Here is a 72,089-nt window from a genome sequence, read left to right as displayed (position 1 = left end):
CGGGTACGGGTACGGATAAGGAATCAAAACCCGTTTGCGACCTCTGCAGTGCTGCTGCTGCTGCAAAAATGAACTAAAGGCATTTCGTGGCGACTCGGTAGGCAGGGCGTCAGACATCGGTCTCGACGTTTCTGTTGATGCAGTTGTGGTTGAGCGGCGCGCAGTTGTCGGGCTTGAGGGGCAACTTCACCTTGAAGTCAACGTCGTTGCTCACACCGTCGTCCATCTCCATGTACTCGGACCTGCTCATGGACGGGCTCCTGCTCTTTCTGCTCTCCTCCTGGTGCGAGCAGCTTGAGACGTGCAGGTAGTTCGCGTGCTCTTCGTTGTCCGTCTCGCGGTGGTAAAAGTAGTTGAAGTTGGAGACGATGACGGGCACGGGGAGGGCGATGGTGAGCACGCCGGCGATGGCGCACAGCGAGCCCACGATCTTGCCTCCCACCGTCACGGGACGCATGTCGCCGTATCCCACCGTCGTCATGGTTACGACGGCCCACCAGAAGGCGTCGGGGATGCTGCGGAACTCCGAGTTTTGGTGGTCGGCCTCGGCAAAGTAGACGGCGCTGGAGAAGAGGATGACGCCGATGAAGAGGAAAAATATGAGCAGGCCCAGCTCTCTCATGCTCGCCTTCAAAGTCTGGCCCAGAATCTGCAAGCCCTTGGAGTGCCTGGACAGCTTGAATATCCGGAACACTCGCACCAGCCGGATCACCCTCAAAATCGCCAGTGACATTGCCTGCTGGCCACTCCCTTGGTGCTTGGCCATCTCGGTGCCAAGGGTAATGAAGTAGGGCAGAATGGCCACGATGTCAATGATGTTCATGATGCTTTTGAAAAATCCCGGTTTGCTGGGGCACGCAAAAAACCTCACCAGCAGTTCAAAGGAAAACCAAATGATGCATATGGTTTCCACAATAAAAAATGGATCAGTGAAAGAGCTGCCATGCATAATTTTTACCTGCGTGCCATTGATGTCCTTTGTTGGGAGAAATTTCTGTTCCTTCTCGTCCCTGAATTCAGGCAGAGTCTCGAGGCAAAATATGATGATGGAGATGAGAATGACCAGTACGGAAACGATGGCAATTCCCCTGGCCGGGTTGGAGCTCTCGGGATATTCGAACAGCAGCCACACCTGCCGCTGGAACTCGTCGGACGGCAGCGGCTTCTCCTCCTCCTTGATGAAGCCCTCGTCTTCCTGGAACTTGGCCATGGCCTCGTTGCCGAGCTCGTAGAACTTGATCTCCTCACTGAACACGTCGATGGAGACATTGACCGGACGCCTCAGCCGCCCGCCGGACTGGTAGTAGTATAGGATGGCGTCGAAGCTCGGCCGGTTCCTGTCGAAGAAGTACTCGTTGCGCAGGGGGTCGAAGTAGCGCGACCTCTTGCTGGGGTTGCCCAGGAGGGTGTCCGGGAACTGGTCGAGCGACTTGAGCTGAGTCTCGAAGCGCAGTCCCGACACGTTGATGACGATCCTCTCGCAGTACTCGTGCGTCAGCGGCTCCGCCGTCTCGGGGCCATCTTCAAGCAACGCGGCGTCGTCCATGGCGTTTGGACAACCGTGCGGGGGTCAGGCTGGCAGGCGGCAGATTTCAACGAAAAATTACGGCGGGTAAAAAGCCACGTGGAATTTTAAAATACGCAGAAAATCAGTGGCAGCGCAGAAATGAAATAGTATGTTTCGTATAAGTAAGAGTGAGTGGTTGTTAATATTTTAGTAGGTACTGGTGATTTTAACGATCGTGTTGACTGGGGTTGTAATGTCATTGTCAGAATTTGAATGGCAGTTGATGTCGAATTTCCATAATTTTGACGACGATGTCACAATTCGTTTATGTTTAATGGCAGGCGATTACAAATTAGTGAGGGCAGGCGATTACAAATTTGTAAATTTCAGTTGATTTTACATTGCATGGACATGCAATGTATAGTAATGCAATGTATGCTGAACATCTTTCACACCGTACGTAGCGAACCGTGCCAATCGGAGGTGTTAATCGGAGGGTAATACTGTAATAGCATGCGTCTTGACAATATACGAATGAGATTCAATCGCCCTCCACCACCCAGGACACACACCCTCGACAATGGCACATGCTCCTCCGTTGTATGATTACTGTTGCCCTTGCTATCATAAACGGGTAAGCAGCACCAGGGCAGATGAGCCGATTTATCCGAATTATCGGGTCAAATGTAACCTATTTACTTTTTCCATTCTCGTGATTGTGACCTCGTTTGCATGAACTCGGCTTGCAAAATGAATCCTCATTCATTGAATTTGGTGGCCTGGTCTAGGGGGACTTCTCCAGATAAATTTACATTCAGATTAGCTGCTTCTTAAGTGGACAACTGCACGTGCAATGCTAGCATGGCATTGCAAAACGTATCACATGATTAAAAAAAAATCCCAAAAGACTAATGATAAACAATGGTAATTATCAAAAGCTAAAGCAGGTTGGTCTGGTTAGTACTCTGGTAGCAAACTGCCTGAGTATACAGGACAGTACTAGGATATACTGGGTGTTCTGGGCTTGGGCCGTGCAGTGGCCAGTAGATGATAGTACAGCAATGGATTCTTGAATCTATCTGTGCAGAGCTTGGAGTATCACCTTCTCGCACGCATCGGTCTCGTGAATGAATATGCATGGCCTGGCGGTAGTGTGTTCACCAATTGTTGCAGAGGATCACGGTTCGAAACCAGCGGCCGCCCTGATTAATACTGCAGTGTGTACTAACTGCACCAATACTCCAATTCGCACGGTTGGCTACATGGAAAAGTTCAACCTACATCCATACAATACTGTACTATGTGCCGTCTGCTTCACAGTGGACGTTATGAGTCCCGTGACGTCATTCGCTAGAGTAAAACTATAAAAACTTAAAACTATATTATATTTCACCAGGTAAGGCACATTGACCTGGCTATCCCAAATTATATCTCAACAAAGTGGCTTATCACATGGAAATTTACAGCTGCCAAATACTAGAAACGAATGTTGATTCTAACGAGGAGAGAAAACCCGGAGGGGCCGGATAAAAAAAAACACGTGAAGATAGACATGCAAACTCCAAATATACAGGCGTCAGGGTCGGGATCGAACCCTCGGCTCCTGTATACCAGGCGAGGTAGTTAACATCTCGCCACAATGGTGCTCAGTAGGCTACTGCGTGCCGGCATTATGGTCCAACTTTGCCAAATTTGAAATGCCAGCAGATTACTTAATTAGAATATCCAGATTAAAAAAATGCCCTGATCTGCATAAACTTGCCAGCACCCTCCTGAAAGTCATGAGGCTCAGTGAGACCTTCCTGGGTAAACAAGCATAATAGTCTCAGTGTAGGATCCTTCTAATTAAGAGGCTGATAACGCAGTGAGGCTTTACTACGATGGGCACCAGTAACGCTAGTTCACTCAGCTGCTGCTTAGCAAGGGAATGGGGGGCTCGTGGTAGTGTAGTTTAATAAGCTCACCACCCTACGAACCTGGCTACCCCATTTCGAATCCCGCTCACGACCGACAACACCAGTGACGATTATATGAACCCCTCCTAGGCGTCCCCTAGGTCGACTCAGCCTCAAATGGGGATCTGGTACGGTGTGTAAACATCGCGACTGGGGAGACAAAGGCGGTGGGGCGTGTGACGCTGGCCACCCACCCCTTCGTGTGCCGTGCCGGCCTTCATAGGTGCTCGCAAACAGCACTTGCCCCCGACAGTTTAAGTGGATCGCTGTATTGCGTCAAAGCCGGCCACTAAAGGGCAGTGGTATTTCTTAACTGGGCAGACAACTTGTGAAACGCCTTAACGGGCAGCGATGTGATTATAATCGTTGGTATAACGGCACGTGCGTGCACTGCATACACGCACACACACAGAGCCATGTACATTACGCGTGTACAGCCGTTGTCCTATGGAGTGGGGCTCACCCTCGCCAATAGAATGCGGAATGTATTTTGTCATCACTGGCACCAAAAAACAAAGCTTTTCAATCAGCGTCGTCTCGCGCGCTCCATTGATTATAGGCGATATGCTGTTGTTTTTTTTTATTTTAAAAAACGTTATATATAAAAACGAATCTACTAAGACAGCGAGAAAAATCGACACGGTTCTGTCAACAGCCACCTCCCCCCCCCAAAAAAAATTAAAAAGCGCATGCAACCTGTTTGAATGCTTTATTTATATATTACAGTGAATGTCATAAAAGGCGTGTGTCGTGCACACCGCGCGTACCAAGGGCGATCCAGTTACAGACACCCCACTATAATAATCCGGATAAATAATGGGGGGCGAGGGGGGATTGGAAATCCCCACAACATGCTATTTAAAAGCCTCTATAACGTTTCAACGCACTTATTACATGTTAACACTGTGCTCTGTAAGGTATGGAAGCTGTTACTTCCACAACACGCAAGCACCTTCTGAGATTAAAGCGAATCACATTTTGAAAGCAGCAGGGTGTCCGCAAATGCATTGCATCCCTGGATACAAAGCACGTGTTTTGTGTTACAGACACTTACAACTCACCGGTTCTGTCGCCGACTCCGTCTCGCCGACTAACATCCGACTTGTCTTCACCATAACGCACGAAGCGCCGCTTATCGTACATGCCCTCCCCCGCCGCCACCAATAAACAGGAAAAGCAAACGCAACAATATCACTGTGTCCGCGTACACGGCAAATAAGCGCCTAAGTCGAAACTGCGTTCGGGATTTGCTGAGAATTGATGCACATGACAAAATTGGGACCAAAAATAACAGCTTGAGAGTAGACTAAAGAGAGACCAAATGTATACAGATGCGACACCAGTGAGCAAAGATGATGGTGGTGGTGGTGGCGGTGATAATGATGATGATAGTGGTGGTGGTGGTGGTGATGATGATGGCGATGTACCAGATGGGTCTCTATTAGCAGGCGTCCCAGTGCTCGCTACATCTCTGGCGCTCTTCGCCACGGAATATAACCCTTGACACAGCTCACGGATGGATGGTTGTATGGGGGGATGTGTGGGGGGGGGGTACGGGGAGACGGGGGAGGGGAGATGAGTGGGGTGGTGCCTGGGGAGATGGAGGGACGTCGTTGCATAGGACACGGATGGAAAGGAATACACACTGAATACTCCACTGTAATATCACGTTTTGGGTTTTTTTTATTGAGTATATAAACTTAGTAAACCGCAGGATCGTTCTATGTATGCATCGTATGACATACTGGACACTTGCAAACGAGGTGTCCCAACTCCAGGTCAAATATATTCATTAATTGATGAGATGGCGGAGGCTCGCAGAAGAGGTCTTCATCCAGAAGTGGATTGACCAAGGCTGACGATGACAAAAAAGCCACTCGAAGTAATGTGCACATTACACAGCATGTGAAATTATTGAACCGTTGGAATTAACTGATTTGAAATATGTCTGGAAGATGTATTTACTTAATGATTGCAATTACGCGTTATATATTATTTTAAACTCAATTGCAATTTTGTTTTATTTCTCTGGTTTGTTTTTCTGAACTGAAATATGTTTGTCCCCTTCTTAATTTGAACCGCAGTTCTTCCTTTTAAAATAGTATTTTGTCTCGATGTGTGTACTCCTCGCCTGGTTGTAAATGTATTTCATTTGTGTATATATAGGGTGGGCAGGAAGTCCCTATACTGTACCTCTATGGGTCCAGATGATCAGTTTAAGATAGGGGCGGAGGGACTTTCCACCCACGCTGTATGTAAACAATTCAGGGGACCTGGAAAATAATTGATCTTTTTGTATACCTAGAGAAAATGTTATCAAATAAAGAGGTGAGGGAGAACAGGTTTGAGTGCTTTTTGAAAAAAAGTGCAATTTGATAATCAAAGGCAACATACGAAAGTATAAAATGGTCCAATCATTAACACGAACAGAAGATGGAACAAAAACATATACAGATGCTGGGAGAAATGCAGCTCTGAATTACACCCAGAGACAGAAAAAGGAACACGTGACTCAAAAACGAAATGTAAATTAGGAACATCATGATAAGAAAAGCAAGATGGTTTGAGTATGAGAAATTGCTGAGAGGGATGAATGGCCTTTGGCTAAGACTGGTGACAGAATGGCAGCCAAAGGCGAGAACGCAACTGGAATGATGGTCACCACAGAGATGAGATCAGCTCATCTGCAGGAGCGGGAATAATTCTGGCATTGTAAGACCATGAGAATTGGCTTCAGTCTGGGAAGGTCTTTAATCTTTTCTATGATAAAGAGGTCGTTCAATTACTTGTAATTTTATGCACCTGCTGTGTTCATATTTACTTTAAGCTCAGGCATGTATGTTGTCTATCCGTCGATCATAAGAAAAAGACACGCTTGTTCATAGATAAGTTATTTTAAGTAAACAGTCGAGCACCAGTTGCACAACTCTAAAAAGACTTCAAACGCTGAAAATAGTTTATTTGACCACGTGGCACACGTACTGTAACCACAATTGAAGGGTTAACTTCTGCAAATGAAAACTTGATTAACGTTAAAAAAAAACCTCGTCCATAAAGTAGGATCTGATTAAAAGTTAATAACTTAAGTGGATGAAATGTGAAGATTATACAAAACCATCGAGGGTAGATTGCCAATGAAATGGAACCCTTGTGAGTTCACTACAATAGGCGATTGTTTTCTCAAGCCACGTCGAGCTGAAGGACCTCAACTAGAGGGGGCCCGAGAGAGCCTCTCTATAGGGCATATCAGAGGTGGGACAAAGTCATTGTTATGCAAGTCCAAGTCGAGTCGCAAGTCATCAAATTCATGACTCGAGTCTGACTCGAGTCCAAGTCACATGACTCGAGTCCACATCTCATAGGTGGGACAAAGTCATTGTTATGCAAGTCCAAGTCGAGTCGCAAGTCATCAAATTCATGACTCGAGTCTGACTCGAGTCCAAGTCACATGACTCGAGTCCACACCTCTGGGGCATATTGGCCTACTCTTCCACACTGGTCATACAACTTGAAAGAGGTGGGACTACCCATACTTTACCACAACCACTTACGACGTGCCCATATTTATTCGGAACACCCATGCAAACATCTCACCAAAAGGCTATTGGTAGTTTTGGGAGTTGTACGCCCGTCTTGTGTATGAATAACGATGGTAGCATTGTAACTCGTCGCTTCCTTTGCAGAACCACCAATGTAAGTTGCGCCACCTTGTGTCCGCGGCTCAGATGTGCATGCTTGGAAACGAGGGACAGAAATATAATGCATAGATTCTAGAACATTCGAGGGTTAATTACATTCGAACTGTTTTTAAAAAAAAAGTGTGTTTAAAGCATGGCACGTGGCGAGATGTCATGATGCATACCTGTCAACCCATACGGGTTTGCCCGTATTCTTGCACAGGGAAATTGAGTTTCCAGGTCCATACGGTGTACAGCAGTTTCTGATGGGTCATTGTAGGATGAACATTGCGATTAATAAGGGCATAGGGTGACCAATAAGGTCTGAATTGGCCTGTAATAAGGTTAGGCACTGATAAGGGGTTGTCAGGTATGATGGTGCCAGGTGGTCAAGAAACTATGATGGAGTGGCAGCCAATCAATGCATGTTGCGCGTGGGTTAGCTTTGCAACTGTGGAGATGAAGCGATGAAATCAGATCGCTTGAAGGTGCCGGGTGGATTATTACACGGCTGGATCGTGAGAGATAGCGTTGGCTCGGGGTCGCCTTCATCCAGCCGTGGGTTGACCTTGGCTGATGATAATTATTCTCGAGGGATGAAGGAGGGGTTTCCTGTGAGCGATCGTGCAGTGCAAGAAAGTCCCACAGTAATTGTCGCCCTCTCGTGCTGAATGTGTGTACAGCGCCGCTGGCATGCAAAGATTACCGTTGCAAGCGGTTAAAATGCATTATTATTTCAATTTATATTAATGGAATTGTGTAAGACTCAATTATGCTGGTTCCATGCGCACTTCACGCGTTGGTTTTTTCCTCATTTGGGATAATTATAACGAGAAAGTATAGACAATAAATGAGGCAGTCTTGAGAAGACCAAAGATAACGCAAACAATAGACACACTTTGCCTTGCACACTACCATCACTAGGACATTTGACGTGCAGTATTTCAATCGTGCAAATTTGTCCCCCCCATCCGATGTACAGGAGGAGCATGCCCAGGAGCATTACGTCCACCCTTCGGATTAGCCTCTCCCAGAGGTGTGGACTCGAGTCATGTGACTTGGACTCGAGTCAGACTCGAGTCATGAATTTGATGACTTGCGACTCGACTTGGACTTGCATAACAATGACTTTGTCCCACCTATGAGATGTGGACTCGAGTCATGTGACTTGGACTCGAGTCAGACTCGAGTCATGAATTTGATGACTTGCGACTCGACTTGGACTTGCATAACAATGACTTTGTCCCACCTATGAGATGTGGACTCGAGTCATGTGACTTGGACTCGAGTCAGACTCGAGTCATGAATTTGATGACTTGCGACTCGACTTGGACTTGCATAACAATGACTTTGTCCCACCTATGAGATGTGGACTCGAGTCATGTGACTTGGACTCGAGTCAGACTCGAGTCATGAATTTGATGACTTGCGACTCGACTTGGACTTGCATAACAATGACTTTGTCCCACCTATGAGATGTGGACTCGAGTCATGTGACTTGGACTCGAGTCAGACTCGAGTCATGAATTTGATGACTTGCGACTCGACTTGGACTTGCATAACAATGACTTTGTCCCACCTATGAGATGTGGACTCGAGTCATGTGACTTGGACTCGAGTCAGACTCGAGTCATGAATTTGATGACTTGCGACTCGACTTGGACTTGCATAACAATGACTTTGTCCCACCTATGAGATGTGGACTCGAGTCATGTGACTTGGACTCGAGTCAGACTCGAGTCATGAATTTGATGACTTGCGACTCGACTTGGACTTGCATAACAATGACTTTGTCCCACCTATGAGATGTGGACTCGAGTCATGTGACTTGGACTCGAGTCAGACTCGAGTCATGAATTTGATGACTTGCGACTCGACTTGGACTTGCATAACAATGACTTTGTCCCACCTATGAGATGTGGACTCGAGTCATGTGACTTGGACTCGAGTCAGACTCGAGTCATGAATTTGATGACTTGCGACTCGACTTGGACTTGCATAACAATGACTTTGTCCCACCTCTGGCCTCTCCAGCCCACGCCCCGCCCCCACACTCACCCTGCCCTCGTTTCCCCCCCCCCCACCCTTCTCACCTATGAAAACCCTTGTCAAAGCCATCTCTTCGGCATGCCTCAGCAACTGTTTTCGCTGTGGTGGCTCCCACCTGATGAAGGACGCTTGTGTTGCGCCCGAAACGTCGTGTTTTAATTTAGTTGTTTTCACTTTTTTTATTTTTAATTGTATTATTTTATTATTATTTTCACCTACGTGACTTTACCGAAAGAAACAAAGAGTATAAACAATAGACAGCAAACAAATAATATCGATGCTGCTAATCCTGCATAATGCACGGACATAAGTAGTACTAATCACATACCTGCATTTCCCATAAATATGCTAAATTCCTCTTGATATGCAAATTATTTTGTCAAGGCGCCCTTCCCCCCCCTTCCAACCCAGCTTATACATATATATGCTCCAAGCACGTGTGCTGTTTCATTCAGACGCTGTCGCCTCGACAGACCTGGTTTCACCTGAGGACGGTTGCTTGCGTTGTGGCCGAAACGTCGTGAGAATTATTTTATTATGTTTTATTTTTATTATTGTATTACTTCCCTTCTACGTGACGTTACCGAAAGAACCAAGAAGAAGAAACAAATAATAGTTTGGGCAGGATAAACTAGATGCAAAGATGACATAGTATAAACAAGACAGGCATAACGAGACAGAACAAACGAGATACATGAAGTACCGAACTATGCAGGCATTACAAACAGTTTAAACGAGACAGTACAAACGAGACAATGCTAACGACACATTAAATTAACACGTAGTTGGCTTTTGCGACCAATATAAATGTGTCGTTAAACCCGCCACCACCCGACACGGAGAATCAGTAAGGGTTTTCACGTAAACAGAACGTGGCAATTCATTACTACATCCACAACTTAAAGCTTTCGTGACTGCAGGAATTCATATTCTTGGGTCTTTCGGTAAAGTCACTCATAGAAATGGTTAAAAGAAAATAATCAAAAATAACAGAAAACTACGACGTTTCGATCTCAACGCAAGCGGTCGATTCTTTGAAACCATCTACGTGACTTTACCGAAAGACCCAAGCATATGCATCCACAACATTTACAATTAGAGAACACAGTACAGTACAAAGAATATAACATTTTACTAGATCTTGAACGTAGTCAAGACGCAAAATGCGAGAGTATGTGGTGGGAGTGAATTTGCGACTCGCTTGCAATTCACGCGATCATAATTTTACATTGAGAAGAGTGAAAGCCCTTTGGATTTACTGTGGTGTCATATTCCATTTGCACAGAAAACATTTGGTTGGCCAATGGGTGTTGATGATATAATTACACGTACATTCGTTTCCTTTATTTATAACCGGGGAAGGCCCGTTGAGACCACAGGCGTGCTTTTCAAGAGACGAGGGTTTAAACAAGGATAAGCGCATGAAGCATAAATCTAAAATGCAGATAATGGCAGTCACTACATTTCCAACACATTTTTTATGATCAGTCATAAATATAATCAGCAATGGATTGACAAAGGGCTGTAAATTACTATCATAAATACTTGCAATAGATCAATACAAGAGACGAAACCGGTGGTGGATGTGCTAGTCAGTATATTGTTATCAGAAACACGTGCACTCAAAATTGAATAATTAATGACAGTTTCCAACTTTTTTATCAGCGTTATCATTGTCACAAATGTTCTAATACAAAGGATAGTTGGATTTATTAATGGATGGTACACCATATGCAGCAAATATGAATACACTTTAAACCAATTTACAGACATAACAAATACAAAAAAATCGTAGTTTGGCGATCCACTCAATGGCTTCCTGAGATGTGAAGAGGATAAATGAAGTGGCCCCCGCAATAGATCTTCGTGGGCAGGTTGATGCGATATCGGCCACGCTCTGGGACTCATGGCCACAGTCGCACTTAGAGGCATCCCTCATTTTCCACTTGTGAAGCGGGAGGCCGTATGCGCTGTGCGGATTCGGTTGAGTGCTGTCCACTGCGTTGGAGGGAGATTGAAGCCAGGGACCGATGCTGTTCGGTCAGTGGTCAGGTGTTGGATTCTTTAAACCAGGGGTCTGCAACCTTTAAGACATAAAGAGCCACTTGGACCCGTTTCCGAAGGAAAAAATAAACTGGGAGCCGCAAAACCATTGCAACATTTAAAACAAATATAACACTGCATATATTGTTTCTTACCTTATTGCTATATACAGGACCGTGCAGTCAGCTGTCAATCTGAATAAAAAAAGGACTTTTTCACTTAACAATGTAAAATATATTTTTGCAAATTAATAGCTAAATTACCTGGTTAATGGGATTTTTGCTCCTGAACCTCAGTGCACAGTGTCTGCACATCAGGGCTGTAAAACGTCACCTTCATTTTCACACAGGCTTGCAAGCTGTCATCTGTGAGGCGTGATCGATGTTTGTTTTTAATATAGTTCATGTTGGAGAAGACCTGCTCACATACATATGTGGAGCCGAAGATCGACAGGACTCCAAATGCATACTTTTTCATATTTATATAAGTGTTGGGGATGGCATTCCATGTTTCGAATACAAGTTTGTCCTGTTTGGGAAGGTTTTCAATATCACTCCATTTATGATTCTGAGCCAGAATGGCCTTCTGACGGGCAACATCCTCAAGAGTAGCGGTCAAGCATTTGAACTTGGACACCCATATATCTTTGTCGGCTATATCGGCCAGTTCCATCTCAAGATCAGGTTGACTTACACCTGCAAATGCAGTCATATTCAATAGGGATGGATCGATCGCCAGGGGAGTGACAGGGAAGGATAATGTCGTTTTTTCCTCTCTGAACTCACAGAATCGTTTCCCAAACGAACTTTGCATTGTGGTGATTGCAGACTTGAAATATTCCAAATTTATCGTATCATGACTTTGTTTGAACTCTCTCAAAGAGGGAAAGTGAGACAGTGTACCTCTCTGTAAATCTTTGACAAACACTGTCAACTTGCGCTCGAATGCCAAAACCTCCTCCAGCATGTGCAGGGATGTGCCTCCTTTCCCCTGAAGGGTTGTATTTAGCGTGTTTAGATGTGTTGTCATGTCTACCATAAAATGTAATTTTTCCAGCCACTCTGGCTGTTCCAGCTCAGCAAAGGTGAGCTCTTTGCTGCCCAGGAAGGTTTTTACTTCTTCCAAACATGTGACAAAGCAACGGCAACGTTATTGCCTGTCACCGGGCGGGCAGTGTGGAGCGGAGCGGCGACCTGTCAGCAGCGGCAACGCCAGAGCAGGTGTCACAGTGCGCCTCCTCCCCTCGCTAGCATCCGCCCCGGAGCCGCGGTCAAGGTTCAAAAGAGCCGCATGCGGCTCCGGAGCCGCAGGTTGCCGACCCCTGCTTTAAACTATAAACCAAACTATATACTCTTTGGTTCTTTCGGTAAAGTCACGTCGTGATCTATTAATATTCTATCTACATGACTTTACCGAAAGAACCAAAGAGTATGGATTCCTGCAGTCACGAAAGCTTCAAATTGTTTGGCTATCATTGTTGGCGACCTGGCTATCATTTTTTTGGTTCTTTCGGTAAAGTCACGTAGAAGGAAAATAATAAAATAATAAAAATAAAACATAATAAAATAATTCTCACGACGTTTCGGCCACGTCGTGAGAATTATTTTATTATGTTTTATTTTTATTATTTTATTATTTTCCTTCTACGTGACTTTACCGAAAGAACCAAGAAGATGAATCCCTGCAGTCACGAAAGCTTTAAATCGAAATTTAACTGGCTATCATTGTTGGCGACCTGGCCAACAATGATAGCCAAATAAAGTGGCTTATCATGTGCAAATGTATATCAGCCAAATAATCCGGAGCACTCCGAGAAACATCCACGCGATCACGGGGAGAACATGCAAACTCCAAATATACAGCAGGCGTCAGGGTCGGGATCGAACCTACGACCTCCTGCATACCAGGCGAGGTAGTTAACATCTCGTTCATCTGGATCATGGGTTGTTGCCAGGGGAGGTGATGACAAGCTACCTTATTACAGATAAATTCAGACCTCATTGATCACCCCGTGCCCTTATAAATCGCAACGTTCATCCAATAGGAAACCAAAATATAAATGCGAGTTCAAGGAACTGCAAACAAAAAACCCAATATAAAATGGTATAAACCAACAGGATCCGTAGTAAACATTTTAACAGCGGAATATATTCACACGTGCTCATTTTCCCAACACAATTTTAAGATTCAGCGTATATGTTCATATCAAAATAACTCTAAATGTGTGCATTCAAAAAGAAAAAATCAACACGTGCATTTCATATTCCAACAAAGGATGAATGTAGCAAGATGTGTACGTCCACTACTTATTTCCCGAGTGCATAATTGTTTGCTCAATGGCCACTAATTATACATTTGAAAATATCTACGGTGGATAACTTTGTAATATGAATTTATGATGTTGGTACAATTCAGTATCATTGTACATAACATTGTATTATTTCAAATATATCAGATCACGGTCTATGATCAACGCTTAATCATAGGCAGCATGTTGTCTATGCACCCCCATGATACATGAACAATAGCGCGATTCAAAGTGGACAATTGGAAGTGGAGAACAAAACATTACACATTATAATCTGTAATCATGATTACAATGCACAATGGGACTCAATGAGGCCTCTTTAGAAACCCAAGAAACCTAAATTAAGTAATTTGCATAAACACGCTTCCGGATCCGGGCGTGAAGAGGCTGTTAACAGCGCGCGGTGAAAAAGTAGTCCCGTAGACTTCTCCGCGTCGTACGAACCGATATCTTCACGGGGGGCATATTTGCAAACACGGCCGTCGTCGACCGAGACCCGCTCGACGCCTGTGTCGTGATTTCACCTTTTTGCTTCTCGTTCGGACACAATCTAAGACAACGCCGGTGTATCCATCCGCGCTACCACGTCCGCCCGCACGGCCATTTTGGAGTGGCGGTGGCTCGTGAAGGCGAAGCCTTTGGCTCGTTGCGCGATATTCCTTTAGAAACCCCCATTTCTTCCTCCTTTCCCCCTACATCATTTAACAACTAGAACAACAACGACAACGTCGTCTTGGAGAGGGCAACCATGACGCAGTACCTCCCTCCGAACCTGCTCGCGCTCTTCGCGCCCCGCGATCCCGTGCCGTTCCTGCCGCCACTGGCCAAGCTCCCGCACGAGAAGGTGCACAGGCAGCCCTACTCGGGCATCGCGGTCTACGTGCATCTCTTCGAGGTAACGAAACAAACAAACTCTACGACGAGAACCGTTCATAGCCGTGCGAGCTCATTTCGTCGTGAGTCCCGAGCTCACGTGGTTTTTTTTCGTCTCCATTTCATTCAATGGGTAGGCCATGGTGGAAGTTGTTTTTTGTGGCCCACGTGGAGTTTGAGGGCTCTTCACCCCACAGTTCCCGCCTAGCTTAGGCCAGCAGCGATGATGCCGTGCTTGTCGTGTGTGTTTTGCGGATTGTAAGCGGTGTGGAGAGGGTGTTGAAAGTAAAACGCACTTTTCCTAGCGTGTGCCCCGTGTGATGGCCATCGCAACGCTACAATTTGCGTTGTGATGGCCGTCGTCGTAGGCCGCTTGTTATGGGTTGGGCTTTGTGCTCGGGGGGCGGGGGGGAAACTTTGCTCTTAAAATCAAGCTGGTTTCTCGCGTGCGCACCTACCGCAGGTTAAGACGCACTCCAACGTTGGCTACTAACTACAGCACACACAGTATAATACGGTACAACAATGTACAGCGATTTGTGCTTCGCCTATAAAAAAAAAAAGTCGTGCATGGCAGAGTCGGCAGTGGAGTTTGTCAAGAAGCTCCCCAACCCAGCACGTGGAGGTAGCGAAACATCAACTTTATGCAGAACTACGCAGTTACTCCACGAATGCATCGAGGAGTTGTCCTGTGTGTTGTACAGACATGTTCTGCTACATCTTAAACGCCAGATCTAAAGTAAAGTTACAAATATAATTCATAATGGATTGCAGCAGCGATATTCTTATTTCGGCCAACAATGCTGCTGTTTGGAATTATGATTACCCTTCGTCTGCTTCATGGATTGTTGTATCGCAAGACCGTCTACAGATGGCGACAAGCCTGCTTGTAAGTCTTCATGTAGCATTGGGTAGATAAAACAGGATAAATAAAGGCTATGATGGTTGTCAACAAATATGCCATACGGCGATCACGTTGCTCCCTATATTATATTTATCGTGTGTTTACAGCCACGGCCATGGGGGTACATGTGCAGAATTGTTTTGCCAAGACGTTGCTGACGTATTTCATTAACCAAGTTGGTGATTGCGCTTTTAGCACGAAAGCCCCCGTGTCAAGACTCTAGAAGGGCCTGAATTGAGATGTACCATTGGCCAAGGACAGCCCAAATACTCTGTTTTTAAGATGTTATGAGTTAGTTCAATCAAATCATTCCATTACTCAGGAAAACCTCAATAGGGCTTAAATACCTTTTATGGAGGTAGTTCTGAATTGGAATAAAATGGTTCGTTCCCAGGAAAGCCTCACTTGGTCTCCACTCACTTTTGCACCTCCAATTAGTACAGTGCAAAATGAGTTCTACATGCAAACGCTTTTTCAGGGGGGGTAATATTTGGTCATTCCATTAATTAGCGCCTTGCATATGGGAGGAAACTGGAGTAAACTATCCACACAGAGGGTTGCACTCAAAGTTGCACACCGATTCATCTTATAATTCATTATACTGCCAGCTCGTGGGTGCATTTCAGCCCAAACCTACAACACCTGGTATTTACAGGCAGTCCCAAAATACCAACTATGCCTAACCCTGTTTTGCACGTGATGTTCAGTAGTGTTTGGAGTGGTGTTGTGTACGCCCCCTTTAAACCATGGTGATGTTTCTGCCATTAATTAAGAACTGGCCAAAACTCCCGATACAGTACCCTCCTAAGGAGTTTTGAGACCCAGCAGAGCTCTTCATGATAATGTCAATGTGCTAATGCAGGACCTTCCTGAGAGTCTGATTCCTGGGGCCTCTGCGCTGGAAAATTCAATGAAAAATTAAGCCCTGGTCTTAAGGCGACGTGAAGCTGGTCTGGAAAAAAAGTCAGATTCATTACCCTCAAATAAAAGTCATGACTGCGCAGGGCTTTTGGATGAATAGCTTCATAATTAGTGACATGGCTTCTTGCTGCTTGAGCCTTAAAGCGCTGGTAAATGGCTAGTGGTGCAAGATAATGGACTCCAGGGTATTTTTTGTTAAGCGATTGCATTGAATAAATTGCATTCAGTTAAAGTGTGCTTTTTTCAAAACGGGGGATCGTTAATATTGGCTCCCTTATCTCCAAAGACTTGTTTAAAAAAACATTTTGATGGTAGCATGGAAAACGATCAAAACATTACCGTCCAGCGGGTGATAGCAACATTTCTCGTTACTATTGGTGTAGATTTTACATTTAAGGAGAAGAGCATTGACTAGAAAGTAGTCGGACATTTTTATCAGGTGTGAGGTGGGACTCATGGACACTCAAAATGCAACAAAATGAGAAGTGCACGTAGAACGTGAATTGATTAACGCTTGGAATGTTTTTGAAAGAGGAACACAGGTCATGGAACAAACACAATTTGGATATGTCATATTCGACATTTTAAAAAGTTAATTTGGGCGGGAAACATTACTAGTGGATTGTGTGCAGATCGAGAAGACTGAAGGAATGGCAGACGAGCATATGCCCTTGAAAACAGCCATTTTGCAGATCGAGTAATTAATTCATTTACAGGGTCGAGAAGGATTTTGGCATAGCTGGACTGAGGGATGGCGAGAGAGTATGAAGGCCGCCATCTAGGCATGGATTGGCAATGTATCATGATTAGGAAAAAGGATTTGGTGTGGTTGAGGTAGCTCTGAAAGTGATTTCATAGCCATGTTTATTGCACCAAACTCTTAAAAGGAGTATCAAACGACTTCTCTAAATAAAGTGTATTCGGTTCGTTTTTGCAATCCTGCGAGCTTTGTGCGTGTGAGCAAACTAAACTTAAAGATGTGTTTCATCCATTCTGTGCAGGATCCAAAAGATGCACCACCCCCAACCAGAGCCGAGACGAAAGAAGAGCGTATGGAGAGGAAGGCACGTACTTTATATTTGTTGCTGTCCGTGTCGTGATATATATAATTACGGATACAACTGCACTAATTTTATTTAAATTTGGTATTACCTTGTATTTATTATTGCTAAAGTATCTGAGTCATGTATTTTACATTGTTTCTTGTCATGGTAGTATCTAATATGCATTTAACATGAATGTACGTGTTGTTTGTATTATTTAGAGACGTGAGAAAATTGAAAAGCGGGCACAGGAAATTGAGGAAGAGCTGAAATTATGTGAGTAATCTAATTTTCTCATGAGTTTTTCAACATAAAAGTCAATGTTTATCACCATCTTCAATAAATGACATCATTTATTATAACTTATGGATCAATTACTGATTTGGCCATTGAATGGCCACATAACTGTAGAACCTTTATTCACGTTGATCTGCGGGGTGCTGTTCATGGATCCTGTTATCTGCGAATATCAAGAGTCTCGGCCGATGAGGACAAATGCAGACAATGAGATAGATTTTCCACTAATTCCAGTTGATGATGGCCACAGGTAACAGGAATCATGACAGGTAACAAGGGCCAAGCATTCATTCGCAGACTGTCCACGGATATCAGGAGTTTAGCGCGGTCTGCCTTAACATAAGTGTGAGCCTAAAACCAGGCAGAGTAAAACGCCAGGTATCGTGCGGAATGGCAATTTGAACCGTTATTGTACCTTGCGTTGCATTAGACAATGCTGACATAGAAAGCATATCAATAAACTAATGAAGAAATAAATTTTAGGAACTATTGCAATTCATATTGATCAGCACCACTATCTCTATTGTCTTTGCACTACTGAATAGATTTTTCATTGTCAATCTATCATGAGCTTTGGACGCCACAATCTATCTTGCTTGGACTGATGGTGCTCCCCCTACGTGTGGTGGCCTTTCTGGCTAAGATATTCATCGTCCCATGTACTAATGCACAGCCTGACATAGAGAGCGCAGACTGCTGCAGAATATTGTGTTCTAGCGCCTCCATAGGACACCGCTCAGCAACAGAATATATCAGTGGTGTAATCAGGCCGTCATCTTACATCAACTCCCTCACCATCAATGTGTTGTCATCAAATCCAAGCCAGCAACCAATGGATGTGGGAATTAGGAATTTTCCACCAGGCTGAATTATTTTGTGCGCCATGCACAGGAGGAATAGTTTTCAGCCACTAGTGGGTGTTTGACCTCCAAATTTTTTGCAAATAACAGGAGTCGGCAGCATCAGACTATTTTACATACTGTTGATAAAATGCTTGATAAGATCATCAGATAATGGTACTATATTGTCATGACTGTTCTGCAAAATGGCTGTGGATTATAAATTCACCCACTGATAATAGGAGTTTTTGCAGACAGGTTCCGTGCGGATAATAATACGGGTGCAGATTAAATGAGTTGCATAAATGTATGCCAAAGAACTATTCAATTTTAATTTAACTGTTGCTTTTATTTCATTTCAGGGGATGCTCACACCGACACAAATGTCCAGGGAGATGCGTTCAAGACCCTGTTTGTTGCACGCATTGTAAGTACATTAAAACATTTAACTTGTAATGTCATGTTTAACCATTCACACGTGGATGCAACGATGAACAATGCATTTCTTTTCATAGTATTTGATGTTGCACATATTTTAATTAAACACTTAATTTTTCTGAATTGTAACAAACATTGTCTTCTATGTGCAGAACTACGACACTTCAGAATCAAAGCTACGGCGAGAGTTTGAAGTGTATGGACCCATCCGAAGGGTAAGTTAATTTTAGCCTTCGATTTAAAGCTTTCGTGACTGCAGTGATTCATCTTCTTGGTTCTTTCGGTAAAGTCACGTAGAAGGGAAATAATATTTTATTATGTTTTATTTTTATTATTGTATTATTTCCCTTCTACGTGACTTTACCGAAAGAACCAAGAAGATTAATTTTAGCCATCGTTACATTTTTACCACCTTCAGGAATGATGGTTTACTTTTTACAGAAACCGAACGTGAACTAATCAGGTGTGTCTTCCATACAGATCACCATGATTTACAACAAGGTGTCTGGAAAGCCTCGAGGGTATGCCTTCATTGAGTATGAACATGAGCGGGACATGCACTGTAAGTACCGCATGCAAAGAAGCCTGTGTTGAGATGCATCGAGCACATTTACAATACCATTTTGCATGTGTGTATTATGATGACTCGCATATGCTGAGACGATAGTATGCAGTTTTAACAATCGTAGAATTTTCTAGCCACCAGATTGTTTTATTTGCAGGTTTCCTTGTTCTACGCAGGTAAGTTATTGAGGCGAATCGCACCCTGTGGGGTACGATCAGATGCCATTGTCTTGTGATAAAGTAATTGTAGTTAGACCTTGTAAAATAAAAGTAATGATCTGCCAATTCATGTATGCTTAGTGAAATATATGTTTGGCTCCTGACCTAGATATTAATTTTCTGTTATTTCTGTTGTCACTGCAGCCACCATTGTGATGGCAATGGTCACTGCTGGCTTGCAGCTGATGCTAGTGCTGCCCCTAACATCTCGTTGTGTGGTTGGTATATGGGTTTGTATGATGGTAAGACCTGTCTCCACCACAAAGGTTAAAAAAGGCAGGTGTAGATTGGCGCTTTACCAACCAATTGGCTCATTTTTGTAACCCATCATTGATCTAACATAGACGTTGGAAAAGTGTCTTAATGCCTTGGGTGTGGAAGTCTCCTTTTTACTTTAGCTATAACTTTTGTCTCTACAAAGTTTATAGCGTTGGAAAGCTTAACTGTAGGATATAAAGCTGATGGTTTTCCTGTGAATGGAAGTGTTTTGGGTATAAAGTAGTTTAAAACTTAAACTGGATATTTATTTTTTGCATAGTCTGGCTGGATAGTTTGGGCTGGGACGTTTGTATGCCTTAATGTTTGGGAAAGGTTTTCTTACGAGATTTTAACATTGCAGACCCGTGAGTTTGGCTAAGGGTTTGATTTAATTTTTTAGTGTTTTTGTTTAAAAGTTAACGTAACATTTGAAATAGCCATATTTAGGATTGTTAGTCAACATTTAGGTTGGTTTCGTGCATTATGGATGCTGTGAAATAAGGTCTTCAGCCATAGAGTATAGTTTGCAATACTTGATAATACACAACTCTCTCGCACATAGTATAACACGTAGCTTCACAGCTCACACTTGTAACATTCAATATACATTGGTCCATACAAACTTCCTCAAACATGACAATTGAACACGCACATGTTAGCGCACGAGTTTTTTTTTTACCCGCACGCATAATCCCCACGTCGCAATAAATAACACTTAATATATTGTACAAGCATTGGCTAATTAAATACACTTTATAAAGTGAACGTGGCAAAAAAACACTACTTAGAAACACTAGACACTGAAAACACAACTTTCAGGTAAGGTCGGGTAGGTATAGAACGTGGCGGCAAACTTCGACGTGTCCCGAAGATTGTTGAAAGGCCCGAAATTGAACTCGGCAAGATAGCGGATCTGCAGGCTCTCTGTTTGTTGTAAGTAAACGAAGGTAAATCGACTTCGTTTAGCCTTCCTGTATTTAATGTGCTTTCATTTATTTTGTTTTTAGGCTAACGGAGTGGATGGAAGTCTGTTTCCAGTGTTTCCCCACTGCAAACTGAAACCAAAAAAACTTAATCTCTTAATGCAACAATTGCAAAATAAGAGATTTGTTCCCCTTCTTGGCACGTGAAGTGTTGCTAAACTTAGCCCCAATTGCTTTTCGGCCAGCAACAGAGTAGTGTGGGAAACTCTGTCCTTGTGTTGCGGTGGTTGTGCTGTGAGTGAAGCCACCATTGTTACGTGGCTATGTGGCATGAGTGTGGTCTCAATGTGAGCAATTCTGTGCACCTAACGTAACTTTTTTCTACAGAACGAAGCCGAACATTGTTTTTAAACGTTACGTGTACATGCTGCTTAATTTTGTTCTTGCAGTCGTCCTCTGGAATTTCATGAAGACCTGTCGTCAGAACACAACGATTTATTACAAAATATATAAATTATATGTTAACATTTGTTCTTTTTGCTCATTTGTTGCAATGCCCTCATTTGTGGGCAATGGTTTTGTTTTAGCTGCGTACAAACATGCTGACGGCAAGAAGATCGATGGAAAACGAGTTCTGGTCGATGTTGAGAGAGCTCGCACTGTGAAGGGATGGCGCCCCCGTAGACTTGGTAAGTCAGTGTGTGTGCGCTAAACTTGTAATTTCACACTAAACAAAGCAGTTCACAAAGGGGTGCTAAAGAACCGTGAGAGAAAAAGTGCTGCTGCAAAACAGCCCAATTTTTCGTATAATGGTGGCAATTTTAAACTGGAAAAATTCTTGAGTACTGTACTTGAGAATTTACAGTTTTTACAACCAAACTGCTGATACTTGGGCATTCGGCTCCGGTGTCTGATAACATCCTAAGACATTTTTGGGTTGACATGTCATGTTCCATATTGCACTTCTGTGAAGATGCTAGTCAGCAAGTGCATTTTGGAATGTGACATGTTGACTCCAGTCATCAGCTTTAACTTGGGGGGGGGGGGGGGAGTGGTGTTGATGAGAATTAAGAATGACACCTGCAACTTAATGTAAAACAAAAATGTTTAAATTTAATCTGGAAAAAATGGGTCCACAAATGGGATTAAAATCCGATTTTTTTTTTATTTTAAGTGACATGTCCACGTAAGTATTGTGATTTTGATGATCCGATGATATTGTGTCTTCAGGTGGAGGGCTTGGTGGAACCCGCAGAGGAGGCTCTGATGTCAATATTAAGCACTCTGGTCGTGATGATATGCGCCACAGTGAAGAAGGGTAAATGCACCATTTTTGCTTACCTAAAAATATTTTTGTATATGTTTTCATTGCAACTCAATACGAGCCTGATACAATACACCAATCGCAGGGTGGGGGGGGGGACAAACTTCACGTACAGCAACCCAATTTCGGCTGGACAGGACCCTATGTAGAACAGGGTTTTTCAAAAAAATGTAAGTTTCTCTAGAGCTCACTTTCCTGGGAAATTGATTTATATATGTAATCGAACTTGATATATTTAAAAAAAGAGTTCAAAACCTCGATTATTCATTTATAACGTAATCATCGAAGAAATGTGTACATGCTATATAATAATAGCCGTACATGGTTTCAACTGAATTTTTTGTTACAGCACACGGGAACGAGATCGCGGAGAGCGAGAACGAAGAGAGCGGAGCCACGAACGGGTTCGCGAGCGCGACGGGGAGCGGGAACGCCCCGAGAAGAGCAACACTCGAGAGCGTGACCCTCCACGCGAGCGAGAGCGCGACGCCCCCCGCGAACGGGATGCTACACGCGACCGTGGTGGCGAACGGGATAGGGATAGAGATCGGGAGCGGCGACGCAGGTCCCGCAGTGGCGGGGCTCGCGAGGGCCGGGAGGAGCGCAGCAAGGATCGCGATCGTAAGAGGCGCAGCCGCAGCCGTGACAGGAAGCGAGAGGAGAGACCGGAGGGCGAGGTGGGCATAGAGGAAGGGCACGCCGGAGACTTGCCGCACGAGGGAGCGGACAACAAGGAGAATTTTGCAGAAGGCACCGAAGGCAAGGCAGAGATCGTGGGTGAGGAGGGAGGCAGGGAGCGCGATAGGGAGCGCGATCGCGACAAAGATCGCGACAGAGAGCGAGAGCGTGGCGAAAAGGGTCGCGATCGTGAGCGAGATCGCGATCGCGACAGGAAGCGCGGTCACAAGGATAAGGACAAAGACAAGGAGAGAGACCGCGAGAGGGATCGCGAGAGAGGTGGAGGCGACCGTGAGCGTAGGCGCGATAGGGATCGGGACCGGGAGCACAGGCGTGATCGCGATCGCGAGCGGGGCAAGGATGCCAAAGAGGAGAATGGTCAGGCAGCCACAGGTGGTAGTACTCAGGAAGCGGAGCAAAATGATGAGTCCATGCAGTCCGAGCCACCCACTGAGGCATCGCAGGATGGCTACCAGCAGGTGGATAAGTTCATGACCGAAAATTACTAGAATGACATCGTCGAGAGCAATATAGCAAGTGAGATTCCAAACAATGTTCACATTTGTGATGGTTATACCTTAATGTCATGAGTGTGCCAATAATTCTGAAGTGCTTGTTATGTTCAAGAGTAATGCATATTGTTTTACTCCACTACATAGAGGTACAGGTAAGTTAGATGTCTTTTTAAAATGACTTCATAAGGAAATGTACATGTTCCAATTGGCTAGGTTTTGTTTTTACTTTGTTTTGTCAGTGCAATGATAACTGCTTGTTGGTGGTGTATTTGATTTTTTTCATTTTCTGGATTAGTATTTTCAATAAAAGCTCACGCAAAAATGTGCTCCTGTATTTGATGAAATTATAGTTGGTAGATGCTGATATATAAAATGAAACTGTTCGTTGCTGTTCTGCGGAGTGCTACAGCTTTAATAAACTGAAGAAAATTGTGGTTCCTCTGTGTGGCACTTATAACAGTGCAATGGCTCTTGTACAGCACTCAAATATCTTGGAAATTTAAAAATATTGTTAAAACCAATTGAAAATCTGCCCTGAGTAAACCTATAGTTTAAGTAGAGAAAGCTGCTGTCATACCAGATCTTGGCAGATATTTTCAGTTTGTAATATTTTGCCTCTGTCCTTGAGCATCCAGCTTATAGGGTAAATTCCATTTGGGCATTATAAAGTCCAAATGTTCGTGTTAATTGATAAGACTTTTTTAACCTGTTCTCTAAAGAACTTTGCAATACTGACCATATCATTAGGTGGTACATAAACTTGTGTTCCAAATTTTTATTTTATTGAGAATTCCAGGTCCCATTTATTGATGTGCGTTTAGTTTCACTCTTGTTAAATCCTTTAATGTATACACACCAACACCTTGGTGACTGTATCAAGGCTTGGCCACTAATTGTTGAGTACTTCACAAAAACGTGCAAAAACTTCCGGTTGTGGTTTTAGCATTTTCTATCCAGATTTTTCAGCTTTTTTCCTTTGCTGTCCTGTCATCTTCAACTTGTACTTTACTTTTTTGGGAGAGCTGCAGCCCATCCACTAGCCCATAGTTTTTTTTGTATGGTGTCTTATGAGCATGCACCTTGTATTTATGAATTGCCTTGAGCATTTTACGATCTTTTTTGCCACTTGCCCAATTGTAGCGCAATTATGCTATTAGACAGAAAATCGAGCACACTACTGATCATCCGGTTTAGTTGAGGCCAACTTTGAACCTGGAATCTCGGTAGACTGGTCAAAAAGAGCTTCATAGCTCATCGGATTCCTCCAGGATAACGATTCCGTTTCAGCAGTGTTGTGCTGGGACCTCGGAATATAATAAAAGGCTACCCCAACGTCCCTCCATAGCAGAGCTGCTACCTGAACCCATTTATCACGGCCAAACGTCCTGCGTTTCCTGGGGGAAACGTTTCCGTAATTGCTTAATACTTCAGAGGACGAACGCCTTCTGGAAAGCATTTCAACGCACGTGCAGGATTTTTCTTAATTTTGAACTTTTAAAAATGGCAAGAGATGTCAGCATGGGCATTTGGTAGGTTTGTTTTCAACACTGGATTGTACAAGTTAGATATCATCGCTGCCCCAAAACAGGAACCGTTTAAGCAACAGCTGTTGTGTTAAACCGTTAAATATCATGTTTCTCATTCATGCACGTGCTGTTTGCCGGCATCTGTTCAGTCCAGGGCGCACAAATGTGGTTATGTGGCGATCAACACTGCCACATCCCCTAGTGCTAATGCTATCACAACATTCACTCCTATGTTAACCTAATTACTGTTTACTTTTCCAGTTACATATATTTTGTAGATATATAGAATGATATCCAACACATGTCGAGCAAAACCTTGTTATTAACATCAGAATAACGTCCCACTGCTGGACAAAGGCCTCCCTCATTTTCACATCTTAATGTCCTTAGTATTGTCCAGTAGTAGCATGTGAACTGTGATTTAATCTCGCTGACATTTTTTCTGCCGTTTTCCGATGCTTTGACACTTGTATTTACCAGAGGTGTGGACTCGAGTCATGTGACTTGGACTCGAGTCAGACTCGAGTCATGAATTTGATGACTTGCGACTCGACTTGGACTTGCATAACAATGACTTTGTCCCACCTATGAGATGTGGACTCGAGTCATGTGACTTGGACTCGAGTCAGACTCGAGTCATGAATTTGATGACTTGCGACTCGACTTGGACTTGCATAACAATGACTTTGTCCCACCTATGGTATTTACTCTGATCATTCAATGCATTTAATACCGTACTCTCAGTTAATATGTTGGGCCATAACAAAACAAACATACACTCGAATAACATTTCAATCGATTAGCCGAAACGTGAAAATTAGCTTTGGGTTTCAAGGTAGCGACATAGAAGCGATGAATCAACGGTACAGTGTTTGCATTCATGCAGCGTTTGTTTAATGATGTCTCGTGTGGTCACTGTTGTAGGAAACTTGCCTGGATTTGATTCCCAGCCAATTCTTAATGGGTTTCTTAATTTTATTTGGCGGAAATCCTTAACGGAGTCTGAAGTCTTCAGGACATTCTGCTTTGTCATGTTTGACAAAACCCACATCGTTTTAGTTGATTTGAGGAAATCGTGTAAAGCATTACATAATGCATTAAATATTTAAAAAAACGGAAAGTGAATATTTCATTTTTCAATGGTTAATGGTCGGATGAAACAGTGACGCAGTGGTTCGTGCATTGTACTCTGAACACAGTGACTTGGGGTTAATTCATGGGCATGGCTAACAAGTGGCAAGTGACTTCTGAACTGACCTTGGGCTCCACTTTCCCAAAGCGCAACTGAGCCTTATAAAGTATGGCCAAACAAGCCCCAAAGCGCACTCATCAGCGTGACAAAATAGTGGTCAAACAGTCACGATGATCGAACAAACGTGGGAAGACCTTCACCCATCAGCGGATTTCCCTGCTTACCATCGGCTTGAATGTCACTCTACATAAAAGGCACATTACTTGATTGTTGGTGTGACGTTTATCAGTGTTGAGAACGAGACATTCTAGATCGTAACGCTAACTGCCCAAATTTTAAACCCACCAAATTCAATGTTGCTATTGTACGTATTTGAAGATTTTTTTTCCCCTGGGTTTAAGCATAGCCAACTTATCACCAAATAACCTGAAAGTGCCCGACCATGTCAGATCCCGGAAATTAAGCAGTTTTGAGCCTGGATAGTGCTTGGGTGTGTGACCCCAATGCAGGCTCGGACTGACCCGGAACAGCCATAGGGTATGATAATTGGTTTTTTACCCTTCTATCTGGCAACAAAACTGACACCTTTTTACAAGGAGTCATGTTTGCATAGACCGCAATACCTGCAGTCATAATACAAACAAAATACATAACTCTGATAATGTGCACTGTCCTTGAAGTTGATTGGTCCACACCCGAGACTAGGCTCTAAGGAAAGCTGTCTCGGGTGTGGACCAATCAACTTCAAGGACAGTGCACATTATCAGAGTTATGTCTTTTGTTTGTATTATGACTGCAGGTATTGCGGTCTATGCAAACATGACTCCTTGTAAAAAGGTGTCAGTTTTGTTGCCAGATAGAAGGGTAAAAAACCAATTATCATATTTTTACTGGCAAATGAGGTTCCCATAGCCATAGGGTAATCCGGGCGTGCATGCCATAGGGCATTCCGGTGGGCCGGTCCATGCCGAAGGCCAGTCTGTGTGGGGAAATTGCAAATGTGATCAGAGTAAAAATTATTGCCTTCAATGTGCACGCTTCATTGCTTATCTACGCTCTCAACTGGCATTAAGCCTCCATATTCGGCAGCTCCAAAGATAATTTCTCACCGGCCCATTTGTGTTTTTTTGGACCAGCACAAATGGGCGAATACGATCCGCAACGCAAAATCACGCGAATACGTCGTCACATCGAAAATCGAGCTACCAGTGCACCGTTTGTCGCACAACCCATCAGCAAAATAAAAATTGCCCTTAACCCGAATTCGGGCCGGTGTGTTTATAAATGCCTGGGTAGATTTTGTTGTCCCAGTCCGTCACTGCCGCCGTGCCAAAAAAACCAGGTGCTGTAGGCTGCTGTAATGCTAGGTTATCAGCAGATGGCAGTGCATAAAAACCCATTGCAATGTACTGAACTAATCCCCAACATCGTTTTATCCCCACCTTTAACCCGCACTGACCAGCGTGGTGAAGTACCGTCAAGCAAACCTCACGACCTCCCATGGTGTGGGAGTCATGATAATTCGTATTAGTATAACCTATTTGGTTTTGTTAAATGTAATCGCTTCCTGTTATCGTTTAAGCGGTATTTTCCGTTTAAATAAAAACTTTATAAGAGACGGGAAGTGGGTGAGTTCATATAAACATAACTTTTAAATATAACAAAAAACGCATCTCAAAACTCTGGTCCACGTGTCTGCATGTGCCTAATCGAGCTAGATTACCTTGTTTCTGGTTCACGTATATGTGCTATAGTTGTTACAGTATAAATATATACATACAGTACGTGCAAATCAGTGGCCTAACTACCTTATCAGCTCAGGGGGTACGACAATCGGTCAGATGGGGCCCCAATGTTAGATTTGTCTCGCACGGTCGCACCTAGGGCTATTATAATTCGTGCCTCCTTTTGCCTAATCACATCGTTACGCTCACGATCCCGAACATTTAACGCTGTAGGGGCGCTCCGTCTTTACAAAATAATTGTTGTTTTTATTGGATCTTTCGGTAATGTCACGTAGAAGGGAAATAATAAAATAATAAAAATATCAAACATAATAAAATTCTCACGACGTTTCGGCCACAACACAAGCAGTCGTCCTCAGGTGAAGAATAGAGCTGTCGGAAAGACAGCGTCCTAATGTCCCGACAGCTCTGTTTTTCACCTGAGGACGGCTGCTTGTGTTGTGGCCGAAACGTCGTGAGAATTTTATTATGTTTTAAATTTTATTATTTCCCTTCTACGTGACTTTACCGAAAGAACCAAGAATATGAATCCCTGCAGTCACGAAAGCTTTAAATCGAAGGCTAAAATTAACTTACCCTTCGGATGGGTCCATACACTTCAAACTCTCGCCGCAGCTTTGATTCTGAAGTGTCGTAGTTGTTGAAAACATATCTCGAGGTAGTTGCCAAGGGGGCCCCAACTCGTAACTTTGGCCACCAGGAGGGGGTGTCGGGTGTGCAAGGCGCGCAAGTTTGCCCGAGCTAGTTAAGCTGCTGATGCAAATGGGATTCAGTTTCATTTATTTGGTATAGCCCTGTGAGCCATTCGGCTCTTGAATCGGGTGCAACTGCAACAAACAAAAAACATGAACAAGAAAACATCTTAAAGCGACTATGTGAAAACAGAAAATCCAAGAAAATACAGCAAAATATTGCAGAAAAAGCACCGTACACCAACGCTGTGTGCAAAAATCCCAGTGGGATGCAAGTCAAACAACAACAACCACAAGACAACTTAGATTAAGGCCATCAGTCTAACTCCGTACTACAACAAACAAACATGGCCAAACCAATTTTTTTTTCGAAATCACCGCAATAAAGCCATAAAAGCAATGTAACAGTGATCATAGGACCTGTGACCGAATTTTCACAATAAACAACAAACAACATGTACCACCAAACCCTGCAGCCATAGCTGGCTGCATGAATCACTCCACAACAGCAGGAGCATCAGTTGGAGTATCAACATTTTTCAATGCACCTTGTGGATTGGGATGGACACGTCGCTCGGAGGGGTGATGGCAGACAAAAGAGTGAACACGTCGAAGGAGATGGAGTCAAGAAATCGGCAAATGTGTGCCGGCGCTTGGATGGATTTGCAGAACCGTGAGAGATCGACCATGATTGAGTACGATTATTGCAACACATGTCACGCCATAGGATAACAGCAAGCACACTGAGTGACCCCATGCGTGTGATGTGTGTAAAAAAACCAGCCACATGTACACGCACAGCCCTTTTCGTCAATCCCCTGGTGGATGGATATACGTTATTAATTGGCGTTGCAATGTAACCGTGGGGAAATGTAGTTCGTGCAAGAATTCGAATGTCGTGATTGTTGACATGCAACAACACACGATGGGGCTTTCTCACATCTAAATTTTTTCGAATACTGCAATTATAATAAACAGCCAATTGCCAGTCCACCGATGGATGAGCGCCTTCCCGCGCTGTTGCAGGTCGTGTGTGGTTATGTGGCCATACTTCACGCTGGGGGTGGTGGGTGGATAACACATTCTCCTGCGGAGGGAGCTGGTAGGAACGTTGGGTTGCTCGGTCAATGGCCAGGGTCAACGGAGGCGTGGTGTATTCCGCAAATATGCCCGACTGTGAGGGCGGGCACAAGCCGGCGTGAGTAGGTTAAACGTTGAGTTTTATAAGGGCACTACGGGGTGACCAGCCCCTCCCCACCCAGCCCCTCCCCACCCAGCCCCTCCCTCCCCAACCAGCCCCTCCCCACCCTCCCCACACAGCCCCTCCCCACCCTCCCCACCCAGCCCCTCCCTACCCTCCCCTCCCCACCCAGCTCCACCCTCCCATCCCCACCCAGCCCCTCCCTGCACGACGGACGGACACAATAATCCCCTGTGGGCTGGTGGAACCAGTGGGTTCCTACCAAGCCATCTGTGGCACAACACTCTCACCAACCACCACGTTGTTGAATTCCCAGCCTCGCTCTGCACCTGCAATTCGACTTGGGCGTCACAGGAGGGCGCCTGCTCTCGCTGCTACGACGGACGACGATGATGTTGGAACGAGTGGGTAGGAGGAGGAGGAAGGGTGGTGGTTGTTAAAAAAAAAGCCCCGCTCAACTGGGGAGAGAGAGCGAACGAGTCAGGGCACAGAGAAATAACAGCGCCATCTTCTCGTCGCCAGTAGAAGCACTCTGTGTGTGTGTCTCTCTCACCATATCTCACTCCTCCTCATCCTCCTCCGCGTCTCTCTCCCCTTCTCTCCTCGGCTCAGCATTTCATTCTCGGCGCGTCTCACGACGCTCAGCAGCGGCAGCAGCAGCAGCATCATCAACAATGGGCGTCAAAGGCTGTATGAAATGCGTCAAATACCTCCTCTTTGTGTTTAACTTCGTCTTTTGGGTGAGTTTCGTTCATTTTTGCGGGTTTTTTTTTAGCTGCATCGCTCTTCCGTGGGAGGCATCCATCCAGCAGTGGATTTAATCACGACCGCTGCTGATTATTATGAATGGAGACCTGTAATGCTGGACTTAGACGTGGGATGCGTGTGTGTGTGTCTCTTTGCATTGGCATACATTGTGTGCTTGCACACGTCACGTTAACAGCAGCAGCAGTGGTGGAATGAATTACTTGACCGCCAACATCATCACGGCAGTTCTCACGGCTGCAAATGTGTCAATCCACTGCTGGATGAGAGCCTCTCCACGCCGTGTGGGTTACTTGATCATACTTCACCACGCTGGTTCTTTAGCCTGGTGTTTGTTTTAATCACCGCTACCAGGCGCGCGTGTGTTTTTTTTTGTCACTGCGTGTGTGCCTGCATAATGAATATACACGTATGGAAGGAGACTGTTGTGGAATATTTAATATTTAAATTATATTGATAGGACACGTTTGAATAGACGAAATGGTTATGTTTGAATAAGTGCAAAAAAAAAAGAACCCGTAAGTAGTATTGTGTGTTTAAGGTCTATAAGTAATTGGTAAGATCCCGTTAGGAATTTAGGGCGTGGGACCGCAGAGATTTTAACGGCGCTTGTTTAACGCAGTGTGACCATTTGTAGTATGTAGCACTAATTTATTTTTAAAATCTTCAGACGTGCACTGGGCTGATGTTTTTTGTTTGTTTAATGATCTGTGGCTTTTCTTGCTGACCTGACGAAAGCCCATGCAGTGTATTGCTGCAGTAAAAGACGACAATTGCATTCAATTACCCACAGCTTGGCGACGTACAAAAAACGTCTTTGCATTAGAATTGCATTGTAGTATTCAGTACTGGGTGTATAGAGTATGTATGGGTATCGATCCATAACCATTATATCCACGGGGGTGTTGGTACTTGTATTATAATTATATAAGATCGAGAATAGTTACGTAATCGATACTGATAGAAAATTAAACAAAATATCTACTTGGACTTTGGTAATGTTCGGGTCGGTGTCTCTCACACTATTGATAATTAAAATAAAATTTGTATATATTTTTTGACGAATTAATTGGACACAAAACTACATACAGCACGATCAGTTTTTTTTAGTCAGCAACATTACCACCTCGGTAGGAATAAGTTCAACTTTTCCCCCTATTAGAGAAATCAATTTGCGAAAGTCTAATAAACACCGTGGACCCCTCTCCCATTTTACTCAATCGGCCGTGGCCATGGCTCCCACAAAGGCGCTGGGAAAACATTTGCTGGTAATTGCTCCACGTTTTGTGTAAAAAAAAAAACTTCTTGTACACCCTTTGTCTCTTCAAACATGGGTTTGAAACGGCGTTCGTTTTGAGAATTCACAAGTGCCCTTTCTATGCCGTTGCACAGTATAAATACACTGTTGAGGACTGGGTGATGGATAACAATGTGCAGCGTTCTTAGGGGCTAATTGAGTGCTTAACCCGACTTGTAGCCAACTCGTATGCTCTTAGGAATGCATAACAAAGTATAAATACAACGTCTAAAATCCATTACAGCTTGTGCAAGCCCAGACAAGAAGTTTTGACGCCTAATTATACAACGCCTCTTGGACATTTCTTTTGCTCCATGAAAATTATCCAATGCTGCCAGATCTACGCAGCCACACCAATTGGCACACCATCGGCGTCTGCTGCACGTGTGCTCATAACCGCTGTGATGCACCAAGGTGGTCCCCCCCCCCAGGGCGGTTTGTGGAGATAGAGTCACAGCCCTGCATTGGCTTGCTCACGGTACCTGCTGGTGGAAGGGCCTCCAACAGGAAGGAGCTCTCAAAAAGAGCCCATCTAGAGAGGGGGTCCTTTGGAATGGTCATTTCCAAATGGTTCCAGAAGCACACAGCCACAATACGCAACCTCCTCACACACACCCAACTGCAAGCGTGCATATATGTACGATTCACCCGTGCAATGCTCCAAAGTGGCCCGTGTCTGTTTCAGGAGAGTCACTTTATTCCACTAACAGTTGGGAGAGGCGTTTGACCCGTGTCAATGATCATCGCGGAAGCAGCCTCCGAAACGGAGAGTGTCTGTAATGCATTTACGTCAGTGGTCTCTTACCATCAATGCCATTGAAATCCCAACGTTTTTTTCTCATACGCCATGTTTGCCCTCTTAATTTAATTAAAACAGCCTCTCTGGGAGCCTTATGTCCGAGTTATTTGCGTGCCACACTTACCCCCTTACTATTAGCTGAGTGCAAGAGCGGACAGTAGGCGATTGCATTGAGTGGTTCGTGATGTTTTAAGTCTTATTTGCCAATCTCTGTGTCATTTTGCTTAAACAATAAACACATCAACACAGGCGGTTGGTGCTGTGGTGCAATGGGTTGATTCCATCTTTTGCGGGCGCAGTAGTTGAAATAATATCTCAAATCTCTCCCCCCCCCTCCTCCAGATCTCTCTATACTCATTATAAATGGGTATGCCACGATCAGTTGATCAGCAAGTGTGGGGACTCCCAAATATCCCCAGCCCTTTGGCCAGCCGTTGCAAGAGCTCACCCTTGAAAAAAAAATATCTGCATAGCTCAATGGATCATTTACACGAATAATTAACTTGTGAGCTCCCTTTAATGGAGGGCCTTCTTGCACAGCGGTGGCGTGAGCAAGCGATCGCAGGGATGCACCCTGGCCGTTGTATTTTTTACCAAACACAAAATGAATGCCATACAAATCTTACAAAGAGTAATGCACGAATATTCTTTGAATCGCGTAGATAGGTTCTAAGAAAATAACAAAAAATGCCAAGAAACTACTACTTGTTATTTTTTGTTCTTTTCTTTGAAGCTATCTACGTGACTTTACCGAAAGACCCAAAGAATATGAATTCCTGCAGTTACGAAAGCTTTAAGTTGTGCACGCATATTTTTGGAATTGATCGTCATTCTACATTGTCGACTGATTGACACTTTTATTACAGTAGTGAATTGTCATAATTCTTGTCACTAAAAAAACCCGAAAGTAGCTCAGCATGTTGTCAATCGATGCAGCCCATTCTTCACAACCCTCATTGCAAGTGGAGCACTGGGATTCTATTGGTCATAACTGTAATCCCACTCAAATGTGCAGTATATCTTTAGTGGCTTCTATTGGCGATGCCCTGCATCTTCTAATGTGGAAACTGTGAGTTACTGCAGGTGCTGGGAAACACACGTGTCCCCTAGCTCTTCTGTCCTTGCAGACTTTCATCAAATTCGAGAGCAGATTTTCATCCAGTCACAGATTTCAGTTGATGCAATAACAAGGCATTTTGCTCCTTTAGAGTGTGTTGTGGGGTTAAAAGTTATGGGTTGTGGCTTGGGTTAGGGCTTATAGTTTACACTGGGGATAGGATTGAGCATTGGGGTTAGAGTTTGGGTCCGTATATAAATTCACGCTTTAGCCGTGAATAATATATTTTTTTCAGAATTTAAAAGCTGGCTTTAAGCGTAGTTTACAATTGTCTTAATGGCTTCACAAATCACATGCGGCTAAAAAATAAAACATTAATTCTAGATTTGAAGCTTTCGTGACTGCAAGGATTCATATTCTTAGGTTTTTCGGTAAAGTCACGTAGGTAAAAAATTCAAATTAAGATTAATAAAAGTAAAATAAAATAAAAAAATCACGACGTTTCGAAACGTCGTGATTTTTATTTTATTTTACTTTTATTAATTTTAATTTTAAATAAAATATTCTTGCTTTTTTAAAAAGTTTGCTCGTGCTGTTTTGGGATATGCCACTCGTCTTTTCCGTGCTTGTGATGTCACGGACAGCTGGCCGGAGGCGCGGTGTTGGGGATCGCCTTGTGGCTGCGCTTCGACTCCCAGACCAAGGATATCTTTGACCTGGAGGGATCCCCCTCCACCTTCTACACTGGTAAGAACGATTGGCTCTGGTCTGATCCCACAAAGCCTGTTTCCAGAGCATACTACAGTGGGCGCAGCTGTGCGGCGTGCGTTCTTTTAGTTTTATTAAATCAAAGCCAGAGATTGTCTCCACGGCACGAGTATTATATTCTTCTGGCATGCTTTGATTTGCGATGTTTCATATGCTAGTGCCACGCTGTGCCCGGACTGTTGGCAGTGCATCACATACACATTGGAAGCTCCCATCATCTGGGTGTTTGCCTCCGAGTGCAGCATTTCCATTATATACGGGTTATGTGAGTGACATGGATCACAAACATGGACAATGGCAAAGAATATGGAATACAAACTGAAAAGCGCACAAGGAAGGACGGAGAGGTGTATGATTCGACTTACACTGAGAGACAGGAAGAGAAGGAATACGAGAATTTAAAGATCTTGCGCAAGTTCGAGAAAAATTATTCGCCGTCAAGATAAATAATTGGGCTTGCGGAGACGTGTCAAGAGAAGAGGGGGGGGGGGGTGGCCCGGTGGTCGAGACTCATGATGGAATTGGCATCCAATGGAGGAAACATCCGAGAGGATCTCCACTGTGGAGATTGAGTGATGAAATCAGCACGTGTGCAGGAGATAGATGGAATGTTGCATTGCCGGATGGCAGTGACTTGGCCAGTCCTTCATCCAGCAGTGGATTGAACATGGCGATGAGACGTTTGGCCCTGTGATGCTTAACTGAACGAAGCAGAATTACGTTGTCTACAGCTTAATAATCAGTGTGACTTATTAATCAGTGATTTTGATGAGTGTGCGTTAGTGTAAATTTTCACGTGGGCATGAATATTAATGAGGGGGGGCCTCTTTTGCAGTGACGTCACGCACGGATGTAGCACTGCTGCGTAGATTTATTTTTTACCGTCACTCTCTGTAAAGAAACGTCATATTTGAAGCGACTTTGCGAAATTAATTATTTAATTCCGCTCTAGAAGGTAAAAATCCACCCACTCATGAATATTAATGAGAGGGGGTGGGCCTCATGTGGAGTGACGTCACGCGGGGGGGGTGGGCCTCATGCGGAGTGACGTCACGCGCGGGACGGACAGACATTTCTTGGTGATTATAGATGGTAATAGGCAGAGGTGGGACAAAGTCATTGTTATGCAAGTCCAAGTCGAGTCGCAAGTCATCAAATTCATGACTCGAGTCTGACTCGAGTCCAAGTCACATGACTCGAGTCCACATCTCATAGGTGGGACAAAGTCATTGTTATGCAAGTCCAAGTCGAGTCGCAAGTCATCAAATTCATGACTCGAGTCTGACTCCAGTCCAAGTCACATGACTCGAGTCCACACCTCTGGTAATAGGCATCGGATTACACTTATTATGCATGCATTTTTTTTATTCACATGCAAATTATAATGTTGACATTACATTTATGCTAACAGAGCACACGAAACTGCAAATGAGGCAGGATAGATTATTAACATTAAACGAGGCTGTCAAATTGAGACAAAAACGCACTCAATTTGTAAGAGTTCATGAAATCTCTTTTAAATGAATTGTCACAGACATGCGTTCAACACTGTGTGAAATGTGCATCACTTGGCAGGTGCATCTGTGGGATATGTCACGCCATCACTTAAAATGTGTGATTTGAGAGCCTGCTGTATATGCAGCCAGTTTATGAATTCCAACTGTGGTCATGTTATGGAATTGCATGAGGATCACAGTACTGTACAATATATACTGACTTCCACTTTAGCGCAGTGAATGTGTTTATCAATTGATCACTTTGTTAAGGGCGCCACGGTGGCTCGGAGATGTTAACTACCTCGCCTGGTATGCAGGAGGTCGTGGGTTCGATCCTGACTCTGACAATGCCTGCTGTATATTTGGACTTTGCATGTCTCTCTCCCCGTGGTCGTATGAATTTTTATCCGGGTCCACTGGTTATTCCCTCCACATTCAGAAACGTGCGTTGAGAGCAGATATTTTAAACCTGGGGTGCACGCAACCCCTGGGGGTTGGAGGTGCCCTTTGTGGGGGTGCGAGACATGGCCAGATTTAGTTTAATAGGTAAATCATCGCAACGCAAATTAAGCACGGGCACGCAAGTACAACTACTTTGTTTCACCAAACCCTATGTATTTATTTAGATTTTATATATATATAAAAAATATTAGGATTGAGAACCAAAGGGGTGCAATATATGTCCACATGATAAGCCACTTTGTTGAGCTGTCATTTGTGGCCAGGTCGCTTCTCAAAAAGAGCCATATACAGTAGTTCAGTGGGTCTTACCTGGTAAAATATATACATAGTAAATAGTAGACGGTGATAAGAGCCCAAAGAGATAGATTGATTCGTGAGCTCACCCGGGGTATAAAATGTACAACATAAAGACTTCAGAAAAACAATTGTAACCCATTCTTTGACTCGCATCATCATCATCACCACCACCATCAGGCATGCTCAACTTCTCAGATTCAGACTTTTAATTGAGCTGTTAAGACCCAATGAGCTCACCAATTAGTTTACAAGGAGAAGCACTGGCCAAGACCGCCAGCAGTGGTGGTAATTACAGAACACGGCAGGGATGGAATGTGCAAACTAACAAGAGCAAACACAAACATCTTTTTTACGAGACGCTGCCAAAAAAGTTACTGCAAATAGAATAAAGAGTGCTTGAACGCACTGTAGGGTAAAGGTCTCCTCAAGCCAATTCCACCTGCCACGATCATGGGATCAGCCGATGTTCGCATTGTTCATTTTAATTTCATCGCTCCATCTCTTCGGTAGACGTGCTGTCAAACCGTTCCATTCCTTCATCGTCGGTCATCATCATGCTAGTAAGGAAATGCTCTGGCAGCGAAACTACGATTCGTGGAATGGAAATTTGTAACGTATAAAAACACATGCAAGTGGTGACTCACAGCGAGAATTGCACTTTAAATGGTCTAATCATTGCGGAGCTTGGGGTTTACTTAAATAAAAAAATAGGTTCGAAAGAGGAAGTGGTTACGTGTAGTTTCAAAGCAGAATATCGATGTATTTTTATTGCAACAGATAATTTCAGAACAAGCTGTTCCTTCGTGAGTGCAATTATTTACGAGACACCATCAGAAACCCAAAGTGTTTGCAACAGCAGTAAAAACATTTGTAGTTTTTCCAAGTGTGAAGACCCCAGCAGTGCAATGACCCCAAAGTGCTTCGTGTGGTACAGCGCATTCCGCTGCTGTGTGGTAGTGTAGCGGTTAGCGCGCTACGAAGCTGGCCACCCGAGTTCGATTCCCGTTCACGGCCAACGCCAGGTTGACACGGCCTCAAACGAGTACCCGAGTGCGGTGTGTAAACATCGCAACTTGTGGAGACAAAGGTGACCGGGCGTGGTGCTGGCCACCCAGCCGCTCGTGTGCCATGCCGGCCTTCACATGTGCTCGCTTACAGCATAAGAGTCTGTTGAAGGCTTTATGGAGTGGTAGTGCAGCGGGTGGCACGCTACGTGACAAACCCAGTTTCCACGAGTTCCATTTCCGCACATGGCCAACAACAACATTCCCGGGTCTAGGTAGACTCGGCCTCAAATGAGTACTAGCGTTCTAGATTTGAAGCTTTCGTGACTGCAAGGATTCATATTCTTAGGTTTTTTCGGTAAAGACGGTCCCACCTGATGACGGAGACTTGTGTTGCCTCCGAAACGTCGTGATTTTTATTTTATTTTATTTTTTATTAATTTTGATGTTTTACCCACGTGACTTTACCGAAACAACCTAAGAATATGAGTACTAGCGTGATGCTGGTGACCCACCCCGGCTCGCGTGCCGTGGCGGCCTTCATAAGTGCTCGCTAACAGCTATGGCCCAATATTCTATATGGCGGCGGCAACTTTGTCTGCCAATAAGAATACAAGCCTTGGCTGATGCACCCGAATCATGTGACAATGAAGGCGACATGGAATGTGCCCCATGAAACAAATAACCGTACGGTAATCATCGCCGTGGAATGTTCTCTTGAAGGCTCCAAAACACCAAACGAAACCGGCGTCGTCTTTCACCCTGCGACAGAGTTCTTTGTTTATTAGCTTTAAGGACACGGGCAGCAAGCAAGCAAGCCAGCATCAGGGGGGTTTTGAGGTGGCAAAGTCGCTCACCAATTCTCTCCGTACCCCCTGACCCAGCTGAAGGCTCAGCAGAGCCCCCACCAACCCCACCTTCAGTAAATAGAATAAACTCGCCTTTTGCCCGTCCAAGGACGGGTGTATTTCAGTAAATCTGAAACTTGCAAGCGAAAATCAGACCTCGACGTGATATTCATTGCATCAATTCGTGTGCAATTTGTAAGGGCGCGGTGACACAGACTTTTTTCATGTAAAGGTGATAATCCCTTGTTCATCATGACGTCCTTTTTACTTTGATGTCTCAATAGCGCTACGGAGATCGCGTGACGTGAGGGTTCTGCCTTTGTAGTGAGGGTTGTGAGTTGACGCCGAGGAGGGGGGAGGAGGAGCCTCGCCCCTCCATGTGGAGTGACGTCACCAGCTAATTATTAATGGGGAGGGGGTCCATTTGAAAGACCTCACCTCTTCATGATTATTAATGAGGGGGGCTGTTTGATGTGGAGTGACGTCACCTGCTCATGCTCATTAATGCGGGGGGGGGGGCTACATGTGGAGTGATGTCACCCACTCATGATTATTAATGCGGGGGGGGGGGGCTACATGTGGAGTGACGTCACCTGCTCATGATCATTAATGCGGGGGGGGGGGGGCTACATGTGGAGTGATGTCACCCACTCATGATTATTAATGAGGGGGGGGTCCATGTAGAGGACGTCACTTGTTCATGATTATTAATGAGGGGGCTGGCCGATGTGAGGTGACGTCACGCGCGGGACACACAGACATTCTTGGCTCATCATAGTAGTAATGTTGGTACAATATTTAACACCAGTGGGAATTAAGCAATCGGTCTGATAGCCTGATAGTCCTTCCTCATACAGAATGCGTGATGGGGCAGATGGTGTCTTTACTCTTCTGCTTAGCGTTTTAATATTTGTTCGGAGTTTGTTCGACATTTGGCTGTCCGTGCTGCCATTAACAGACGCATGCAAAACCATCACCTCGTTTTTAGAAAATAGTTTTTTTTCATTAACCTAAATAAATTTATGTATCCAGTCTATTCTCCTGGTTGCTTGTTTGAGTACAGAGTTAATAATAATAAAGTTACTGCAAGAATCAATCCCTTTGGGTGGGAGTGGTGGCGCTACGGCTCGCGTACTGGGGCCCCCAACCCAGTCAGCTGAGTTCGATCCCTGGCCACAGCTAATACCAGTGTCGCGGGATGTATGAGCCCGGTCCCTTCCACCCCCTTTGCACTAATCCACACTGACAGTGGTGGTGAAGTATGGTCGAAAAACACCTCACGACCAGCGTGACATGCCGTACGTTTGTGCGTTGAACTTCTTTCGCGCCGTACGTAGCCAACCGTGCGGATGCTGGAGAGGCTTTTGTCCAGATGTATATCAGCAGAGGTCTGTAAATTATTATAATATGACGTACTGTATTTACAATGCCTTAATCCTGCAAAGCCTCACAGTCCCAAGGTTATCTTTTCAGAGGGGGTTTTTGGTGTTGTACTGAAGTGAAAACTGGCAGTGAATGCTGTATGTTGTACGACAAAGTGTGTGGGCGTAATGTTTACACTCGAGATATGTAAATTGCACAACTCCTCTGGTAAACTTTATATTGCCACTTGTAGTGATGAAGTAGGGTCTTAAACATGGAATGAAACAGTTAATGGAATTGACTTGTAAAAGATGACCTACGCTCTCAGAAGCCCTCTTAAAGTGGCCAATGACTTGTTATCATATCTGGGCTGGATCACCCTGTCCCTACCTCGCTGCGCTTGATACAATTCAATGTAAAGCGGGCATGGTTATTGTTGGTTCATCACTGACCGACGCACTCCAGACACTCGCTTCATTGGCAGTCAGTTGCCTCCTTTTCACTCTTCTGTAGCTGCTTCCCATAACGTCCACTCATTTATACTGGTAGGAACCTCCTAGTTACACCAGCCCACAGGGGATTATTGTGTCCGTCGTGCAGGGAGGGGCTGGGTGGGGAGAGGCTGGGTGTGGAGGGTGGGGAGGGGCTGGGTGGGGAGGGGCTGGGTGGGGAGGGTGGGGCTGGGTGGGGGGTGGGAGGGGTGGGGCTGGGTGGAGAGGGGCTGGTCACCCCGTGGTGCCCTTATAAAACTCAACGTTTAACCTACTCACGCCGGCTTGTGCCCGCCCTCACAGTCGGGCATATTTGCGGAATACACCACGCCGCCGTTGACCCTGGCCATTGACCGAGCAACCCAACGTTCCTACCAACTCCCTCCACAGGAATGTGTTTATTTTTGGCTAGCCATCGAACAAATATGGTCACTGCATCGCGCGCTTTCATATGCGCTTCTGCGGCCTTCTGGAATGCTCTTCCTTCCAATATTAGGAAGCCACTGGAGCTGTGCACTTTTGAATAATCTCGATTGAATATTCACTTCTTTAGAACTGCTTTTTGTGTGTTTAGTTTGTTGTCCTTCCCCCGCACCTCCGATTCGCACGGTTGACTACATAGGGTGCAAAAGAAGTTCAACACATACACAATTGATTCCTCCACCCATGCTGAGGACTCAGTCTACCAACAACCACCACACTGTTAACTGTTTACTAACTACACATTTACAAGTTGGATCATGCCGTTTGTATGCTGGCTGCTTTATTGAAAATGTGAACTTGGGTTCTGTGCTCAGCAACTGTCTTTTTTAAAAAGCACACGTTATTGATGGGTGTTACTGCATAGTGAGCTTCCTGTATGGGCAGCGGTATTGTACCGATGAGCGTGATGTGCTTCGAACCTGGCGACTCGAGTTCGATTCCCGCTCACGGCCAACACCAGTTACGATCATCTGAATCGGTTCTGGGCCTCCACTAGGTTGACTCAGCCTCAAATGAGTACCTGGTGCGATGTGTAAACATCGTCACTGGGGAGACAAAGGCGACGGTGCGTGGTGCTGGCCACCCACCCCCTCGTGTGACGCTCAGACCTTCATAGGTGCTCGCTAACAGCACTTGCCCCAACAGTCTGTTAAGGCTACACGGGAAATCTTTGCTCCCCTTGTGTTGTGTTGTCGGGTTGTACCGCGTTCGCTGCACATGCTGGGGGCTTCTTAATAAACATCGGACATTTACGTCGAAAAGCACGCGGGCCATTTTCAAATCGCATTAGAGGACTCTGCAGCGCAGCAGCATTACGCCACGCACCTCCCACTGGCATGGTGGTTGGCTACGTACGGTGCGAAAGAAGTTCGACGTACATACATATACATCGAGAGAATGGCAGAGCACTTCGTTTTTATAACCGCATCTTGCTTCATTCATGCAATAATTGAGAATGTTACAAAAACTCTGCTTTGCACCTTGCATCTGAATAGCCATTGCTGCTCAAATGGAAACCATTGCCTACAAAGCAGTCACAAGCAGCTCAGAAATTCCGACAGCCGTGGACGCACATCATCGTCGCGATCGGTCTCTTTATCCATGCACTGGCTGCGTCGGTCGGTGTCAAACATCTCTCCATGCCGCTGTGGAGGCTTTCGCGGTTGTGCCCAATCGGGCTGCGATGTGCTCTCAGGTTGTCGCCACGTGATGTTCCACGTGATGCCTGATGTTTCGCGCCACGCACTGGTACAACTCGAAGGCACATCGGGGAGCTCGACATCTCTACATGCCCTCCTATAAATTTCGATTTAAAGCTTTCGTGACTGCAGGGATTCATCTTCTTGGTTCTTTCGGTAAAGTCACGTAGAAGGGAAGTAATAAAATAATAAAAATAAAACATAATAAAATAAAAAAATATAATAATATATTATTAATACATTAATATATTATTATATTATGTTATTATGTTTTATTTTTATTATTTTATTACTTCCCTTCTACGTGATTTTACCGAAAGAACCAAGAAGCTGCCCTCCTATCTTCTCGTCTCCGTCACTCTCCAGTCCTATGGTCTCTTTCCTAAGGTCTCCACAACGCTATCTCTCCGATCTTGGTCTTCCCTCTATCCACCTCACGTGACCCCCAACGCCTTGCGTCTTTCCCCTTTCTATTCTGTTGATTCGGTTTGTTTTTCCCTTCTCCCATCTCCCCGATGTGCTTGCCGCTCACCCAAGGCATCTGGCCAACAAAGGGGGAGTGGAACGAACGCATTCTCGAGGTGCTCGCTTGAGCTGGATACTGAGACAGACGTGTGTTGTATAGAGCTTGATTTCTGGACGCGAAGACAAACCTCTAAACGTGGCTCCGCGTGAAAGGAAGGCATCACTCCATTGGAACCTCATTTGCCAGAAGAAAAAATATGACAATTGGTTTTTTACCCTTTTATCTGGCAACAAAACTGAAGGCGTCACTGCCAAGCAATGTTCCCGCCGCCATTCTCGTTGCCCCCTCCATTTCGAATTGCATCGGGATATGGTGTCAGGGGCATGTGGCTGTTGCAAGTGAACCTGCTGACAGACACAATCGGGGCAGGGAGGGAGGAGGTGTGTAGGGCTTGGGCAGGAGGGAAAAGCTGCCCTGCCAAGTTATGTCGACGCTGAATACACGCGCGTCGCTTGCGTCCTGAGCCAGCAAGTCGAGCGGGCAGCTTGAGAAGAGAAAAATCAACACCGAGTTGGCGTCAACTGTTGAGTTTGTTTATGGGGGACGATGATGTACAGTGCTCAAGCCTCGAGTGTGCGCACGCGCGTCCTTTGTGACGTCTCCACTGGTCCCGAGTTGTTTGTGCTGGTGAGCTCCGTGTGTATGACTTGGCTGCAGGCTCCTGCTATTGAGTGGGATGACGCGTGTTTCAGAAGTAAAGAATTAAACCGGGCTGGGCTCACGCGAGCAGTTCAACGTACAAAGTTTCCTTTTTTTATTTCCTTCAGACCCCGCGCGACACGTACGGCGAACTTTATCAACGACTCGGCGAAAACCGCGACAATTCGCAGCGCACTCCCCGCTTCTTCGCTTTTCGTCGGTCGCTCGCGACAAGACACACGGCGCGACACCCGTTGGTTTCGCCAGACTAATGATTATTATTAAGGTTGCAAGCGACGTGTGCTTCTGAGCGAGCAAGTTGCTGGCACCGAAGTCGGCGCGGCGGATGCTTCCAATGGAAACCCACGAATAAACAGCCCTCTGTTGAGCCCGTTTCAAATTCCGTTCCCTGCCCCCCCCCACCCAGTGGCCCTTTTATGAGCAAATTTGGTGGGCGCGCGCGGTCTGCTCTAGGCTGTTGCAGCCCCATCGGTCATACGGTTCATATTCTTTGGTTTTTTCGGTAAAGTCACGTATATAGAAAGTACAACTCTAAACTTTGTGGGTTTTTTGCTTTTATTTGAGATTTTATTTGTTATTTTATTTTAGATTTTAATTTTATATCTACGTGACTTTACCGAAAGAACCAAAGAATATTAATTTCTGCAGTCACGAAAGTTTTAAGTCAAAGGTCACACGGTTGTTGTTGGGAAAAAAAAATTCCTTCCTCGGCTTGTAAAAAGAGCCCTACTTTCCGGCGGCGTGGGTGATTCGGGTAATTTTGTCCTCATGGCAATTCATTGCGCGACGCAAACCTTCCATCCCGCACGCTGGCGACGTCCCACCTACCTCTCGACATCAGTCGGAGTAGCTTCCCCCCCTCCCCCCCCCCACCGATGTTTTTTCGCTCCGCTAGCTGGGAGCTTCTTCGGGGAAAACGACGGGAGCTGCACGTTCGGACGACGAAGAAGTTCCTGCCCCAGCAAGTGGAGCAAAACGTCAGGCTTCGTGCCGAACAGCACTGCGGTGCGAGAGCTTCCAAGAAAGTAGCAGAAAAATGGGACTTTCTCACGGCCACTTCCCTAACAGCCACTTCCCTTTTCCCAACTTCATACTTCCTTCCCTCTCCCCCCCCCCACCAATTGTGTGTCCCCCTCCCCCCCCACGTGCATCTGGACTATGGGAGAACGTCTTTCGCCTCCGCTTCTGGAAAAGAATACACGTTTCTTGAAAGAAGAGAAAAAAACACAACCTAACAAAATGCAGGATATTGTGAAGCACACAAATCCGAAAAACCACCACCCCCCTCTACTCCCTCTGCACTGCCACGAATCGAGGCCACGCCGAGTTTTTCTAGCGTGTCAAATTTGCTTCGATTCGTCAGTCCCCAGTGACCGAGGTGTAATGCCGCGGCGGCGGCATTATGCGTCGCGACGTGGAAAGATTGCGATGCCATCGGCTCTTGGCGTTTCACAGTCTAATGCCGTCCGAAACAATCGCGTCAACAACAACAGCGACCACGAAAATCCCTCCCTCCCCCCACCCCTCCCTATTGTCTACTGAAGATGAATGCACAGGCATGGCTTGGGACAGGCGTGGGTCTCCTGGGTGAAGTCAGCGGTGGGTGGGGAGGGGGTAAACCTGCGGCGTGGGACGCTAAACACCGTCCCGGTCTGCCACGGCCCACGTGACTTCTAGGGCAGCACCGTGCTGTCCGTCAAAACGGCCCTACTCCGTCATTTTGCCGTCACTGCCAAGCATCTTAGCCGCACTAATCGGGCACCGGAGGGGCAATATTTTCCACCTGGCAACAGTGTCAGTGTTTCTAATTACAAATCGTGTGCTCAGTCGCTTCTGACACTGCAAGGGGTTGTTCTGGCAGTGACACAAGTCACTGACGTGTGTTAACGCGATGGTGGTGAGATGTAACGAGCTCACCCGGTAAGCAGGAGATTGTGGGTTCGATCCCGACCCCGACGCCTGTATATTTGGAGTTTGCATGTTCTCCCCGTGGTCGTGTGGAGTTTTCTCGGGGTTTTACTTATTTTTCCCGTCCACATTTACAAACATGCCTTTAGAGTATTTGCCTGCTATAAATTTCCGCATGACAAGCCACTTTGTTGAGCTATCATCTGTGGCCAAGTCGCTTTTGAAAAAGAGCTATACAGCTCAGTGGGCCTTACCTGTTAGAATAAAAAATAGTTTTAGTTTATATTTTAACGTGTGATTGCTTTGCCAAATTAATGTGAAAGTCCTCGGTAAGGAAATATGTTTCACACCCCTGGTTTAGAGAGTGAGTGGAGATAAAAAAAACATGCAAACCTTTCCTGTCCTAAACTTGTCCATCGTGGTCATGCTCACCGTGTTAAAGAATGAGGAATTTCTACAGAATGTGGGGTTTTGCTGCACATCACGACGATGCACTGCAATATAAGGACTTGCCTGTTGCGCAGTTTTCTAGGCCAGTATATTCATTCCTTGACTCGGAACAGGGGTGGCCAACCTGTAACAGACCAGGAGCCAAAAGGTACCCATGAGTTCTGCAAAGAGCCAAGCGTGCATATATTGACGGTTTTCCACACAGCACGGGAGACATTCATTTTTCTGTGCTACTATGATAGTATGTTCTACGTTATGCCCCTTCGATTGAGCCACACGGGGTGGAATTAAAGAGCCACAGTTGGCCACCGCCGACTTAGAACACCATTTGTCTATCACAGCTCAAGGAATTTCCAAGATGATGCGGAGGTTGTTGCTCCGAATGTGCATACGACGAAACTCCCCTTGACCACCCACCTTGGCATTACCCTACTCTTCTGTGATCCACAAGCCGATGCAAATTCGTCCTCTTGTCAGGATAAGAGGGATGTCACTGGAGCTTTGGAAAATAATACTGATAATTGCCTTTTTTTTGTGCACAGACAAGAGCAATACGCCATTGACGAGATCATCTGGAATGATCCCGATCTCATCAGGACCTCAAAAGCTAGGCAGCGTTGAGCCTGGATAGTGCTTGCACGGGTGATCAAAATGTGCCAACAGGTTGTTAAGGGCTGTGTGGGCGATGCTGTGGAAAATAGATGGCCGTGCAGCAAAATCCATTGCTGTGTTGTACTGTGCTGCAACATCTATGCTCACCGTCTTCATCGACTCTGTGGACCGGGATATTGCTGATTGATTGATGTTCGTTCGCCAGGTTGATGCCATTAGTCATGATTTGTATGCGTGTATGTTGAACGCCTTTCGGTACCGTACGTTGCCAAGCGTGCTAATCGGAGGTTGCGGGGTGGGGGGGATTTCTCACTGAACAGAGTGTGCTGCGTGAAGGCTGCCATCTTCTGCTCCAAATGTCGCTATACGTGTTCAACCTCAGAAAAACATACAACGGCATGATGCCCGATTCACAACTAGGAAGGGGTGATACATGCTATGCACGTATGCAGGCTACATCACTCTCTCGTGCAACCATGTCAGCCTTAATAGGTGCTCCGAAACAGCACTTGGGGATTGAATGCCTCTGTGTTTGTGTGCACGCTTGGGAGTACGCGTGTATTGATGACACAACATAGAACAAGCAATAAACAGCCCCAATAGCTCAACACCGCCTGCAATCAGCACGGAACGGAACAGCTTTGAATCTTGATTTGAAGCTTTCGTGACTGCAGGAATCCATACTCTTTGGTTCTTTCGGTAAAGTCACGTAGGTAGAAATAGGTAGCAAATAAAGTCACGTAGGTAGAAAATGAAATAGATCACGACGTTTCGGGCGCGACACAAGCGTCCGTCATCAGGTGGGAAAGCATGGTCTGCTGCCCGAAACGTCGTGATTTTTTTTATTTTATACCTACTTGACTTTACCGACGGGAACGGCTTTGCTTCACTAAAAACAGAAGACTCGATTGTTGTCTTTTGAAATGGCCTCCTTTGCTCGGTCGGCGCTGTTTACAGAGCAAACACATTGAGAACGGACAATGGGACTCCGTATCTCTTTCACACTCGGCTGGTTGGCAGTGGTTTTTTTTCAGTTCCCTCTTCACTCTGCCCTCCTATTTATCTGCAGGGCAATTCTTCATGTTTTCAATGTCTCCTACGGATAAGACCAATTGCGTGACGTCGTGTTGCCGAAGGTGTCGCCGGATTAGAAGAATGCAGAAAATTTGAGTTAAACGTCGAGGTTGATAGGTTTAAAGCTCCTCATAGCCGAAAGTGTACGGCCAGACACTGCTCCCCTCTCTCACTGATGGCTGCTCTGTGCTTCCAGTGTTCAGAGGCCTGCTTAAGGCACGGCTCCGGCTGGAGCACGCATACCACACACATGCCGGTTATGTGCACGTCTTCTTCGAACGCTGGGGAGCCGGAAAAGCTCCTCTCTGTACCTGCGTGGACGGCACCCTCGTGTTCACCTTCTGAAGCGCTCGCTCGTCAACGTGGCGTGCGCGATGACCACCACCACCACGTGACTTCTATTTTGTGTTGTGCGCGGTGCATTTAGTGCCATAGCGCGTGGATTTATAGCGATTGTTTTCATTTGTTTGCTGGTGACTGTGTATTTCGATTCGAAATCGCCTCCAGTGCTGTTGCTGCTGGCGGCAATAAATGTTGTTTAAAAGTCAAAAGTCTGCAGAATTGAGTACAGGAATATTAATTCAGTGCACAATGTAAGGTGATAGGCTCACTCTCTGTCTGTATCTGTCTCGCACAATTTCCCTCTACACTGATGTCTTTCTCTCTCTGTGTCTGTTCAGGTGTCTTAATGTCTCTCTCTGTGCATCATGTCCCAGTGTTTAATTCGATATTAGGCATTCACCCTTTTCCACATTATAATTTCGATCTCATCTGGGTCAGTTTTTGCATCTGTAATATTTTGTTTTACTGGTAGGAACCACCTGGTTCCACCAGCCCACAGGGGATTATTGTGTCCGTCCGTCGTGCATCCAAAAACGGGAGGGGTGGGGCTGGGTGGAGAGGGGAGGGGTGGGAAGGGGCTGGGGTGGGGAGGGTGGTGAGGGGCTGGGTGGGGAGGGCTTGAGGGGCTGGGTGGGGAGGGGTGGGGAGGGGCTGGGTGGGGAGGGGCTGGTCACCCCGTGGTGCCCTTATACAACTCAACGTTTAACCTACTCACGCCGGCTTGTGCTCGCCCTCACAGTCGGGCATATTTGCGGAATACACCACGCCGCCGTTGACCCTGGCCATTGACCGAGCAACCCAACGTTCCTACCAGCTCCCTCCGCAGGAATGTTTTACTCGTCCAGAGGGCTTAATTTCTCCGTCGATATTTTTCGGAATGCTGGTAAACTGGCTTGCTATTAAGGATCATCGGCGTAAGGCACTACCACTAGAGTACCAGATGGGTGCGGCGTTCTTAAATGATTCCCGGACAAAAACGTTCCTGACTATTTCTGTTTGAACTCAAGCTGCGTCATACTGTTCGTTTCTTGTCGTTGTAATATTTTTCGCGTCATCATCACGTACAGTCTCACTACCACAATGCTATTGGTATCGCTTGGAACGTCTCTATTTTTTTTGTGCCATGTAATTATTTAAATTCGGTCCTACAAAATCTTGCTTTTATATTACGGTGTGCTGTATTGATGTTGTGTAGGTCTAATGTGTTTTTTTGGGAGTGTTTATGATTTAAACCTCATTCTTGCACTGCACTTTAGCACTTTGCGAAAAAAAAACATGTTTCAAGACAAAATAGCAAGCATTGTAATCGGCAGCAGAAAAAAAACCAAACGTGCGATACTGTACAGAGTATTCCCATGAAACACACTGCAAGGGTGTGCCTGATACAATGACTGCCAAACAGCCTGCCTGGAAACCAGTAGAATCAAGGTTTTTCCCCATTGTTTTGACTCCTCAGGTTTAGCAGTCACAAGGTCTCCTGAATAACATGCCGTTCCTCCCAACCCCCTTTCATGACAAATCACCCTCGCTACTCGCTAATTGACAATCTACGTAACTCGGGATGATTGAAACATCTATGTACTCGGTCAATGGAATTTCTGCAGAACAATTTGATGTCCGTTTAACAATGTAGGCTTTCGCGACCAATATCTTCCATGATACATGTTTTTTTGGGGCTTAGATCTCGTGAATGTAAATGTGTCGTTAAACCCGCTGCCGCCTGATGAAGCTCATTGTAATTACTGGCGAAACGTCGTACTCCGATTGTAAATGTTGTGGATTTGCTCTCCAACACACCGGTGTGCTGTACTAGTAACGAATTGGCATGTTCTGTTTACGTGACAAACCTTACTAGTTGGCTGTGTCGGGTGATGGCGGGTTTAACGACACATTTATATTTACGCGATTTAACCCCAAACAAAACTTCGTATCGATTTGATGTCCATTACTCATTTGCTGGCCTATGACCACATGCACCCAATCCCCACTCCACCCCATCACCCCCCTCCGTTTTCATAGCTCCTTCCTCAATTCAACAAACGCTTATCTATTAAGCCGTCAACATTTTTTTTATATACCTGGCCGCTTGTCAATATTGTAGTTTGGTGCCTGCGTGGCAGCTTGGCAACCGTGACTTAAAGCTAAATATATGACAAGCGAAGCAAGATTTTGAGTCTAATCAGCCCAACTAATCGGCCACCAGACCTCTGCCCCTACCACCATTCACCTATCTTCATCCAAGGCCAGCCATAGCACCTATCTATCGTACCACTTCGCGGATGTGCCTCTCACCCACGTGGCACCCATCTGGAACCCTCATTCACCATCACACTCCACCGTATTCCTCCTTCTCTACCCCTGCAACATCGGCAGCTCCATTCCCAGGCCCTGTCCATCCATCCCTTCCGTCACCTCCCTCACTGACAGCCGCTCCACCCCACCCGTTGCTCCCCCTTTGCCCCTTTGTGTAGCCCCGGTCGGTTTGCGTTGTAAAGGCGCCCTGGAAAAAGGGCGCCAGATATACATTCTAAATATAATAGCGCCTGAAATGAGTGACAGCCATGTGATACAGCCGGTGCTGTAGGCTCCTGCAGGGGGTGATGACGTTAGCAGAGGTCAACGCAGCTAAATCCGTTTGTTGTTGTTGTTGTTACTGTACCATAACTTCTACGTCTTTAATCGCTCGTCTGCAAAAATGTACTGACCAACATGGTGAAGTTGCGGTCCCATGAATTCCATGACGAGGGGGGAGGGCATGGGGGGAGGGGGGGGGGGGAATTCACCCACTAGTGTATTGACAAAAGTGCTGTACTTGTACATAAAAGGTACAGGCGCAGCCCTGCAATTGCTTGCTCACGCCACTGCTGGCAGAAGGGGGCCTCCGCTAGATAAATAGTCTCGCCGACTCTTCCGCCCTGGTCAGACGTGTTGGAAGAGGTGGGAGTGTCCCCGACTTTGCCCCACCATGCACGGACCTGCCGATTGACTGACGGTGGTGCACGGTTTGTACCGCTGGGGCGGACCAGACCCTCCCAGGGTAGAGGTTGTATACTTATTTAACTTTGACAAGGGCACGGACTGTACCAAAGGAAGCGGGGGGGTATAGAAATTCCGCGGTGCCAAAGCCCCGAACTCGGTGCTCTGGGGTTCAGGAGAAGGAACGAAGTTGGGCTCCCTGCCCCACTCGTGCGGAGACTAAACGGGGGTGTGGGGAGGAGGGGGAGAGGGTGGGGGGAGTGTTGATTTTATTTGAAAATGTATCATTGAAACATTCACAGATATTAATTCAATTTAAAAGGGTGGCTCAGATATCCCGGGCACTGCCACCTCCGAGGAAGGACACACTACGGATGCTGTAATGTTCCTGGTTCACGTTGGTTGTCTTTCCTCACCCTGTGAGAACCCCATGTGGACTGCAAGTCTATTTCGCGAGCGTGACCTGGGGATGACGCATTACTGTGGATGGGTAGAGAGTTTAGAATGTTTCTGATGGCCCTTTAAAATGTGCGCGGTAAACAAACCAAAAAAAAACACTCGAAGGTTTTTCTGACCTCGTTCCCAAGGCTGTGAGTTGCACGCGGCTTCTCATCAACACCGCAGGTCTCTGGTTCATTCCGGTCAGAATGAGACCCAACTCGACCTGTGCACACAAATACTCTGTTTCTAACAAGGTGGGGCGTTTGTCATTGACAGACTTTTTCCGCAAAAGCTGTGCATTTCCCAAAGTTTATACGGAACGGCCGGTCGACCGGTCTCCCAGCACAGGCTGTTGCCACGCAGCCACGTGTTTCACCCCCACCTAACACAACGTGGCACTGTATATCGTTGGGAGCCAGGGTTAAACAAAGGCGCCACGATGGCTAGGAGATGTTAACTATCTCGCCTGGTATACAGGAGGTCGTGGGTTCGATCCCGACCCTGACGACTGTATGCTCGGAGTTTGCGTGTTCTCTCCGTGGTCGCGTGGATTTCTTCTCCAAGTCCTCTGACTTTTTTCCCTCTACATTTAGAATCAACATGCGTTGAAGAGCATTTGCCTGCAATACATTTCCACGTAACAAGCCACTTCGTTGAGCTGATGTCATTTGTGCCCAGGTCCCTTCTGAAACAAAAAGTTATACAGCTCAGTGGGCCATACCTGGTGAAAATAAAATAAAAAGTTAAAATAGTAAACCTCTGCCCTGTGGCACGGCACGGCTTGCACCACGGACATGCCGCGTTGCAGCAGGTTGCAGAGGCCGCCTGCTGCCTGTAATTTAAGCCGGCACGGGTCTCGGTCGTTCATCTGTTACCGGGTGACCTGACCCCATCGCTGCTCGTGACCGCGCCCACAAACAATCCATGCCACCGGCGATTTGATAAGTTTCCACCGATTTGAGGTCGCAGGTTAATTCCAGAATCGCTTATTTTCCATCATCTCGTTTTTGAATTGTTTTTGTTCCTTTTGTAATTTTTTTGTATTGTTTTGTTTGCTCCATTCGCGTGAGTGTAACGATGTACGATTTCAACAGGGCCCCAAAGTTTAAACGGAGTGCTCTTGCCAATTACAGCTGGTAACCCTGCAGCATTTGTTTAATGAGCCTGGCTTTAGCTGATGAGACCCAGAAGGTGGAAACGGATGCAGAGTTTGCTGCAGTTTAACAAGTTCTGCTGGGTAATGTTGGTTTGTACAAACTGAAGAAGACTGATGGGACTAGAACTATTTCTGTGTGGTGACACAGAACAAAGTTCTGCTTATTTATGGTTTGCATATAATTTGCATACGTAATTAGTAATAACTTCTCACACACATGACTCAATGTGTGCAACATTGGTGTAAGATGCCGTTTTGAATGAATTAGTCGGTCGTTGTTACTTGAATAGCATGACTACTGCAAGAAACATGACATCATTTTGGGGGGGTTTTGAAAACCAAAAAATGAGAACCTCAAAAAATGAAAAAAATAATTAATCACGTGCAGATTGCAAAACTATCGTCACGATAGTGCTTGGATGGTGTGACCGCCATACATAAGATGTCGTAGGCCGCTACGTGGTGGGAAGCAGAAGGCAGTGCTGCAAAATCCATCGCTGTACTCTACTTCTATGCTCTAACATAAATGCTCCCTGCCTTCACCCACGTGGTAAAGCAGGATCAAATAGCCCCCACGACCCGCATGGCATAGGGTGACCCTCATCTAGCAGTGGATTCACAAAAGGACCATACATGTGCATGTCTCTCACACAAAGGAATCTGCTGTCCAGCCCAGGTGCCCAACTGGGACTGAAGGGATAACCCCGCTTGGCCTGGCGTGAGCCTATTTTAAATCTTGGAAGTGCCAATGGCAGCTGACTTTGCCCGGGCCACGCTGCTGGCATCCTTTATCATTTATAGACCCAACTGTACCGTGTCGGTCCCTGCGGACGGACGCTCTAAATTGGGCTCGCATTCCTTTGCCGGGCCCCCTTCGGGAAAATAAAGAAAGTGTAACCGCGTGCGTTGCACGTGCAGCTTCGCTCACTAGCACAGGCGCCGGGGGGATGTCTGGCGCTCACGGCTTGGAAAAAATGTTGTGTTCGAGCCCGAATGTGCAGTTTTTGTTGTTGTTGTTGTTGTTAAGTCATAGTTCCTATGACAACTGTTTCATTGCTTTTATGGCTTTATTTTGGTGATTTTCGAAAAGTTTTTTGGTTTGGCCATGTTTGTTTGTTGTAGTACAGAGTTAGACTGATGGCCTTAATCTAAGTTGTCTTGTGGTTGCTGTTGTTGTTTGACTTGCATCCCACTGGGATATTTGCACAGGGTTGGTGTACGGTGATTTTTCTGCAATATTTTGCCGTCTTTTCTTGGTTTTTCTGTTTGCACATAGTCACTTGAAGATGTTTTCTTGTTCATGTTTTTGTTTTTTGTTTGTTGCGGTTGCACCCGATTCAAGAGCCGAATGGCTCCTGGGCTATACCTAATAAATAAACTTTGAACTTTGAACCAATCGCTCTACCGCTGGATGGGAGGCGACGGGCCTAGCTGAGTGGTGATGACATTGGCGCTGTCGGCCTTGTAGTCCCGGGCGTACCTCGTTCGGGGGTTTCCTGCTTTCACGAGGGTGGGATGCGGGGGTCGGCCATCGATTTTTAGGGGGGCCCCGAGTGATCGGCTGCAAATAAGTTTGTTGATTAAACCGACCTAATTGGCACTCATTCGTCGCAGCTTACAAAAAATGTCATCCGCCTCTGCGAGGTTTAGAAATAACGGCGCATCATATTGACGACACGGCTCTCTCTGTCTCTCGCGCTTACAGAGAGCGGAGCATCGCACCGCACAGCGCTTTGTATATTCAACATTCTTTTGAGTTTTCAATCAGTGGTCCATATTTGTTTTATTATATATATTTGTTTTACCCGTGCACAATGCAATCCCGCGAGATGCTCGCTAATTGAAATTTCATCCGGTTTGAACCTCGGGAAAATGATGATGAACCCGAGGGTAAACTAATTAAAGATTGTTTGCCTGCTGTGGATTCCCCCCCCCCCCCATATTTCTTATTACATTAACAATGCTTTTTTCATTCCCCCCATCTGCCCTGCCTTTGGTCATCATATGTCAGGCACACAGTGTGAGCTGGGTTTAATATCCTAAAGAGCTGCAGGATATGTCTTCTGGATCCAATCGGAGGATGCACAGCCTTGCCTCTGTGGCTCTTTGCTTGAGTGTTGCTCAACGGAGGGGGTACGGCTGATAGCCGGCCTTCCCCATTGCCTCTCACTGGCAATACCCCCTATACCTCACACAGTTCTCGCATTTTCACCACGGTTCTGACTCCAGGTGCTTGAGATAGTCGTTTGATTTACCGACGCTCTGGCCATCGCAGTAACTTGCCCAGCCGAAAGAATGTTACCAAAAATAATTCACAGTCCTGTGTCAATCCACTCCCAGTAAATATGCGAACGTTGAGCCAATGTTGGCACGTGGGTGGGATCGTCGGGCCAACGTTCCTTGTTTACCGAGCTGCTTGGACGAAAGCCCCTTCCCGTTCTGTGTTGATTAGTTGCATAAATGTAATCCTTCTGTGTGTGTGCTGTGCTGTCCACCAGGTGTGCTCACGAATAGCCACCATACGATGATTGTGATGCAACCAAACATATTTCCTTACATTAGTAGTCGGAGTATGATGGCAAAGATATACGATGAGTTAAATGTGCTGACGTCGTTTAATGGCTGGTGGACTTGAAACAATGGGGCAGGTTTCTTCAATCCCACCACCTCTGTCCGCTCAGCAGTGTTAATGCGTGCACCACCGGTAGTCGATCGGCAGTGTTAATGCGTGCACCACCGGTAGTTGATCGGCAGTGTTAATGCGTGCACCACCGGTAGTCGATCGGCAGTGTTAATGCGTGCACCACCGGTAGTTGATCGGCAGTGTTAATGCGTGCACCACCGGTAGTCGATCGGCAGTGTTAATGCGTGCACCACCGGTAGTCGATCGGCAGTGTTAATGCGTGCACCACCGGTAGTTGATCGGCAGTGTTAATGCGTGCACCACCGGTAGTTGATCGGCAGTGTTAATGCGTGCACCACCGGTAGTTGATCGGCAGTGTTAATGCGTGCACCACCGGTAGTTGATCGGCAGTGTTAATGCGTGCACCACCGGTAGTTGATCGACAGTGTTAATGCGTGCACCACCGGTAGTTGATCGGCAGTGTTAATGCGTGCACCACCTCTGTCCACTCAGCAGTGTTAATTCGTGCACCACCGGTAGTCGATCGGCAGTGTTAATGCGTGCACCACCGGTAGTTGATCGGCAGTGTTAATGCGTGCACCACCGGTAGTTGATCGGCAGTGTTAATGCGTGCACCACCTCTGTCCACTCAGCAGTGTTAATTCGTGCACCACCGGTAGTTGATCGGCAGTGTTAATGCGTGCACCACCGGTAGTCGATCGGCAGTGTTAATGCGTGCACCACCTCTGTCCACTCAGCAGTGTTAATTCGTGCACCACCGGTAGTTGATCGGCAGTGTTAATGCGTGCACCACCTCTGTCCACTCAGCAGTGTTAATTCGTGCACCACCGGTAGTTGATCGGCAGTGTTAATGCGTGCACCACCTCTGTCCGCTCAGCAGTGTTAATTCGTGCACCACCGGTAGTCGATCGGCAGTGTTAATGCGTGCACCACCTCTGTCCACTCAGCAGTGTTAATTCGTGCACCACCGGTAGTTGATCGGCAGTGTTAATGCGTGCACCACCTCTGTCCACTCAGCAGTGTTAATGCGTGCACCACCGGTAGTTGATCGGCAGTGTTAATGCGTGCACCACCTCTGTCCACTCAGCAGTGTTAATTCGTGCACCACCGGTAGTCGATCGGCAGTGTTAATGCGTGCACCACCTCTGTCCGCTCAGCAGTGTTAATGCGTGCACCACCGGTAGTCGATCGGCAGGTCGCGCGTGGTGGTGCAGTAATGTGTGGGTACTTCCACCTTTTCCAAGACATCGGGTCAGCGCGGAAGAGGAGGCCAAAACACCTTTCTCGAGGGGATGGATCACTGGAGCTCCCTCTCGCGAAGGCATTTACCAGCAGTGGCATTGACCAAGAAATCGCAGCGCTGCAGCTTTGCCTTACTACGTACAATATAAGCGTGTGTGTGTACGTGCTGTGTCATCCCTCAGGCGTGTACGTGCTCATGGGAGCCGGTGCGCTCATGATGCTCATCGGATTCCTCGGCTGCTGCGGAGCCATCCAAGAGTCGCAGTGCATGCTGGGATCGGTGAGGGCTGGGTCGCGGACGCGAGCCGCACGCCGATGGGGCGAGAGACGCCAAAGGAGCGTTAACGACCTTTATTTATCCAGAGATATCGCAGAGTCAATGCCACTTGCTATCGAGGGTCCTGCATTGGGTTGCATCGAACAATTTCATGAATAAGTGCTCGTTTGGCTGCATGTGGGAGGACATCAAGGGTACATGAGAATCAGAATCCCGATGAGCTATGAAGAACTTTTTCACGGACGTCCAGCAGCGATAACCCATGGAGATAACCCACCATGGATACGAAGCTGGTGACACGCAACACTCAAACGCGGATGGGTTCAAGAATCTATTGCCTCGCTATCATCTTCTGACCACCTGGCAAGCGCTAGCGAGTGTGGGCATGGCAGGGCAGGGCAAGTGACGCAACGGGAATGGAAGTCTTAAAAAATAATCTGGATGTGAGAGTGATCAGAGTGGAAGTGAAGTTGTAATACGAAGGCATAATGCACTTTTATATCGTGTCATTTATGCAAAACTGCATCTCACAACGCTGTACAAGACAACAGCAACAACAAAAAATTGTATATATATATTGCCCCTCGGAACAAAAAAACATGGCACACCCAAACCAAGGGCAGCTCAATTGAAGGCCGTATTAAACAAAAGGGTTTTTAAGTGGGAGTAAAGTAGAGTTAGGTTGACGAATGTGGAGCGGGCGTGCGTTCCATTCCGTGGGAGCTGCGCTTGGGAAGGCACGCCCACCCACTGTCTTGCATTTAATTTTTGGCTGAACGAGCAGCTCCAAACTGGATGAACGAAGTGCCCTGGATGGGATGTAGGTTGCAATTAGGGGAGATAGATAGGCCGGGGCAAGTCCATTCGAAATTGTGTGCTCCATCAGTGCAATCTTAAATCTGATTCGAAAACAGATGGAGAACCAACGAAGGAGATTTAGAATGAGGCGTGCATAGCAGTGAAATGTATTGCACTTCAAGCAGAACATAAGGCAATGCCACCTACAGCATGAAACCTGGACAAATTGCACGGCGGCGGTGATGATCGTTGTGGCGATTGTGACAATGGTGTCATATTTTAAACCTCCGATTAGCATGGTTGGCTACGTACCACGCGAAAGAAGCTCAACGTACACACGTAACGGTTCGCTCACTGGGCTTGCATTCTACAAATCGCCGGTTCAATCTCACGGCGTGGCAATTGAAGCCGCTGTCCAGCAAGCAGTGTAAATGGGGTTCACCACAGAAAGTCGATGGGCAGGTTACCTCTGGTGGGGTTAAGTGTGGGTGCTCCAACATCTTCCAGTACATCTCACCAGCCCAGTGTGGAACAGGCCAGAATATTGTATTGTGGAGGCCTTTCCGCCAGCAGTAGCGAGATGTTAACTACCTCTCCTGGTATGTAGGAGGTCGTGGGTTTGACCCTGACACCTCTATATTTGTAGTTTTAATGTTTTCTCTCTCTCCCTGTGGTCGTGTGGATTTTTCTCCGGGTCCTCTGATATTTCCCTCCACCTTTAATAACAAGCATTATTTCACTGCTATAAATGTCCACATGACAAGCCACTGCGATTGAGCTATCATTTGTGGCCAGGTCACTTCTGAAAATTGAGCTACATAGCTCAGTGTGCCTTATCTGGTAAAATAAAAATAAAGGTTTAGTTTACCTTTGATTTTTTTGATCGTGTTATAACCATGATGCTGAATTTGGAGCACTGGTGCAGCTGCGGGTTGCGAGTGCTTGTGTTTGTTGTGTTGCCTGTGCAGTTCTTCGTGTGCCTGCTGGTGGTGTTTGCTGCCGAGATTGCAGCTGGAATATGGGGCTTCCTGAGCAAGGAGCAGGTAAATAAAAATCGTGTTCTTTTCTCTTCTTTGACGCATAATACCTGGCGTTTGTCGGTACACGAGAGAGACACACAGAGGAATACATGGATATGCACACACAGGTTGACCCTTTCCCGTCCTGAGATGTCTGCAAGTTGCTGGGTGGGGTCCTGTTCAACGCTGAATCTCGGAACGCGCAAGCAGTTTAGCAGTAATTTTATTTAGAGAGGCGTAGCACACCACTGTTTTTAAAGACATTGTACTCACCGCAGAGAACTGGAGCGACATGACCGCACTCTATGATAGCTGGCGCCAAACTGTGCCTCACGCCCTCCCGCACGGCCTTTTGCTTCCGATTCCGTTCCATTGACGTACGTTTTTACGTACGTCATCGTAATGCAAAAGCGTTAATGACATCATTCAAACTGTTAAGAAAAGTAACGTGGGCTTAGGTTAGAGAACACACAGATAACATCATTCTTCCTACACCCTAAGAGATCGGGCACATTGCAGGTGATTTGGTCATTAACGCATAAACAAAAATATTCTTGCTAATAGCTCCCAATATTAGTAAATTATGAAACAATTTTTTTTATTTTACCAGGTAAGGACCACTGAGCTATATAGCTCAAAAAAGTGGCTTATCACGTTGAAATGTCTATCAGCCAAATAACTTAAATGCATGTTGATTCTAAATGTAGAGGGAAAAAACCGGAGGACCCGGAGAAAAATCCACGTGACCACAGAGAGAACATGCAAACTCCAAATATACAGCAGGCGTCATGGTCGGGATCGAACCCATGACCTCCTGCATACCAGATGAGGTAGTGAGCAGAGGTCGCAACCAGGTACCCGATACCCGTACACTACCCGATACCCGGCTACCCGGGTAGCCGTTTGCGACCCTGGTGCGGCCGGGTACAGGTACGGGTAGGCCGGGAGTCACTGGTGAGTAACCGTTTGTCACTCATTTCGGGTAGGGTACGAGTAGGGAATGGCAACCCGTACCCGGCCGGGTACGGGTAGCCATTTGCGACCCTGGTGCGGCCGGGTACGGGTAAGGAATCAAAACCCGTTTGCGACCTCTGGTAGTGAGTAACCATTGGCAGGATGCGTCGTTAAAGCCGATTGGTGGTCCGATGGTCAACAGTAGTGATGGAGTGGCAGCCAAGGAACGGAAGCCGTCTGAGAAGTCGTTTCCCAGGGACATGGAGCAATGGTATCAGCTCGTAAGCAGGCGCTAGGCGGACTAGTGTATCACTGGAACGTGAGAGATGGTGGAGGCTCGGGGAGGCCTTCATCCAGCAGTAGATTGATCATGGCTGATGATGACTATGGTGTGGTTTTGTCGGGTGATTTCCCTGCTGGCTCCTATCCCTTCACACATATTCCTAGGACTCCCCGCCCTCGAGTTATTTCCATCCGTGTGACATTGACTTCGAATGAGACCAGTGTACTGAGTGAGGGCAAGAGAATTGTGTGGGTTGTTGCTTCGGTGTATGATTGGAGCAGTGCTAATTATAGACAGAGCAGCCTCGGGGCTTTGGCAGAACCATTAGAAGACTTGATCAAAAATCTAGGTCATGTAATTGATTCTGTAAGATCCCGTTACACACAGTGAAACTCCTTTTTTTCTGTGTTCCTATTATCCGATACTCCTCGCATCTGCACCCCATAGTCCGATGTGCGTGACAATTTTTGCCATTCATCATCATCACCAACAATTGTCTACCCATTTCTGGATTAAGGGATGTCGCCATGCCGTCGTATTTCAGAACTGCAACCATTCGTCTCGCTCCTACATGCGAACTGACGCCATCGCTCCACCTTCCGAAGTGGTCGCATTCTCTCCTCTGTCTGCCATTGCATCGCGAGCCTCATCCATCAGCCATCATTCTTGTCAGGCAATGATGTGTCCTGCCCCAAGCCCAGCCTAAATGAAGATTCCGATGAACTTTCTTCTGCCATTACCCGTGTTTAAATGCGGCTCACGGGAGTTGAGCGGCAACTTCGTCCTGTTATCCGTATTTAAAACACGAATTGGAGGAGAATCTCTCGTGTTACTGCTGCCACTGATGGTGATTGTTATCATCATCAGTCATCGTTATTTGTTGCCGCTGCTGCTGCTGATGATGATCATTACCAAAGCTGTCACCACAAGCGCTACATTCATTCTATGCTATCAATGAATACATTTTTATTTTACGTGCCAATGTCAGCCCTCAATAAAATAGGCATCAGTGCACATTACAACATAACGGGAACGGTACAGGGGGCATAGAGCAACAGGAATGTACGTGTGGCAAAAGAGAGTGGCTGAAGAGTTATTCATCCTTTTTTCCGCCTTCATCTGTGATTTCCAATGCTTGATAGAAGGAGCAATTTGCATGAGTAAACGCAGATAATATAATCCAGGACTAGCGCCACCATCACATCACCTCTGAAATGGTCGTTTCACTGTTTATTGAAGTAATATGTAAACAACAAAAAACGTGCGTTGCATGGCTGAAGCCAATTTTCTCAAATTAATCGTTAAACATCAATGTCGGACCATTATGCCACAATGCACTCTCGCTGGGTTAACACATTTTACGTGGCATCGCCGCAAATGCATGCCGGGCTGATCTGCAGCTGAACGTTATTAAACCCCAAAGGTTTCGTTTAATGAGCTCGCCAATGCCCACCCTGCTAACCTCGCAGATCCCGCAAGACATGAAGAAGTTCTACACGGATTTGTACGACGAGTATCAAGAGAAAAAAACCGACTCCTCCAAGGCTGCCCTCATCACCTTCCACAAGACGGTACGTGTCCCTTTTTGCTATTTCAATAAACGCTGCATACACAAGCGCAGCCTCACGTTGGCAGGTTTTCTGTATTGCGTAAAATAAAATAACAACGACGACGTCTCAACTGCAGCGATACATCAACAAGCAAGCATGTGTGCGCGCCTTTCTTATGTTAAAACAAAATAACATTTTGGTACATCAGCCGATGAGAATTCTGCACTGTTTCCAGCCACGTTTGTTTGCACAGGTGAACTCTGGACCAATGTATTGACTTTCCTGAATGTTGTCAGCGTTCAAGGCCGATAGATGAGTGGTGCTGGGTTGTGTGATGTATGAAGGAAAAAAAAAGCCCTCCATGAAGACAGTTAAATCTGACGACTGCCAAATTGTGTGAATGTACGCAAATCAATAATGGGTTGGGTTAACAGACTATCTAAAATGAAAATGTGCAACCATTCACCAACTATTATTGTCTTAATTGTAGTAAAAAAAAACCCAAACACATTTGATCATCGATTATCTGGCGGCAACTTCCAACATTATCTGGCAGTCCCCGGTTTGATCCAAAGGCTGTAACCAGTCCGGCGATCGGCACCGACGTGCATGACAAAAAAAACAAAGTAACTACACTTGATTTCAGCATCAAATATTTTATACAGTACATTATACACTACATAAAACTGAAAGAATGAAAATACTACACGTTTTTAGATGTTCACGACTAATAACTGCAGCCGTACAAACGGAAACTATACAGTGCGATCCGGCGAGAAGTGCATCTAATTTGGCGTTCACCGGAGCACCGGGGTCTATAGGCAGCATCAGTCCGGCAATCGTCAAACACATCATGTTGTTCAAACAAGAGCGTAGTACGTACATCGGCCCGTGCAGAGTCTTCGAGATTGGAGTGGTAAGTACGGTGCAGTGAATACTCTTTTTACAGTAGGATATTTACTTGTGTCTATGCGTATGTATGTCGTTACAGCTCAGCTGCTGTGGCAAAATGGTTATCACCAGCCTGCTCAACTTCGACTACAAAGACATCTGTCCAACTCAAAAAGTTACGGATCCAACGGTGGTAAGACCTCGTTCCCATTTTACTAGAAATATTTTCTTTAATTAAATTTCATCAGCGATAAACAAATGTACGTGCAATGGCAGGGATTTTGAGGCAGTGTAACAGGGGAGGAGAGGGAACAATAGCTGCAAAACGAACATGAGGTGCACGGCAATGTCAGAGTCTTACGTGATGGGTGGCAGCTGCAAGAGGGGGCCTCAGGTGTTCTGATCAAGTCTTCACGCACTACTAATCACGGGAGCTCCAGTGTGCAGCCCACTTCATTCATTCGGTTGAACCAATTGTCAAAAACTGGATCGATGTTCTCGTAAGAATGATGCTGTTTAGACAGTCGATTGTATAATAATCTATCGTAAACTAATAATGGGCAAGAGCCTGTCAATTTGACTGCTGGATAAAGGCCTTCCCACGTTGCGTTTGTCGTGGGGCTTGTGTGACCATAACTTTGAACTAAATTGTTTTGTATTTTACCAGGTGAGACCTACTGAGCTATATAGCTCTTTTTCCAGAAACGAACTGGCCACAAATCTCGATTTAAAGCTTTCGTGACTGCAGGGATTCATCTTCTTGGTTCTTTCGGTAAAGTCACGTAGAAGTGAAATAATAAAATGAACAGGTCTGTCTTTCCGACAGACCTGTTCTTCACCTGAGGATGGCTGCTTGCGTTGTGGCCGAAACGTCGTGAGAATTATTTCATGTTTTATTTTTATTATTTTATTATTTCCCTTATACGTGACTTTACCGAAAGAACCAAGAAGATGGCCACAAATTATAGCTCAACGTAGGGGCTTGTCATGTGGAAATGTCTAGCAACCAAATTTTCTAAACGCAGGTTTTTAAATGTGGAGGGGAAAACCAAAGGTACCCTGAGTAAAATCCAAGCGATCCCAGGAAGAGAGACCTACAAACCCCAAATATATAGGCATCAGGGTCGGGATCGAACCCACGACCACCTGCATACCAGGCAGGAAGTCGTGCTTGGGCAGGATACATCATTGCTGGTTAGTGGAGTGGAGTGGGGCTCAATAATGGGTCAGATATAATTTACTGCTGATGTTAGCCATAGACAGGAATCTAACTTGGGTGACTAGGGTTATTGTGTCGTGCACTGACTAGTGGAGGGAGGTTCTTCTGCCAGCAGTGGTGTAAGCAAGCAATTCCAGGGCTGCACCTTTACCTGTGGTGTTTGATGTAATTAGCTGTCATTTTGTAATGTTCAGGAACTCAGAATTATATTTTTTGGTAGATCCACCGCTTGAAAGTGACAGCGCGGGCTGGAAATCAATTTGCGCGTTGTTCTTCCAGGACTGCATAAGGCAGATTGATGAAATATTCACAAGCAAGGTCTACATCATCGCCTGCATTGGCATCGGTATCGGAGTGATCATGGTAAGCGATATCCCCCCCTTGTGCATTTCAATCGACCGTTTAAATGCCTCCCGTTTACGAAACGCTGTTGTTGATCGCGCGTAATGTTACACCCACCCTCTCACAGATATTCGGCATGATCTTCAGCATGGCCCTCTGCTGTGCCGTGCGCAACAACCGGGATTACATCTGATGGGGTTCCACGTGCCTCCGTAAGAACCGGCTTCGTCTGTTCCCGGTGACCGCAACGTAACGGTTGAATTTTAACGCAGGGCGATCCAGTTACAGATGCTCAGATAAAATAATGAGGAATTTGTAAAAAATATATATATATACATAGTTGGGCACGTCCACTTTTATCCCACCGAATGCAATACATTCATAAAATCACAAATATCACGCTCTGCTCTTTAAGGAATGGAGCCATCACTTCTGAATACCTGTATGCAGTCGCCTGTTGAGGTTAAAGAGAGGTCATTAGAATTGAGTGATGGCATCTAAAAGTGGATCGCCCTGTTTTGATCTTTAACTGGTTCCGACAGTGATATCACCACCATCTGCACACAGGGAGGGGACCGTGTACACAGGGAATATCAACATTGTACTGCTCTAAGCTTCCCAAGTAAAAATTAATTATAATAACGACGAGAGACAGATGCACAAATACACCGAGAGTAAAGGTTGTGGAATCCATACGCTCCTCTTCTCGAGTCTGGCCTAGCAGTGGATGAACCCTGTAGTGGCCAAACAATTTATGAAAACAAATATTTGACCAGGTAATGGCCACTGAGATGTCTAGTAATTTTTCAGGAGCGACCTGGCCACAAACGATAACTCACCCGAAGTGGCTTGTCACGTGGAAATTTATGACAGAAAAATAGTCTCAACGCGTGATTCTAGATTTGAAGCTTTCGTGACTGCAAGGATTCATACTCTTAGTTCTTTCGGTAAAGTCACGTAGGTAAAACAATGAAATTAAAATTAATAAAAATAAAATTATAAAATCACGACGTTTCGGAGGCAACACAAGTCTCCGTCATCAGGTGGGACCGTCAAGAACTAAGAGTATCAACGCGTGATGTCGATTCTAAAATGTGGAGGGGGAAAATAAACGGACGACCCGGAGAAAAATCCACTCAGCCACGAGGAGAGAGAGAGAGCGACGCAAACTTCAAATAGAGAGCCGGCGTCGCCAGGGTTGGCCGCAACCCATAGGGGGGGGGGGGGGGGTGGCGGTGTGGCAGTGCCATGGCTTCCTCCGCGTGATTCCGCCCCCACCAGGCGTGCCGGACCACCGGCCTACTTGCAGGCCCCCCAGGGGGAAGCCGGGATGGTCCTCACCCAGCAGTGAATAGACCATAGCTGAGGAAAGTAGAAATATGAAGTTGAATACAAACAGCTTTAATTCAATTGGTTGTAGTAGTATGATGATGACAAACATTCATCGGTCTTTGCCCGATAAACGCCCCTGCCAGGGTACAAAAAACGTGGACTTTTTATTGATTTATTTTGAAGATAGGGAATAATCAGAGCAAGCTGTGGACAATGCGCAGCGTTCACACGTACCGCGCCATGTACGTCGGAGACGTTACAGAGCAGAGGTCGCAACCGGGTACCCGATACCCGTACCCTACGCGATACCCGGCTACCCGTACCCGGCCGGGTACGGGTCACCGTTTGCGACCCTGGTGCGGCCGGGTACGGGTAGGCCGTGAGTCACTGGTGAGTAACCATTTGTCACTCATTTCCCAACGTCTTGTCTCTTCTCACAATTAAAGTTCCTAGAATCAACCCACCCGCGCCTGCAACATGGCTTCATCCCAGAGGTCGCTATCAGGTACCCGATACCCGTACCCTACCCGTACCCGGCTGGGTACAGGTATGGCCGGGTATGGGTACCCGTTTGTGACCCTGGTGCGGCCGGGTACGGGTAAGGAATCAAAACCCGTTTGCGACCTCTGTTACAGAGGCTTATCGTCGCATGGACGCACAACTGTGGGGATGGCCTGGCAAGTCGCCCCTGGGAAAATTTTAAATCGTAACTCTCTGCCTCACTTTAAAAGCCCCGTCTACGTGGAGTAGCCTCATAAACGATTCAAAACGTTTACGTTACACGTTTGAAATGTAGATACGAGTCACCCCCCGATCGATGGAAACATTTATTTTGATCTACCTGTAAAATGCAACAAGACTCCCAAGGGCTTCGCCAGCCACCTACTGGCCAGAATCAATAATGACCGCCCGGGTATATGCATGTACAGTTGAAACTGATAGTTAATAGGGACCTCATTAACAAAACACACACAAAGATAAATACTTGGGGGAGTACCCATTTCTGTTGTGCCACATTGAGTAGTGGAGATGTTAAAGGGTAGATGCAATTGATGTTATTTTCAGCCCTCTTGGCAATCCACTGCTGGATGAAGGGCTTCCCGACACTGTATTGGTCATGGAGGTTGTTTGACCATACTTCACCACCCTAGTCAGTGGGGAGATAGGTGAAGAGGGTGACACCCAGGACGGTTTTGGATATCGCTCCATCGCCATTGATTTTAGCCATGGCCGGGAATTGAACTCGGATGGCCATGTTTGACAGCACAGTGTGCTAACCACGGTGCCACCACTCTCTCTCTCTCATCCATATATAGCGTATACTGTATAGAACGTATGCAGGCTGGGTAGTGGCTCGGTCGGTGGTGGGTTCAGTGAGCAGCTTGACATGCTACGTGTGACCGGCCTTCTGACTTGTTGGCAAACTGCTACAACCCCTTCGGTAAAGTCACGTAGAATGGAAATAATAAAAAAATAAAAATCAAACCTAATAAAATAATTATTTAATTGTTATTATGTTTTCTTTTTATTATTTTATTATTTCCGTGACTTTACCGAAAGAACCAAGAAGATGAATCCCTGCAGTCACGAAAGCTTCAAATCGAAAAATTAAACTGCTACAATGCGCACTTGAGTGGGAGTTCATTAAAGTCAGTGCCAGGAGGTGGCTGGGTGACTCAGTGGTCAGAGCGTTGAGCTGCCAACCGCTGAGAACCTGAGTTCGAATCCAGACAGCCGCCCGTGGCTGACACGGCGTTGTCGAGTGTAGAGATTTATGGTCCCCAGCACGTTCGTCAAAAAAAACGAAATCCCCACCGCGTTAAATTTTGGCTCTGCTCTTAATTAAATGGAGAATTAAGGATATTATTAATATTAATTTGACTGTCATGCGGCAAAACATGACTCTTTATGGCATGGTGGCTGCGACAGTTACTTACACCTGCTCAAGAGATGTCCGAGGTCGATCTGTGGATACCTCCTTCCCAGGAGCACTCCCTCACACGCACCTACAATTAGCGCGGTTGGCTACGTTCCGTGCGAAAGAAGTTCAACGTACATACTCCTTTCACTTGACACCGATGGCTCAACCAGTATAAAGTTTAGGGAATACATCACTAAACATGCAATAAGTGGTATGTTTAACCAAGCTCCTCAATAACCTATTTAAATGTGTTTTCTGTTCACAGGTTGCACCAGGACTCATTGCAGCTTACTAAAACATTTACATTGGAATTCTTAAAATCAGCCTATAGACATATACAGTTATACGCCTGCTCATAGACGTGCATGACATTGGCTTGTTACTTTGTATTGTGTGCTAAAATAGAAGTGTTATTCATTAGGCAAACACATAATAATGATCGTAATATTTTTTTAATGCTGTATTAACATTGTTTTTTTTAGAAACACGTACGCTGTAAAAGTCAAACGCTCTCAAAGTGAAGGATACACGTGGACATTTTAGATGTAGAGTGAGTCCAAATTTTACTTTTCGCGGGACCGTATCCATGTTCGTGCTATATGATTTCATCACCGGTGATTGCGTCTGCATCAAAGTGCTTCTGAAATTAAACTGTTGCTGTGCCTTTCTTAAACACACACACACATATAAAAAAGAACACACCCTTCAGTGTATCCCACATCACATGCACTGCTTAATGGTCAGTTATATTGTGTACAAGGACTGTTTGTATTTACTACTTAGCTACTTATAATAAAGTCCATTAAAACAGCTACGTGTATCGATTTGTGTTCGTTTCATACTGATACTAGCTGTACTACCCGGCTTCGCCCGAGACTTGGATCCACCACGTCCGGCCGCCTTTGTCTCCCCAATGGCGATGTTCACACACCACAGCAGTTACTCGTTTGAGGCTGAGTCGACCTAGGGGAGGTTCAAATAATCGTCACCGGTGGTGGTGGTGGCCGTGAGCGGGAATCGAACTCGGATCTCCAGGTTCGTAGCGCAGCGCGCTAACCACTACACTACAATGCGTAACGCTTCCACATGCGTGGGTCACGTGACAGATTTGACGTCACAGCTCGCTGTGCAAAAACTATATGTATGCATTATTGAGCTCCCCCCACCAAAAAAAGTTTATTTTTTATAATGTTTGCATGGTGTACAGTCTGGAAAGTACCCACATTGCAAATTTCCAGTTTGTTGCATGTCGGGAAGTACGCTAAACATTTTGAACAGACACACATATTCACAACTTTGCCTTTTATATATATGGAGATTATTATGCCGTCAACAGCATCTATCAGCCATTGTCTATCCACTGGAGGCCTCTCCCCTATGCCTTCGCTATCCCTCAGTCCTATGATGCCACAATTCGACCAAACACTCAACCGGCCAGGCAATATTGACACCATGGCCGCAAGGGCACGTCAGAAACAGGGTATCTCGGGGAGAAGTGGCTACCACCACCTCCGTTCTCCCCAAAAAGCCTCTCCACCATGTGTACGTGTGTATGTTGAACTTCTTTCGCACCGTACCGAGCCGCCCGTGCTAATCGGAGGTGCGTCGGAAGGACAACAAACTAAACACAAAAAGCCGTTCTAAAGAAATGAAGCCAGTGCGGGGCCTGTAATATACGTTATAAAGGGGCCCTAAATAAATAAACACACGTAAATATTTAACACAATTTTTTTACTTGCATAGTAAAGTCATTGTATTTTTTCATTTTCTATACCGCCAGATAATATGACAAATTGCTAACCTTAAACACCCAGTCGTTCATAAAAGTTGAAGGCGGTATAGTACTATAGTAATAAAGCGGCACTGGTCGCCCCTCTTTGATCGTCGCTGGGTCAGAATTGTGCAACTCCCGAGCGAAGGTCTTCGTGGACTGCGTCGGTTCAAGAAGGATCCGTACCATCACCACCACCATCTCGGGGCAACTAGGGATGGGCATTCATTGCAAGTCCATCAGTGATGCCCCAACATCCGAAAGAATGAAATATATACTACTGCTGTTCGAGGTGTCTCCGCCTCATATTCTGTCACCGGTTGTCGTTGGCCATCGTCTCTTCCAGCCACGAAGCGGGTGCCACAGTCCGCCTGCATTTTTTCTCGCTCAATATGATCTGGCGTGTGTATGTATGTTGAACCTCTTTCGCGCCGTACCTAGCCAACCGTAATAATCGGAGGCGCGGCAGTTTCCTGGCCCCCTTGAGTTGCTTTTTGTTTCTTGGCGAAATTCCGAGCATTCGATGCTTCCTTGCTTCTTTGAGCTCGTTTCAGCTTTTTTACATTTACTTGGTCAGCGTTCATGTTTCTCTGTTGTTTAAATGATCACAGTTGGGAATATATGCACCGATTGAGAGTCCTATTAAAACACCTCTGCGTGCTGCTTTTCATGAGCAAGCAGCATTTATTTTGTTCCAACGCCTCTTAATAGCGCACATCCAGTGAAATAAACTTGCATGCATCTAATAATGAGTATGATCATCACAGTCCGTGTGTACGTGTGGGATTGCAAGCTTGTCCTCAATATGCAAATGTAAGCACCGGTTTGCCATGTGTTGACCACTTTGCACATCACTCAATCAAATCATCGGTCTCCACTATCGATTGCTATGCACATCCTTCCTCGTAAAGATTGGCTATCCTACGTGATATTGACCCCTTAACTCGGTTTCGAGAGGCAGCTACCGTTGTTGTGCAGAGCCCTAAAATCCACGCAATATCGCTGTGAATATTGCTCTTTGAGAGGCGCCCCAACTCAATGTTCGGCAATGTGTTGAAATGGGCAGTACCTGTCCAAGAGACAAAGATACCCCTCGTATACAGAGCCGGGTTAAGCTAGTGCTGGGCCTGTAGCATATGTTATAAAACACAAATATTAAAACACGTAAATGTTTTACTTGCATAGTGAATTATTTTTTAATGTTTTATTTTTATTCTTTTATTATTTCCATTCTACGTGATGACTTTACCGAAAGAACCAAGACGATGAATCCCTGCAGTCACGAAAGCTTTAAATCGAAATTTACACAGTGATACTCAAATAGATCACTGGAGAAAATCACAGCGCACGCTGCTTTAAACATGGGTCAATCAAGCAATTCACACTGACGGAAGATCGTAATTGCGTCAATGAATGGCGATGGAAGATAATAATAATAATTTCACTTTCCTAGGAAATCAAAATTCTTTCAGGAATGTCCGGCATCGGGATGTTTGACCAATTCCATTGCACGTACGTTGAACTTCTTTTGCACCGTACGTAGCCAACCGTGCTAATCGGAGGTGTTTGTCTTCGTGTGGGAGAAAACTGGAATACCTGGAGAAAACCCACACACGTGCGGAGACTAACACAGGTCCAGACCGACCGATACAATAATCAACTCACTGTAATACGATAACACATTACAACATTACAATACATTCCGGAAGGGCTTTGTCATCCGATACCCCATGCTCTGAGCATAGCCCAGTCCATACGGCTCATCTCGTTATATTTTCGCTCTTTAGAAAAATAAAAAACGAGCTAAAACTGGAATCCACGATGACAACCCCTACCAGTGACACTGCTGGGACACGAGCCACCTCGCCAGCCACACCGTGGCGTGTCGCACATCGTATCCCCACCGACAAATACTTCTTGGCCGTGTGGAAATCACATCCGATCAAGAGTGGCGTGTGAGTAAATGAGCATTTCTCTCTCTCTCGGTGATGATGATTCGATGGAGAGAGAGACAGAGAGAGATTCGTTCGGGGCAACAGCAATGCGCTCGCGAAAGCCCCACGTGTGAAACTGGTCGCGTTTCTGCCTCTCGGGGCGCGATCAACATATGGTGGCTGTGGCGTTTAAGAGCGCCATCTGTTGAGATGTTAAGGGAAGCTTATATGCAGGTGAGTCCATAATAGAGAGGGGGGGGGGGTGTTATTTTGGGTTTGATCGCGTAAATATAAATGCGTCGTTAAAACTCGCCACCACCCGACACGGCCAACTAGTAAGGTCTGTCACGTAAACAAAACGTGCCAATTCGTCACTCGTGCAGCACACCGGTGTGTTGGAGAGTAAATACACGACAATTACTATTCGAGTAAGGGGCCGTCCATAAATGACGTCACGCGGTTTTTGACGATTTTGGACGCCCCCCCCCCCTTGTCACACGGCGTCACAAAAGGTCAGACCCCCCCCTCAAATATGATGTCACGATTCGAACCACACCGTAACAACATCGATTATAAGCGATCAATCAAAGCAGTTTGAGCGAAACGTCCAATGTATGTTGATGTCAGATTTTAGTCAAGAACATTCTTAAAGAAACCGGCTAAAAGCATTATAGGTCGGCATTTGATAAATGCATTGGCCACGTATAAATAATATGTGTGGGCTGGTGGAGGGCAAATGATAAGTATGTTCCCTTAAAAGACAACAACAACAAAAATACGGATAATATTTCAATGCCTGCTTAATAAAATGTTAAAGTTACGTACGCGTTTGCGACTCTTAACCAGTCAGTCACGTTGCCACGAGAGGGCGCGCTCATTCCATTGATGGTGGAACATGCAAGGGAACTTCCACTCAATGCAATAACTATTTAAAAAAGAAAAATCCAGGTAAGGCCCACTAAGCTTGATAACTATTTTTCAGAAGCGACCTTGCCACAAATGATAGCTCAACGAAGTGACTTATCATCATGTGAGAAAACATGCAAACTTAAAATATATATTCTTAGGTTTTTTCGGTAAAGTCACGTAGGTAAAAAAAATTAAATTAATAAAAGTAAAATAAAAAGAAAATAAAAATCACGACGTTTCGGAGGCAACACAAGCTTCCGTCTTCAGGTGGAACCGTCACAGCACGATAGCTGTAACCGAAACGTGATTTTTATTTTATTTTTATTTTTTATTTTACTTTTAATTTTTTAAACTACGTGACTTTACCGAAAAAACATAAGAATATGAATCCTTGCAGTCACGAAAGCTTCAAATCTAGAATTAAAATATATAAGCATCAGGGTAGGAATCGAACCCACGACCTCCTGCATGCCAGACGAGGGAGTTAACATCTCGCCACTGCGGCACCCCAATAAGAGAGAGGCAATCGTTCAACCACGCGAAAATGCAATTCTATTCTGTGTGCATGGCCATATATGCAGATGTTAAATCCCAGTGTCCAGGTCTGCTAGCCAGATCGCCTATATGTCACGAGTTTCTTCTAATAATGTCAACGCCAGGAGGCGCGATGTTTGGGTCTCGAATGAGCTGGTATTCTGAACGTCCACAAAGCTCCTCTACTCTGTCCACCAGCAGCGCTCTTCCAGAGCTGGGTTGAGATTCTAGGATGGCGACAGGAGGGGCGAGGTAAATTGTTGATTTCTTGGTTGATGGGTTTGTTGTCGCTGTCAAGACGCCGT

The 72,089-nt window shown here is 45.7% G+C and overlaps 3 protein-coding genes across 4 annotated transcripts in view; 2 read left to right on the top strand and 1 right to left on the bottom strand.

The window, feature by feature from the left end:
• The window catches only part of LOC144936531 (potassium voltage-gated channel subfamily A member 3-like), a 9,078-nt gene extending 4,099 nt beyond the window's left edge, over positions 1-4,979 (bottom strand). The window contains exons 1-2 of the mRNA XM_078863707.1: positions 4,524-4,979; positions 1-1,575 (exon numbers count right to left, since the gene is read on the bottom strand). The exon at positions 1-1,575 is cut by the window's left edge and continues 4,099 nt beyond it. Of these exons, the coding sequence (XP_078719833.1) occupies positions 110-1,546 (1,437 nt within the window). The 5' untranslated portion in view covers positions 1,547-1,575; positions 4,524-4,979 and the 3' untranslated portion in view covers positions 1-109. The remainder of the gene's footprint in view (positions 1,576-4,523) is intronic.
• A 9,141-nt stretch (positions 4,980-14,120) lies between these two features.
• On the top strand, positions 14,121-23,769 carry SNRNP70 (small nuclear ribonucleoprotein U1 subunit 70). Its single transcript, XM_078863706.1, has 9 exons — positions 14,121-14,434; positions 17,239-17,301; positions 17,502-17,556; positions 18,779-18,843; positions 19,007-19,069; positions 19,335-19,416; positions 21,406-21,507; positions 22,049-22,136; positions 22,492-23,769. The coding sequence occupies exons 1-9, from the start codon at positions 14,288-14,290 to the stop codon at positions 23,327-23,329; spliced, it is 1,503 nt and encodes a 500-aa protein (XP_078719832.1). The 5' UTR covers positions 14,121-14,287; the 3' UTR covers positions 23,330-23,769.
• A 6,302-nt stretch (positions 23,770-30,071) lies between these two features.
• Positions 30,072-67,446, top strand: LOC144936529 (CD9 antigen-like). 2 transcript variants are annotated; one of them, XM_078863704.1, is made up of 9 exons: positions 30,072-30,431; positions 34,254-34,356; positions 56,233-56,330; positions 58,094-58,168; positions 60,851-60,952; positions 61,923-62,015; positions 63,321-63,404; positions 63,511-63,595; positions 66,902-67,446. In XM_078863704.1, the coding sequence occupies exons 1-8, from the start codon at positions 30,366-30,368 to the stop codon at positions 63,574-63,576; spliced, it is 687 nt and encodes a 228-aa protein (XP_078719830.1). In that variant the 5' UTR covers positions 30,072-30,365; the 3' UTR covers positions 63,577-63,595; positions 66,902-67,446. The 2 variants fall into 2 exon arrangements, with proteins under 2 accessions (XP_078719830.1, XP_078719831.1); XM_078863705.1 differs by having other exon boundaries at positions 63,511-63,621.
• Positions 67,447-72,089: the final 4,643 nt, after the last annotated feature.

The sequence above is a fragment of the Lampetra fluviatilis genome, chromosome 16 (genome assembly GCF_964198595.1).
Source record: "Lampetra fluviatilis chromosome 16, kcLamFluv1.1, whole genome shotgun sequence".
Lineage (NCBI taxonomy): Eukaryota > Metazoa > Chordata > Hyperoartia > Petromyzontiformes > Petromyzontidae > Lampetra > Lampetra fluviatilis.
Note: the sequence above shows the minus strand (reverse complement) of the source record. Positions and strands in the feature narration are given on the sequence as shown.

Coding starts and splice junctions, on each gene's coding strand:
- LOC144936529 (XM_078863704.1), top strand. CDS start 30,366: ATGGGCGTCAAAGGCTGTATGAAATGCGTCAAATACCTCCTCTTTGTG. Junction 34,357..56,232: donor CCCCTCCACCTTCTACACTG/GTAAGAACGATT, acceptor GTCATCCCTCAG/GCGTGTACGTGCTCATGGGA. Junction 62,016..63,320: donor AAGTTACGGATCCAACGGTG/GTAAGACCTCGT, acceptor TTGTTCTTCCAG/GACTGCATAAGGCAGATTGA.
- SNRNP70 (XM_078863706.1), top strand. CDS start 14,288: ATGACGCAGTACCTCCCTCCGAACCTGCTCGCGCTCTTCGCGCCCCGC. Junction 17,557..18,778: donor TGAGGAAGAGCTGAAATTAT/GTGAGTAATCTA, acceptor ATTTCATTTCAG/GGGATGCTCACACCGACACA. Junction 19,070..19,334: donor TGTATGGACCCATCCGAAGG/GTAAGTTAATTT, acceptor TCTTCCATACAG/ATCACCATGATTTACAACAA.